Source organism: Dysidea avara, chromosome 5 (genome assembly GCF_963678975.1).
Source record: "Dysidea avara chromosome 5, odDysAvar1.4, whole genome shotgun sequence".
NCBI lineage: Eukaryota > Metazoa > Porifera > Demospongiae > Dictyoceratida > Dysideidae > Dysidea > Dysidea avara.
Genome location: NC_089276.1, coordinates 18981033 through 19052027, shown reverse-complemented (window position 1 = coordinate 19052027; position 70995 = coordinate 18981033). Strand labels below are relative to the sequence as shown.

Genomic DNA, 70995 nt, shown 5'->3' with positions numbered 1-70995 from the left:
GTTGTCGTCAGTGTGCGGAGAAAAATGTACTTTCGCATTAATGGATATATTTGTGATCACAGCCCAAGCGTTTTGTAGGCCTTTTAACGTTTACATTCGTTATTTCTATGGTGTTTGGATCTCTGTGTGCCCTCCAGTGCCTGATGAATTGTATCTATACATATATGGAAGTGTTCAGTGGGGGTATGCCCCTTCAGTGTGCCGGGCTTAGGTGGATAAGATGTGGAACATTTGTGCAGAGTCTTTATCAACTTCCAATTTGTAGCGCATACACGTATAGAGCCTTTAATCTGATTACGATCAAAATTTTTGTTACCTTAATCATAACAAGTTGATGAATTGATTGCTGCGTTTATGCCACTATTAGTGGTCACAGGTTGCTGTATTGGGAAATGAATAAGTTTGCTAACTTTGTAGTAAGATGCTGATACATGCTTTGCAAAATTAATTACAAGTTGGTGTTTATGTTGTCACCACAATACACAACTGCAATTCTCATCCCAAGTTGTGGATCTAAAGTTACAAGTACATGAGATTGCATATAATACCTATAGTGTTGTATTGTCAGCGTCACTGCAGCTGGGCTTTTTTATTGTTCTATAGCAGGTTGCTATAGTGTATGTGTACTTGTGTAGTCTTACTTCTCTTTGCCTACAGGCTATAATATGTTACGTATTCCATGCCAAATTATTGACACCCATATTGGTTTGAATTACAGCCAGTCCCTTGTATAAATACCTTGGGTAGATATCACCAGGAATAAATATGTCTGATAATGCTGTCAGGTTAATGTTCTGTACAGTGCTAATAACAATGCAGTAAAACAATTTTGTTTTTAATGAATCTGTAAGAACATCAAGGAAAGTGCAACACTGAAGGCCTCGGTCTTGTTCAGTAAAATGGCTAGGCCCACAATTGAGGTAATACAATAATATTTGGCCATAATGTTTGTGTGTGTGATAAACACTACACTAACATGTTGTGACATATTATGTATTGCTGTTCACTACATGTAAAGTCTGTTTGTACTTATTGTAGTGTACCTCTGATTTGTGGTAAATAAGGAGTCATTATAAAGATAACTATCTTTGTGGCATTTTTTTTGTTGTGTACTACATGCTCCTAATCATTATTGATGTTTGTGTAGGATGAGGAGTTATATGAAGACTTGCCCGGAGGTGGTGGAGATGACCTGGTACAGGAGGAATTGTATGATTGTATTGAGACATTCCAACAAGAAGGAAGATTTGCTCCACCGCAAATGCAGCCTGCACCACCTCTACCCAGTGTATCCACCATTCCCAGTAGTGGTCCTCCCCTGCCGGCAAGAAATGACCCTCCATCATTGCCACCTCGTAATCTACAAACGATTAATAGTTTGCCACCACCGACTGTGGCTGCGCCACCACCACCACCTCCAGCATCTTCTGCACCTGCACCACTTTCAAAAGAAGCATTAGAAGGAGTTAAACTTAAGCCGGCTAAGAGTGTGAAAACTAATAGAAAAGATGCTCCAGCTTCAGTTAGTAGTAGTGGTGGTGGTATTGATATGAAAATAATACAGCGGGCAGCATTAAACAGGGGCACTATTGATCTGGATGCTTTAGAGAAGAAGAACAGAAAGGATGATGATGATTCTACACCTCCATGGGCTGCACAACTTAAGAAACGTAAGCCAGCTGACTCTACTAGTACTACAAGCTTGGAAGGAAAGGAAGAAGAAAACGTAGCCCCATGGGTGAAGAAAAAGAGTGGTTCTCTTTCTGAGGATTCTCCACCACCCCAGCCATCCTGGGTAAGGAAGCGACAAGATTCAAGTAGTGGGGAAGGTCCTCCACTAGTGGCAAGGAAACCATCAAAAGACAAATCTTCTGACTCAACATTCAATGGTAACATTGATGTACCGCCTGTAATGTTGAGGAAATCTCCTGCTCCAGTTGCACCTAAACCAGTTAAACCAGTTAAACCAGTTAAACCATCTTCGTCTCCAAGTGTGCCCGCTAGATCACCTGGTTTATCTCATGAAGGAGCTCCTAACTTGAGACCAAAACCTCTGGCTGCACCAAATACTTCACCAAGACAGTCTCCAAAACCACCTCCAAGAAGGGATAGCATTGGATCATCTTTTGCTTCACATGATGTACTACAAACATCTCCATCAGTTCCATCAAAGTTTGGTGGTCAACAGAAGAAGTTACCTCCACCAAAACCACAAAGAAGGGACGTACCTCCACCATCTGAGGCATTTGATGATAGGCCACCTGTACCACCACCTAATGGAAACATCATTGATTTAGGTCCCCCAAGATTCACACCTGAGCCTCCAAGCTCTCCACTATCGCAACCTGGTGAAATCGTAGGAGTGCAGCCACCAACTATTCCTCAGCGGATGCCTCCACCAAGTGTCCCCGCACCACCACCACCATCAGAATCACCTAATCATTCACTGTCACATCCATCGATGCCACGACCACCTTTCTCGCCTCCTTCAATACCAGCTCCACCTCCTCCTTCAGGTCCAGCCCCACCCCCTTTTGCACCTGCAGCCCCTCATGTACCAATGGCTAAGCGATACAGACGTCGACCGGTGCCACCTCACGATGCGTACACTCCACCAGCACTACCACATCGTTCCAGCAAGCCGGGCAGAATGGCACCACCCATTCCAGCCCCTGTACCATCACGTCCTCCACAACTAAAGGCTCCTATAGGAGGACCTATACCCAATTTTCCTCCTAAACCTCCTGCACCTGCTCCAGAAGAGTTGGAATGTGAGGAATTCTATGATGATGTGGATACAGTGAAGAGAAACATGCCATCCATGCAGCAGCAACTACAGCAGATAGCCCTTCATGGGGTGACCACTACAGAATCAAAGTGAGTAGTGTAGATTTGTTATCACTGTACAAAGTAAGTAAGTTGTACACCTAGTAACTCAAAAAAGTGTTTGAGGTACTGTACATTGGAAGCCCTCTAAAAGATGTCCCTTAATTGTGGACAATTTGATGGGGTCTTGGTCATGCATGTTACTAGTACTTAACAGACTTCCTCTTTTTGTAAAGGACAAAAATATTCCCTGATGGTCTCTACCTTAGAGGGATTCTACATTTTTGTATCAATTTTGGTGAAAGTTGTGTTATGGATAATTTTGGTCAATTCCTCTGGTCAATATATCATGAAGCCAGTTAGCATTGGCATAACTTTGGCTCTTCAATTTAAGGCTGTTTGCTGGCAATAAATCACAAGTTTTGATTGTAGAGAAAGAAAACTCCCTGGTTTCAGCTCCCTACTAGTCCCTAGTAGCACATACGGACATTTTCTCAGTACAATACTGCCCAAGCGCAATGTCGTACTCGCTCGTACATACAACTTTGCTTGAGACTTTAAAAATCACTAATTAAGGGGCGTGACAACTGTTTTGCTCGCGATTCTCATGAACGAAACAGCTGCCACATTGTCTCACGAGCAAAACAGTTGCCACGCCTCTTAATTAACGATTTTAAAAACCTCGAGCAAAGTTGCGTGTGCGACGTTACTCTTGGGCAGTACCGTATAATGTACTTGAGAAAAGGTCCACCTGCATGATTCCACTGGTTGTTGTAAACTTAAGTAGGAACTTGAGACAGTTTTTGTTACAATTGTCAAATTTAAATTGTCAAGGCTTTTAATTGTGTTTTTCATATGCAGCTTGGAGATGGTAGGATAATTAACATACAAAACGGCAGTTTGAATTGTCCAACATTTTCCAGTAAAATGTGAAGTCCCCACATGTACAGTACCAAACATCATTTCCCCAACTGGAGTTTTATATACGTATTGCATGTCAACCTTAAAATGTGTCCTAGTATCTTATGTGTTAGTGTATCATACAGTGCGGTAGTACTGTATAGTAGGGATCATGGAGTTTTGGGTTTTCCTAGCCAAAAAATTCACCCAGAAACCAGCTTCACAACTGTATCCTGGCACCTTGGCAGTATTGGTTAGGTATAACCAAGTCCTAAAGTGCCTTCAGTATGATCTAAAGGCTTCCAATAAATAGTTACGAAATTTTAAAAAAAATTTATTCAATGGAATTTTCTACTGATTAACTCCTGCCTGGCAAGCGTAACTCGATAACGGCTAAGGCTATGGACTTAATTTTTTCACTGTTCGATGTCGCTTCGTCCTGAGATGTGCCTTTTGGCATACCGCAGTACGTACAATGCACGCATCATGGACTTACCTTTGTCCTCCTTTGTGTCCCATTTCTTTTTGCTGACAGCCTAAGGTGTCGATTCGCGGTAGTGCGATGCATGGCTTCCCTACAATACGTTTGTAAACGGGAATCATCCATATTTTCCGTGGTGAATGGACTGATTGCAGAGATGATTCTAACACTGTTCTTTGTTTGTAACGCTGTGTAACGGGCTGAGCATAGCTGAAAGCGAAGAGTAATGGCTGCTGCACTTTCGAGGCAGTAATTGATAGTTGAGGACGCGTGAATCGTCGTATTTTTGAGGTGACTGGATTGTTGCAGAGACACTTTTCTAATGTTTTTCATCTGTAGCGCTGTGTCACGGGCCGAACATAGCTGAAAGCGAAGCGTAATGGCCACTGCACTTTCGAAGCAGTTTTGATAGCTGGGGCGCGCGCTCAGACGAAAACATTAATTCAGGCGCCATCCTTTCTTTTGATGCAGTATGCATGGGTTTACCAGTTATAATAATGTTTAAAAAAAAGTAAGCAAACAAGTTTAAGGAAAAATTAGAAATTTTAAGTTTGATTAGGGATCGTAGAAACAAAAAAGTAGGGAAACAAGGGATGTCACCTACACCTGCAGATACACTAGTGAACATTTAATCCTTGGTCTTGGGGTATAGACTGGATTAGGGATTAAATGTTCACTAGTGTATCTGCAGGTGTAGGCGACATCCCTTGTTTCCCTACTTTTTTGTTTCTATGATCCCTAATCAAACTTAAAATTTCTAATTTTTCCTTAAACTTGTATAGTTTTAGACCTTTGAAATTAGGACATTAGTTTATCCATGTTGTTACAGTGTTGATGAAGAAGGAGAGTTATATGATGATGTAGCTGGAGCTACAAATGCTGTTATCAATAGGCCACCACTTCAGAAACCACCATTGCGTCCACCTGTAAGTAAATTCATCTACTTACTGCTGTCTGTGGTGTCAGCCATGCCCACTTTGTGTTGCAGATTATGGCTCCTCCCCCACCACCTCCTCCAGAAGCAGAACAAGACGACAATTACGACCTTCATCCTCCAGAAGAGCAACCGACTGCTGATGATAATTATGACCTACATCCGACTGAGGAACAAGATGATATGTATGAAACTCCACCATTAGAGGTGAGGGGCATGAAGAAGCAGAGTAACTCTGTATGTGTGGGCTATTTATTATGTAACGATGAAAAGGGATTTGTGAGATTTCTTAGCTATAGCCTGAGTATTGTAGTTAATAACTGGTTCAATACTGCATAGAGGGAAACTTTGGCGGGGGAAAACTTTTGCGGGGGGAAACTTTGGTGAATTTGGTGATTTACTAAAAATCAAAGTTTAATCTACCAATTACTTGTAGCACCATCTTTATAGCTAAGCATTGAGCTTGAATTCGCCAAAGTTTATTTCGCCAAATGCAATTTAGCTTGCTATTCATCAAAGTTTAGCCCGCCAAAGTTTCCCTCTGTATGCTTTATATATGGCAACAGCAATACTTGCGTTAAATCCCACAACTGTAACCAAAATAGAAATTCACATGAAACCATATAAGGTGAAGTGAGGATTTCCCTTTGTGGTTAATTATCACTAAAATCAAGGGTAGAAGAAGCCATGGAGTGCTATTGTTCATGTGACACAGATTACAAAGTGTGAGATGTTGTTGATGGTGAAACTCAAATATCAGTTATCCACACATTAGTTCAACTGGCCCTTATTTTGTGTGAGAGAAATAAGCTAGTGTTGAAGCATTTAGCACAAGATAGCTAATTAAGTACATAAATAGAAAATTATGACCTGCAGTAGCTTGTGTATAGGATCCTTGATCAGAGATCTTCAGGTGTGTGTGGTGTAGACAAATATTTAATTTTGATACTTGATATTAGCTTTGATCACCACCTGCTATAGTATTCATAGTACAACATGTATTCTGTTAGTAACTGTGTAATCATTTGATCTCTCTGTAGAACATGAATATACTGGCTACCAATAGTTTACCCTCAGGGTAAGTGTGTATGTGTATTTCCCAACTGTATGTGTCTCGCTTAGCGGGGCGTTTGGGTTGCTTTGGGTTCCGCAACCTCTTTCTGTAAAATCTCCTGCGGGTTAGTAGTCCTGCACAAGACTCAATTACTGGTTTACTGGGTGACAATAGCTGTGTTTTGCATCGCTGCCGTAGACTTTGCTTTTTTTTTTGCTGTGTGTGTTAGGGCTGGTAGATAAAAGATATAACCTATCATAAGATAACAAATTTGCTTATTGAGATAATAGTAATAAATCTTTGTAAACAGTCAGATGAAAAACTTGTGGAAAGGTAGTTGGGAAATGATAAAATTTATGACTTAACAAGCACCATGTGACTTAATGTCAACAAATAATATTATGTAAAACTGTGTTTACAAAACTGTCGTATAATATCGATGTCACATCATTATTGAGATATTATCAATTATTAAGATAAAATGGTTGTCACTTATCGAGATATAGGTTTTATCACATAGCCCTAATGTGTGTGATTTCATACATAGCCAGTAACATCCTATTATATGGCCAGGCTTAGGCAATCCCGGGGAGTATGATTGGGAGATTAATAATTTCACTATTGTAATGTACACATACAGTCGTGCAGAAATGAAAAGGTTACATGTGCAGATTAAAGAGTATTGTACGTAGTTACTATTATTACAGTTTGTATATTTACCCTACTCTGACCAACTGAGTGACCCACCTATAGCTTATTTCAGCATATATAGTCACTGTACAAATTAATTAAATATTACGGTTCCTGCTAAACTCCAAAAGTATTCAGCAGTTAACAGATCTGTAAACTTCATTGGTTTTCCCTCTAGACAACTGAGAAAAACATACAAACTCAGTTTTTTTACTCAGTTGGTCACCATATAACTGAGACAGCTAGCATATGACTGATGTATCTTACAGGGTTGGTGTTAGTAATCCTGACGGAGATGTACCGGTGGAAGAGTCATTCTATGAGATGGTACCAACTGAAACTAAACAACAATTAGCAGCAGCTAGCGGCAGCAGTACAATGCCTAATCTCTCGCCTGGTATGAATAAAAAGTGAGTAAAGGTTTTCTGTTGGACTTGAGAATAGTTTGTTGCTTAGTGGGTAGTTGATTTATTGTTAGACATTTAATAGTGACCATGCCCAAACATAGCTAAGTTGTACTATTAATAAGACCACATTTTGTTCACTGTATTTCATTAGGACGTATTGTATTGCTTGTAGGGTGTCTAAATCAGAAATCAGAGAACAAAAGAAAAGAGAAAAAGAGGCAGAAAAGGAGAGAATCCAACAGGAAAAGGAACGAGCAATCAAGGAAAAGGAAAGAAAAAAGCTAGAGGAAATAAAACTGAAGAATCGTAGAAAACATTTATCTACTAAACCCTTCAAGGTTTGTACATACAAATAATTACATTTTAGGAAGTGGTTTTAAAATGTATCTTTGTGTGTTACGGCTACGTCTGTGCAAGTACGTATGTATACAAATCGTACACTTTTCCCAGCAATTTGGATTGAATCCAGATGAGCTGCCCATCATATTTGCCACTGAAGTTGTCAAACCAAATGCTAAAGGGAAGGATCACTTGATACTTCAAGGTGGTGAACAGCTGATGGTGTTGTTGACATCACATGAGAAGCTACCTGAGGGGAAGTACCTCTGTGAGAAACCTGATGGAACAAGTGAGTGTTTACAAGGATAATTTTAGTAAGCAACACTTAGAGTATTACTACCTCATTATAGTGGTCATGTCAAGTACCTGTAAAATATTTTTGGTATGCAACAATTATATGAAAATTTCTTACATGAATTTATTTATATTTTTCATAACGAACTAGCTATAGAAACTTTCTAAGCATTTCCCTATCTTACCTCTGGCTCACTGCCTTTAGCTTGTACTGCAATGTATTAAGACACTGTCTACCAGTGATAAAAAAAATTGAGATACTCTAATAGAGCAGTCACATAAATTTTATCATGAAAAAATATTGTGATTTTTTTGCACAAGAATAATTATGGTAGTCCCAATCATATGGCTAAGGTGTACTTTATGACCTCATTAATAAGACCACCTCACTATAGTGACCTTGTACAAACATCACTAAGTTGTACTGCATGACATTTTTGATAATAAGGTGGTCTTGAGGCTGTATTTTGATCCCAGAGGTGACCTTATCTTGTTGGACTTTGTAAACTTGTTGAACACTCAGTTGACAGTGTTGTGTTTATTTTACAGTTGGCTTCGTCGACTACAAATTATTGAGAGACAACGTTGAAGGAGAATTGTATGTTATCGTATGTGTTCATGTGTCACCATGACACTACTTTGTTGTGTTACAGCATGCAAGATGACACTTACGATGATGTACAGAGAGCAGCATTTCCACCTCCGAGCATGCCAGCACCTCCACCTCCAAGCTAGTCAACTTCTCTACTTTGAATTTTTTAGCGATCATGCAGGAAACACAGACTCACAATTCAGTTATATTTTGAAATTTATTATTTAATTTTTGTTGAATTATTTTGTATTTGTCATTCATGTAACATGTGTGCCCAAACTTGTTGTGTTATATAAACCATGACACCAATACAACATGGTGGACTAACTTTGGATATACACAAGAATGCTGTATTGTAATTTTTGTGAGTGCAATTACAATTGTTGGCTTATAAGCATACATATGGTTGATATATTTCTAATTGTTTCATGCACAGCAATATTAGCCTAAAATAGTAACAGTACAATAAATCAGTGTCCCTTCCTACTTCAGTTCCTTAATCTCAGCTATTAGGATGTTAGCATCAGTTCCAGTAAACTTTCCAACCTATCGATAAAGTAATCACAAAATAAATGTTAATCAGGAAGTTTACCTTGTTGCTATAGCGATAAAATACAAAAGTTGGCAAAGCTGAGATTCCTTGCTCCTCAGACACCTCCTGTATACAAATCACATTTACACATCAGGTTGCTATAGTAACCAAACTCACCATGTTTTCGTCCACATCAACTTTAAAGAATTCACAGTCAGTGTAAGTTTTAGAAAACTCATAAAGGTATAACAATTTAAAAATTAAGTACTAAGTTTACGAATGAACAGAGAGTGTAGAAGATCTAGAGGGCTGATGTATCTGTTGCTGGAGATAATATTTTTATTTGAGCAGGAGTTCCAAATTGTGACTGTCTCTGGGAAAACCGGTCTTATCGCCCATTTAAAAGTATCGAGAAATGTCAGTTTTAAATATTCAGAGTGTTGTAGCTGGCCAATGGTGGTAGCTACGCATACCAAATTTTCACACTTTTTACAACAATTTCTTACCTTCCTGATCATCCAGTGAAGAAGTAGTCAACAGCTAAGTTTCCCGCCATTTTAGATAGTTTTAAAACCGAGGTTGTCTGTATCAGGCGAGCTCCAGAAGGGTGGGAGGTGAGCTCCAGAAGGGTGGGAGGCAAGCTCCAGAAGGGTGGGAGGCGGGGGGCCCTGGAAGGCAGGCAAGATGGTGTTCAACAATTGAAAAGAAACGTGTTGGGGTGAATTAGGCCAAGTTATGGGCCATTCAGGGCTCAGAACTGTCTAAAATGAAAGGAAATTTACAGCACAGGTCATTGTCCAGCACCACGGAGCTGTACAGCTACACACAGCCATCTCCTGGTTGGCCAGGCCTAGGGCTCCATCAAGACCCCAGACCACTCGTACGGCTCGCTACCCGGCATGCTTTAAAAAAGCAGCCAGCAAAAGCAGATCACTTTACTCTGGTTGACTGTTGCAGTGAAACTTGATAGTGCATTCATTAAGCTTTGTGTTTGTGTGAAAAAATCAAACTTCCTGTCTTGGACGATAAGAACGATTTTCGTAGATCCAGTCACAATTATTGTGTAGCTAACCGGCTGCTTCAAAACGTTGACATAGATAACATAACACAGGTATAACAGATGGCTGGCATAACACCAATTGACCTAAACACTTGCACTAGACTCTAAACCTGGTTTACCTGTTATGGGTTCGAAGCAAGCTTAGGATGGTAGCCCTTCATCACCTTATTGAACCCACCAAAAACTTACCTTCATACAACTAGTGTATTTGATGTTCTAGCTAGAAAACTACAGCACTTTCTCACGCACTGAAAACTTAGTTTTGTAAAGTCCAAATGTGTTAACTATGAGGCCACAACAAAACTCCCTTACATATACCCACCTAATCTAAACCCTTTATTATAATAATTAGTAAATGAATAATAATGAAGTCACAAAGCATAATTCACAGGCTCAAGCACACTTCTCACATGGCTGGGGTTTGGAAGAATTCCAACTGTACATGACAACTTTTACCATAGATTAAAAGGTACTGTATAATAGGGATCGACAGCCAAAAATTTTATCCTAAAACCAGCCTCAATTTCCCTTAATGACAGCTTGGCAGTATTTGGTTAAGCACAGCCAAGCTCAAAAATGCAACCCAAAAAGTTTCTATAGAATGCAAAATTTTTCTACTTAACAGAATGCTGACTAACTAACTGATGCCTCCAGCTAAGCATAACTCAACAATGGATAAGGCTATGGGCTTGATTTCTATATCACTTCATCCTAAGATGTGCCTTTTCGCCAACTACAATATACCCATCATGGACCTATGTTTGTCCTCCTTTGTGTTCCAGTACTTTTTGCTAACAACGCAAGGTACTGATTCGTGATAGTGTGATGTGGCTTCCCAGTTTAGCCATAATGCTCATCACCTGTATTTTCCATATTCTTTTAATGAAGTATGTGCTGGTTCATTTGCCATAATTATGTTATAAAAAAGAAAACAAACAAGTAGAAGGAAAAATAGAAATTTTAAGTTGAATTAGGGAAAAGCAGTGAAGCAAGGGAATAGGCAAAAAAAGGTGGTGAAATAAGGAAGGTTGCCTATACCTGCAGATATACTAGTGGACATTTAATCCCACTAATAGTATAACTGCAGGTATAGGCAACCTTCCTTGTTTCACCACTTTTTGGCTATTCCCTTGTTCCACTACTTATGTTTTTCAACTTTGATACAACATAAATATCCTATATTATTTCCTCTATCATAATTCATAGTGGCTACCTCAAATATTGGAGCAAGGAATTGGCATGGATCACACCAACTAGCGGTGTAATCCACAACCACTAACCTGTCACCAGCTCCAGCCAAAGCAGCAGTAAACTCTTCCTGTAAAGGTAAAGTATGGTAATGAGGGACACAACACATATCGCATCACCAAATCTTTGTTTTCAGAAAGTGAGGAAGGATTGACTTTGTACTGTAAGATAAATGTGAATGCCCTGAAGTGAGAAGCTGGTTCCTATTATGTAAGACTTAACAGTATTTTGTGTTGTGCATTATACACAAGTACACGAGACAGTTGCTGTAAAAGTCTTCTCCCATTCTGATAACAACTTGACATACATATATAGGCTATAATAAATTCTCCATCCATCTGTTTACCATACAAGCTCTAGTCTAAAATATTTCACTTTTCTTTATTCTTACATTATTTCTTAAATAAGGCCACCAACATATACATAATACACATGGAGATGAAAGTCCTAATTGTACAATATATATCTAGGAACTTAATAGTTTATCTGAAATTTTAGACACTACGTCAGTACATTGATGGCAAAGGTTAGAAAATTTCTCAAACTGTGAAATTATTGCAAATGTGGTATGCAAAACCAATAATGCACTTGACTAGACAGCCGCATTCAGTACCTGTGCCAGCCTTACGAAAAACTGGTGCATCCAATCAGATCGCTTAGTGACCAATTAACAACATTCTATGACGTTATTCCGATTTGGCCACTGATTATGGCGAGCTTCTTATGTCTTTTCTACAACCAGCACAGATGTAAGGGTTTGTAGAGGAAATAGACGTCATTCAAGTGCAAGTACAGTAGCTGTCGCGCTCTGTTACCGGAAATTGTCCAAGTGTTTCGCACGTATTTTCAAATTTAATTGCATTCCATCTGCACAGGTACTGAATGCGGCTGTCACCAGACCCTCGTGCTACGCGCGGGTCGGCTACGCCAGACTAGCACTTGACAAGGTCAAGATACCATAATAGAGGTCAGTCAAATACTCTAATAGAACAGTCACCACATGTTACACCATTAAGAGCCATCCAGAGTATGAAAACTTGTATCTTCAGCACCAACCCATGGGGATAAACTTTTTGCATATGAAATATATCATTCTATGACAATTTACTCTAGCCTCATAGCTAAACTACTCATGACCGTCACTGAGCTCTTTTCAATGCAGACCATGTAGAAAGCATGATTTATTATATAACACACGATGTGCATAAAACCACTCCACATCAAATCCTGAAATATATATAAAATACCTTTAGCTTCTTGGGAGACTACATTCCCCAACCCCCCCCCCCCCCCCCCCCCCCACAGGTTATATACCTATCACCCTGGTGGTATGCTCCCCTCTGCCAAATCCTGCCCCTTGAATTTGCCACTGAACAACTAATAAAAGTGCAATAAATATCTTCGTCCCTTCCTACTGTACTTTGTATTCAACTCCTTGATCTTAGTTTCCTATTTGTTAACATCAGCACCAATGCAGCTATCCACCTACAATGTAAACCACAAAGATTGCTGCCAATAGTAACAGAAATAAATTTCCACAGAAAACAAGACGCACAAACCAGGCAGCACGTGTGTGGAATCTACCCTGTATAAAATCTGCACCATTATAACATTAATATGGGGAAACTTTTACCTATTATATTAATTTTTATTTCTGTTTACTACAGCGTGTCCCTTATTGTGATATCCAGGCTTGCATGGTACACACACTGACAGATATACCTGTACACACAGTAAAAATTTGGATGGGCATTTTAAGGTGGAAATTCACCTTTTTGCTGTTGCGATAAAATATATAAAAGTAGGCATAGCTGAAATTCCTTGCTCCTCAGACACCTCCTGTATGCAAAACATTATATATACACACACATCAGGTTGCTATAGTAACCAAACTCACTGTGTTTTCATCCACATCAACTTTATAGAATTCATAGTCAGTGTAAATTTTAGAAAACTCCTACAGGAAGACAATTCAGAATAAATCAGATAAACTTTCCTCAATAGCACCTTTAATTTTAAATATATGGGCACCTCTGAAATATTGTGAGTCTTAGTCATGCACCAGCCTGAACAAAATGTTTCAAGCTAAAAGATTTTTAAAAATGATACTCTTTCTACAAATGAAACCTATTACAGAGTCTAACCATCGTTTTAGTGGAGCATGCCATGAGCCGAAGTTGGGCTGATATTCACTTGTATAACAATGTTTCCTATGGACTAATTAGGAACTTGACCAAGTTGTTTTCTTACACACACACACACACACACACACACACACAGATATTGTTATGAAACAATAAAATAAATCTAACGCACAATTCTATATTTATTACCACTTCTAATACTATTCTAAGGTGAAGCAATTTACACCAAGTCCAGTTTTCCATCATCACTCCCAATGCCCATGGATATTACAACACCATGCTGTATCCTGGGATAACTATCCCCATCTACTTATTTCATTCCTTTACAGACATGATTAACAACTCAAACATCAAACTAACAAATCTTCTTACAAGATGAATTACATAACGAATCTGCAAAGAATCCATTTATCTTAGTAATGGGACCCTGTGGGCATGAGGGCCTCAGGTTAAGTGTTATTAAACTCACAAAGAAGTTGTAGTGAAGTCAAAATTGTACTATTAAAGAGAACAATTCTTTACCCTGCCATATATGGTAACTGTGACAGTTGGAGGGTTAAACACCTGTGAAGTTTTGCGCACAAAGGGGAAATGTTTGAAATCTAGACTGAATCACAGGAAATTTCAACCAAATGATGGACTAGTGAGCTTAAAGTATACAGGGGGTGTAGTATTATCAAGAGTCAGAGGAGGTTGGACGCGCTATAAGTGCTACTTAAATATATTGCTTTTAATTGTATTCTTTTCTTTGGTATTTCACGTGATCCTCAATAGTCGCAATACTAAACTAAAAAGCGATGGAGTTCACTGGGGTTCATTAGATATTCAGATCGTCCTTCACATAGGCTTCAAGGCTGTGTACCTTGTTTTCTCAAAGCACTTGAGATCCGTGGTGAAATTATTTAATTGTGATTTGATGCATACAACTTCACCAGGCTTGTCACGTACGTTTTCTATAATGAAACAACGGCCCTTCACTGCGTTACACTGAGATCGCTGTATTACCCTCCTCAATAAAACAGATTTAGCGCAATTTATTTTATTGGTGCTTTAAACTCTGGCTTGGTCACCAGCTAAATCAGCAGGGTTCACCACGCCATTAGATTTAGAAATACATAAACTTTCAATTACACTATAGTTTTAATAAAATTGTCTTGAAACGAAGATTTTCCAATGAAAATGTACAGCTCACATGAATGCGTCCAACCTCCTCTGATCAAGAGGTAACTCTTGGTATTATTGTATATTACAGATCATCGAGCTGAGGTTAGCACTTTCTATTAACCAGAATCCAGCCTCACAATAGTACATGTATGACTTGGCAGTATTGATTCAGGCCCAAAAGTGCCTTTAGAGTGGTTGCTTTTGATGAGTTGCCACAAAATTAAAAAAAAAATCATTTTCTACTGACTGACCAACTGCCTGACCAACTGCCTGATGCCTTCAGACAAGCATAACTCAATAATGGCTAAGGTTATGGGCTTGATTTTTTTCACTGTTAGACATTGCTTCAGTCCAACAGATGCTTTTGGGCATACGGCAGTGCATACAATATACACACCATGGACTTACCTTTGTGTCTCACTGATAGTACAAGGTGTCGATTTGCAGTAACTAATGCATGATGGCTTCCCTACTTTTGTAACAAAAATTGTCCACATTTTCCATAGTAACTGTATGGATGCAGAGGTGCTTCTTGTAATGTGTGTAATGGGCTGAACATACAGTAGCTGAAATGAAATGTAATGACCACTTCACTTCTCAGTAATAGTTGGGGCATGTGTCCAAATGAAAACATTAAGTGCCATTCTACCACACGTACAGATGTACTAGTGGACATTTAATCCTATTTCGATTACTAGCTCAGATTAAATGTCCACTACTATATCTTCAGGTATAGTAGTGGACATTCCATTTCATTCATTAGGTGACTTTCCCTATTTCACTACTTTTATAGCTATGATCCATAATCAATTTCAAAATTTTCCTTCTACTTGTACAAACCTTCAGCACTTGTGCTAATAAATTTTAAAAAAAATATTACTTTCTTTACTATAAAATACTTGGAAGGAGGATATGCAGTACACACACACACACACGCACGTACGTACACACAACACAACACACAAGCACGCACACATGTACGCCTGAACCATAGCCTTATCCATGGAATCACAAACATGACTAGACAGTAGGAAAGGGGTACTGATACTGAGTACAGATGTGTCTCTGGAGATAACGTTTTATTAAACCAGGAAGGAATACTGAATCATCTCTATGGGTGCTTGAAAATTGTAAACAAGCCTCACCAGTATTAAACCATGTGATTGAGGCTCTTTGATGTCAGTATAAAATCTATAGCTCCTTTACAATGATTATAATGTTAGTGAGACTGACATCTAACAAAGTAACAGGTCTCTCTTTTTAATACCCAGTGCAAGTTACATGAGATACATACACATATTGATGGCTAAAGCAATACTGCATTAAAGCACTTTCTCACACATTGAATAGTTTTCAATTGTGTTAATTTAAACTATGAGGGCACACCAAAACTCCCTTACATATCCACAAAACCTCAGCAACATATAATACTGTATTGGAGGACAAAGCATATTAACGGGCTCAAGTACACTAGCTTGAATAGCAAATACAATGGAACAACGAATCGTGGACCACACCAACTAGCGGTGTAATCCACAACCACTAACTTGTCACCAGCTCCAGCCAAAGCAGCAGTAAACTCTTCCTGTAACAGTAAAGTACAGCAAAGTGGTAATGATCGAGGGACACAACATATACACACTTGTAGCAACACCAAACCTTTGTTTTCAGAAAGTGAGGAATGGTCAACTTTGTACTGTAGGATGAAAGTGAAATAAGAGATGCCCTGAGGTGAGAAAACTAGGTCTTATTATGCAATACTTATTGTGAACATTATCCCACTAGGGACCTGTGAATACAGGGAGTCAGAAACATGTAATACTTCACAGTACAATTTGTGTTGTACATTACGTCCTCCCTCATTCTGATATAACAGCTAGTAGAGGTATAGCTCACCAAATTAAAGTTTTCCATCCATCTGTTTACCATAAAATGTTTTCATTTTTCTGTCTTCTTCCATTAATTATAATAAGTACAGCCACCAATTACAAAGTAATTATATTACTACAAGGATGGCCATTATTACTGTAACACCTATTGCTGTTACCGGCCATTTCATGTGCGTATTTATAGCACACACAGACACACACCTGTTGTGTAACAATGCATTTTGCAAATCTAATAGTTTTTACAAACTTTTAATGAACAAACTATCATATGTACCACAAGTACAATGGAGACAAGGTTGGAAAGTTTTCTCAAAACTTGAAAAGTATTGCAAATGCGGTACACAAACTAGTGAATGCATTTCAGATTTCTAATTGTTTCACACACATAACTAATAACAGTACAATAAATATCTCAAGTGTTCCTTCCTACTTCAGTGCCTTGATCTTAGCTTCTAGCTTGTTAGCATCAGCTCCGGTGAAGCTGTCCACCTACAATGTAAACCACAAAACGTTACATCAAAATAAATTTCTACAGAAAACAACATGTATCCCAGCATGTGTGTGGAATCTACCCTGTATAAAATCTGCAAGCTGTCATATAGGCCATTGTAACATTAATATGAGAGGATATAAACTTTGTTGCTACTTAAAACTTATTTTGACGTCTTTAAAATCAGGGGAGTTTAAGAAATACCTGTGAACTAGAAAAGTGTTGTGGAAGATGGCTTGTATGGTACATACACACAAATGGACAGACAAAGCATGGGTACTTAAATCTTAGCATGGTACTTATAATCTGGAAATTCACACCTTTTTACTGTTGCGGTAAAACATAAAAGTAGGCATAGCTGAGATTCCTTGCTCCTCAGACACCTCCTATATACAAAGCATCCATTAAACATAGGGTTGCCATAGTAACCAAACTCACCGGGTTGTCATCCACATCAACTTTATAGAATTCACAGTCAGTGTGAGTTTTAGAAAACTCCTACAGGAAGATGTAACCATAAATTTAATATTTACTATAAACTAAGGACCTGTTTATGTCTATACAAACTTATCTGGGATAAATAACAAGTATGCCAGACCTCAGTGGTTATCCTAGAAATGTGGACTTCTATGGGTACGCCTGCTTCAGTATTAGCACTTCTTGCCATGGAACACACAAAACAAGGCAAAATTTTATTCTATGGATGAATTATGATGCTATGCTGCCTTATATGGATGTTAATGGGATAATACACCTTGCATATCAGGTGCTAATCTCCTCAATAGCACGTTTAAAAATCAAGAGCACACCTAGAAAATTGGTTTGGGAAAATAGTATGTGCTTGAAAGAAAAGTTCTAAGCTAAAATAACTCATTCTATGAACAAAAAGCTACAGATTTTAAAACATGTCTACAAAGAGGAAAATGCTTTAAAATGCACATCCATGGCTAGGGGCATTGTTACCATAAAAGTGACTAGATATTTGGAGAGAGTTAAATTCTACGAGTGCAGATGTGTTGCTGGAGGTAACATTTTAATTGACAAGGAAGCAGTACTAAACCATCTTCATCATGTTACATGAATACCAAAGTTTTTGACAGGTTTCATCATGGACTTTGATGCTAACTTCTTCAAAGGGTTAGCCAGGCTTCACATTAAGATAATTCATAGGCAACAAAGTAACAAGTCAGTCTTACTCTGTATGTAACTACACAGAGAATGGTAAGTTACACAGAGATAGGGCAGATAAAGCAAATATAGCACCAAAGCACTTCTATGCTTTCCATAACTTTTATCAAATAAGGAAAAGTCGATTGTGCCAATTCAAACTATGAGAGGGCACACCAACACTCTCTTACCTACCCACATAATCTAATTAACCTTTATGAGTCAGCAACAAATTAGCAAACGAATAATGAACTAGAGGACAAAGCATAACTCACTGGCTCAAGTACACTTCCTAAACTCATAAATAGCAGTTGCTACGTATTACGTTTTTTGTTTTTTTTTCGGAAGGATTCCAACTGCACATCGCGTCAACTCACACAATATGCAATATTCTTCTTACCTCAAACTTTGGAGCGATGAATTGGCATGGACCACACCAACTAGCGGTGTAATCCACAACCACTAACTTGTCACCAGCTCCAGCCAAAGCGGCATTAAACTCGTCCTGTAAACGTAAAGCGGTAATGACGAACATAAAACATCACCAAACCTTAGTATTCAGAAAGCTGGGCATGATTAGTTTTGTACTGTAACTGGAAGACGTTAGAACTAAACGCGAAAAGTGAGATGCCCTTTGAAAAGTGCAGTAATTACGTAGCAAATACGTCATTTTGGTGCTCAACATTTAGAACAAATTGATAAATAAAAGTACATTCACCATGCATACGTTCATTACAGCTGGTTACAAAACAAAAGAGAACATATATTATATTACTATATACAGTGGGAGTTACATATAATATACAGAGGGCTTTGGATGATTTAGAAATCTGCATCAAGTGTGAAGACGTGCTCAGTTTTGTCTGCCATTACACCAGTCTTTTGATATTCGCCAACTTTCTTTTCAAAAAAGTTAGTTTTTCCTTCCAGTGAAATATTCTCCATAAAATCAAATGGATTCTCAACATTATAAACCTGCAGTAAACCACATGATTATAGTTACGCATCTTTATACAAATTTCAATGTTACCTTTGGTAAATTGAGTGCAACTAATAATCGGTCAGCAACAAACTCAATGTATTTTCTCATCAATACATTGTTCATACCAATAAGAGCAACTGGCAGAGCATCAGTAAGAAACTATGGGATGGAAAGTAAATATTAACATGTACACATGTTCAAATCAGTGCCAACCTCTTGTTCAATCTTGACAGCATCCATGATGATATGTTTAACACGTTGTGATGAAGGTTTGTGTTTGAGATGTGAGTACATTAGACAGGCAAAGTCACAATGCAGCCCCTCGTCTCTGCTGATCAACTCATTTGAGAAAGTTAGTCCAGGCATTAGGCCTCTGTAAAAATTCACAATAAGATTAAAATGTGAATGGCTGTTATCTCACCTCTTCTTTAGCCAAAAGATTGAAGCAAATGAGCCAGAAAAGAAGATCCCTTCAACTGCAGCAAAAGCAACAACTCTTTCACCAAATCCAGCCTAAAAATAGAATAGTATTTATCCATTATGTTATTTATAATGCAACATACAGACCTTATCAGAGTTGATCCACTGCAGTGCCCAATCAGCCTTCTTCTTAACACAGGGGGTTGTCTCAATGGCATTGAATAGCTTGCTACGTTCAGCAGGATCCTTGATGTATGTATCAATCAGCAAACTGTACATCTCAGAGTGTATGTTCTATTAGAGTATTTCACACATTACCAACAACCCAATCAACAGCAATGGTGTTTACCTCAATAGCTATTTGGAAACCATAGAAACATCTTGCTTCTGTTATTTGTACTTCTGCACTGAATCTTTCAACCTGTGTTGAAACATCAATTTTAAACCACAGCAAATAAAATTACCAAGTTTTCATTGACGATGCCATCACTTGCTGCAAAGAATGCCAGAACGTGTTTGATGAAGTGTTGTTCCTCAGACTGTAAAGAAGGAACTTGAGGATATCATTCATGGTATTGCATTAAGAATACCTTTAATGTTGCCCAGTCGCCCAAATCCTTTGATAGATCAACTTCCTCCACAGTCCAAAACGAGGCTACAAAATTGGCGCAAAAATTAAATTCGAAAAATTTTAATTGTAATATTCTTACCGACAGCTTTCTTGTAGAAGGCCCAGATGTCATGATATTGTATTGGTAGTATTACGAATCGTCCTGGATTGTCTTGTAACAATGGCTCGTCTTTCTCCAATTCTTTGATTTGGGTTTCGTCCAGTTCGTCCTCGCTTTCCGATTCACTCGTGGTCGTCTGTGACGAAAGACACAATGCTATGTTAAACGTTGGGCACTGCTCGTTCTCACCTCCATAGTCAAACCAGAGTCGTCCAGGGTTGGCGACGAATCCTTTTTCTGTTGTAACTTTAGTTGTTGAATCTTATCGACGTTGGCGTCATTCTCACCCATCAGGTTTTGGAGTGAAGCAATCCCGAGCATGTTGACAGAAGATCTAACTTGCTACCTTATTTGAAATATCGCGCTTAAAATGTGAGATGTTTGGAAGAACACACCCTTTTGTACTTGGCGGTCTTGTATCTCCCGCGTTCCTCTTGCTTGCTTCTGATTGGATAAATAATGTGCGCATGCGTAAAAGTGTCAGCTGCTTTCTAATGCACATCGTGTGCTCTAATTAGACAGATTTGCCAGGTGTGCAAACTGCTAGAGGTGATATTTAAGGATTAACAGTGAGTTTATCTTACTGCGTAACTCTACAACTTTGTTTCAGTCGATGTGTACGCACGACATTCATTAAAACTCGTTTAACTTAAGATCCTTAGTTTCTGGTCGAATGATGTCTCGTGACGTTTATAATGTACTCTTGGTAGAACTACAAGGGTTTTGAAACATAGACTATCCTATTTAATTTATGTAGCAATACAAGCAGGATACTTGTATCTTGGTGTTTGTGATGTGTACATGAAGTTGCAGACTTGTGTAATTTGAATAACTGATACATTCAAATTGAACCTCACAGTCAGACATGTGTTTAGACCATGGATCCTATCATCCAGACCAGATGGTTGTATTTGAAATATGTAATAATTCCTACTGCTAGTTTGAATAATTACCACCAAGCGAAATATGCATGCATGAATTATCAGTGTTAAATTTGCAGAGGGAAAGGAGCCAAAGTAGTGGAGTGCTTATTGAAAACTTTGCAGTGGTATACCACATTGATTAAGCCAGGCACTGAAAGGTATAAAATTTTGTAATGGTACTTGTGAATTTAGAAATCTGATTTAAATTTGCATGCACGTAGGTGTCCAGAAACTAAGAAATGGCTTTTTAAAAGTTGTGTCTGTAATTTGCTTTTATTGCTGTTCTATTCACTAGGATGTACAGGGTATATGGCAAGTAGACCTAATGGCAAGGTCAGACATTGAGCTATATGCAGACCCTATCAAAACAAGATTTGAAGTCTGCGATGACTTTTATTTCTCTGCAATCGCTTTCACAATCTGGGACAACATCTATGGTCCCAGGTTAATGAAGGTTTGGAAGAACGAAAAACAAGATGAAATCACAGGCAAAAAACTGGTCCCTGACGATACTCTTAAAGCTGTTGCAAATTATACATTAACTGGAGAGGCGTGTAGAAATGGAAAACTCGATGGCGTTGAAACAAAATTTTATTGTTTATCAGACAAAAACATTATCGCCACGGCGTTCTTGTTTACTGTGTCCTATGGTAACAGGTCAGACCTGTTTTCCCTATTATTTGTGTTACCGTACAGTGAACTATCAGAATGGTTGAGTAGACACGTATTATTGTGTGATAAAATGAAGGCTATCTTGAACAACAATTTGATACCCCACGTTGCACCATTATATTCAATGGTATGTGGAGTATATAGACTATTGATGTATATGATACTCTTGCTGTTGTAGCCAAGTTTCAAGGCTTCTCCTAGTCAATTTGAAAAATCGTTGCAAGAGTATGTGTATATATCTGATGATCAGTTGAATGCTAGTGCATCTACAAAGGCAGCAATGTATCGGTTACTTATGGCATCTGTGCAGCCGAGAGATTTGACTGGATTTGTTGAGTTAGCATATAGCATCCGTCACTATTGTCTTCCTGACCTGGAGTTGATTCCTGTGAGTAGTTTGTGTGTGTGTAGTATGCAGTGTGTGTGGGTGGGTGGGTGGGTGGTGTACATACATGTATGTGGTATGCGTGTGTCGCGCGCACATGTGTGCATACACACCTCTGTGTGTGTGTGTGGGTGCGTGTAGTGTGTTTGCTTAATTTATATAGCTCAACGAGACCTATTTCAATAAAGATTTCAGTAACAACAACTTTCTGGATTTCTTGCAGAAGTAAGTATGCGTTACTGTGCGTATACATTAATGTAGGGGACTAGGGGGTGTCTGTAATACTATGTTGAACATATTATCATATACTGTGTATATGTTGCGTGGGCTGCTGATAGTGTGAAATTAGCTATTGGCGGTATTTTTGTTTGTCAATCCCGCCAATCAAAGTACAGGAAAGAGTATTCATAACACTTACTGTTTGTTCAGGCTTCTGGTCACCACACTATAACCATCGTTTAGTTCCTGTACATTCTAGTGGCTTTGGTGCCCACACTTCCAGCTGAATAACCTAACCACAACCTTATGCAATATGCTGCAAATGTTGTGTAACTTCAGTGCAGTGTTATGCATGTGTCAGTGGATAGAACCACTTGCAGAAAGTCCAGTGGTTATGCCATTTTCCATCCAATTAGATAAAATTGCTGTACACCTTCAATGGGGGGTTTGAATCATCGATTAAAATAAAGGAAAAACAGTTGCTTACATGATATGTTTGAAACTCTAAAGCCCTTCACTATTCTTTGTCACTTCACAATCACACAGTAGTAACAAGGACACATATTTCATTACTTGTTTTAGGGCTGTTACATCTCACTTGGAGACCAGTTGTTATACAATCATCATAGGAGATGATGTTGTGAAGATCAATACTGTTAGTTTGTGTTCACTGTAACGTGTTCATACACAATTTATACCACATCTCCCCTTACTCAACAGATGATGAAGACATTGGCATTTTTCATGACTTCTGGTGAAAGAAAACTATCACGCATGTTAACAGCAGACACTAGACAACTTGAATATTTACGAGATCTCTATGTTCAAGGGTTTATACATACTGGCAAGGTGAGAGACAGAGTGATGAGGTGTTTATTACTTGTTGTGAACAGTTGGAGAAATTACCTGTTAAGACAATTCACTTAAGATTGTCGGCGTTTGCTCCAACTTTAATTGATATGAATAGTTTAGAGGTAAGTGAATGATAAGTGTTTGTATCCTTAGAAATGTGAAAAAAGTCCTTAATGGAGAGAAGTCATGCATGCATGCACGCACGCACACACGCACACACACACAAGCTTACAAGTTTCTTGTCCAGCAGTCCCCCAAATGCTCATGAAAGTTACTCATCTAGCCATCGGGTGCTGAGTAACCCAACATACCTGAACCCAGACAAACCTCTATGCATTTAGAGTTATATACCTCCTTCTAAAGAATGCACAAATGTGTATTTGCTGTAATGCCCTGTTGTTGGCTCACAAGGCCAACACAAGAGAACCTTCTGACCTGTGCCTGGTCTCCACCACACAGTCAGACACAAGGGTTCATTATTAGCTATTCTACCAGGTGGTGTACATGTTGCCATTCCAAAGATATAGCAGCACAGGCCTAACTCACTCATATGGACACCACACACACACACACACACACACACACACACACACACACACACACACACACACACACACACACACACACACACACACACACACACACACACACACACACACACACACACACACACACACACACACACACACACACACACACACACACATATGACCAAAACAGTCATATACACTACCCTATATACAGGTTCGTCAAGTGAAGGTACCAGGATTGCACATGTTCTTACAAAACCAGCTTACCCATCACCTTCAAGTACAGAACTCGATGGATAAGACTGACTATGGAATGTATGACCAAATGATGACTCAAGTCTCAGTGATGGAGAGCAAGTAAAGAAGCCCTGTCTATTTCTGGTCACTATTGGGCTAAAAGATCCTCACCTATATTAAGTCTTAGCATACCTTTAGTACAACCATTCTGCGTAGTACCCATAATGTTGTTTGGTGGTAACAGGTTTATAACTAGAGTGGTATGTGTTGTATGCTTTTTGGTCTGATCTCCATTCGTAGTGTTGTTTTGTATGGTGTGCTTTATTTAGGGAAAATGATTATTCTGAAAAACACCACTGTGCGCACATGGTCAAGGAATTTTTCCAAGATGTAAGGTTGTGTAGTGTAAGGTTGTGTAGTGTAAGGTTGTGTAGTGTGTGTGTGTGTGTGTGTGTGTTCCATTACACCTTCACGGCACCTTAAAAATGTTGCTTGGGTGAAATCTAGCCCAAGCACACCTTCAAAGTGACCCAAGACCCTTTCGATGAGTTAAGTGTTTTTTTTCCCCTAGCTTACCGGTACTGTTAAACTTTACCTTCAGACAATACTGTTATTGCAAACTTTATTTTTATATTTATACGTTGATCAACATGTCCTTTTTGCGTACTGCAGGAAGTACAACATGGACCTTGTTTTGTCCAGGCTTCTTTGTGTCCCATTTAATTTGCTTGTAGTGAAAAGGTGTCAATTTGCAGATAGCTTGTCAATAGCCACTCAAGTGCAGAGCTAACTTAACTAAATTTGTTTGCCAGTAGTTAGTGTTGGGTGTGTGCATTTTGTTGTACATTTATAGCCTAAATTTGTGGTCATGATCTCCCTTGTTACGGCACTTTTCTTTAAACGAATGATCCTTACTAATTCCTTAACACAATTCATCTGATCCTCCAATATCAAATCGAAGTACATGTTTGTTGTTTAACAGTAGTTGATATTAGTCGACTCATTAAACATTTCTGATTCTGAAACTGATATAATGTGTTCTTGCACAAATTCTGTGATTTGGTGTTGAGTTAATTCCAGTCTAGAACAATAATATGGAGCTGAAAGTTTTTATGAAGGATTGAGATACTCTAATAGAACAGTCAACTCACATGTAAACAAACAGTGATAATACAAATATGTGACCATCTCAGCAATAACCTACATAGTTTGCACTTTTTAAAACTTTCTTTTCATTGCCTCAGTGTCATCTACAGTGTTGAAGGAATGTCCTATTATGGTGAGCATTGTTGGAATATATTATAGCGCTAGACAGGAATCACAAAGAAATTGATTGTACAGGAAAACAAACTACAGGTGCATGAATTTGCACCCATAACTTTTATTTGCATTGGTCTACCAAGTTGGGATTTGGCTTATAATGTTCACTAGTGAATAGACAATATGCATACCGAAAACATTCTAATAAGCACGTGATCTTTTGACGGTGAATTAAGTGCGAATTGATTCATAGCGTGGCAGTATCAGCGATTCTTACAGAGCGGTGACTTCTTCTACCCAGGAGATAGTATAACTGGCGAGCGAAAGGTTTCCCGTAGCATTAGTGGTGAGTTATAGTCCTAGCGAAGTTATCAGCGTTTCTTACGGAGAGGTGATTTCTTCTATCTAGGAGGTAACACACCTGGTGAGAGAAAGCCTGCCTGTAGCATTAGTGGTGAGTTATAGTCTGAGCCGCATTAGCTACCCATACTTATGTATGGGATTTTCACAAAATTTCGGTAGTCGTTCACCGTCAACTTTTTTTGGAAAGCGTCGCCGCACTACTGTAATTGATCATTTTTCTTTCGAATAATATAGCATGCATATTGTCTATTGGCAAATCATAGTGTAGCCTTGTATTGATTTGTGTGTACAAGTGTGAAGGACTGAAGGTGCTTTAAATAAAGAATGACGATGATCTTGTTTACGTCTACCACATACTGTACGTGATTCACATACCCTTGGGGCTACACAAAACAACAAAATATATGAACTCTCCATGAGCAGGCGAATATAATGGTGTTTAGATTTAATTGATTTGAGACTTACTTTCCTGCTTGGTTAAAATTTGCATATTGTTTCTTTGTAGCATGCGTAATTTGTGAAAACTATGCAGATTTTTGCTGAGACTGTCACATATAGCTGAAATAGAGATGTAAATAATCTTGAGGTGTGTACCTGTGTTGGTAGTGTGTAATGGTGTGTACCTTAGTTTCCCATTGCTGTTTCTATGGTTTTCGGGTACGTAACCCGTTTTACATGTAGATGAATTAAGACTTTGTGCTTCCTAGGTCTCTGCCATGGAACAGTGCACATTAACATGTTGATGTTCTATCTCAGTAAGCATTGAGAGATTAAAATACTCTAATAAAGCAGTCAGGCAATAGTGGATAGTGGAACTCTTTTGCAATTGGGTTCTGTAGGTTTGACCAACCAATGGGAACATTTTTAAAAGCTCTACCTGAATTTTGGTGTATGTAGGGTGACATTGGCTCTGCCAGTGCTTACACAGTGAGACCTACCCAATTGAAACAAATGTTTGGCTAGCTAGTTGATGTACATGTGACAAGTGTATTGTATTGTTCTACAGTTAATCAAACTGCCCAAGGAGGATGGCTCCAGGGAGGGATACATTGCACATTTCATGAGGTCACTACACAGAAAAGCATTTTCACTCCATATGTACATTGAGGCTGAACAGTAAGCGACTTATTGTCTCATTATTGGGGATGTGACTTACATTATATGCTTACATGGGTTTAAAAAAAATGTTTTTTTTTCTTTCAGGGATACAAGCGCAGGTTATGAATCATTTCCCAACTTGGGTAAATTGATGACAGACTTATCAATCATGGAGGACTCTGATCTCAGAGTGATCCTTGGCATAGCCAGCAAAATAGACTCCACCATCATCCGAAAGGTGTATGGCGACCGGAACTTTCCTGCAGCTGAGTTTGCTGCAGAATTGATTACGGTTTAGCACACATCACAATTTTATATATTTTGCATATACAGTGCTCCGATAAATTTCTTGTTCGTTGAATTTTTAATTGAGTATATTTTTAATTATCTGTGAAATAATTGTAATTACATATGAAATATTGTGGGACATGAGTCCGGGGAAATGGCTCAGACCGCTGATGAAGTTATCCTGGACTGTGACTCTTATATTTCTGCTGTCATTTTGGCAGTTTGGGATAATGTTGAGGGAACACGAAAGTTGAGGACATGGCGCAGCTCTCATCCTGCTAATAAACATAACTACACTGTACCCAAAGAATCCCTCGATTTCGTCAGCAACCACTCTTTGGTAGCGGAAGCGTCCAGAGCGCTGGTAGACCTGGAATCAATGTTTTACTGTCTCAGTAACAAGAATATCATTGCAATAGCTTTCCTGTTTTCCGTGCCGTCTAGTCATAATAACTATCCGGATTTGTTCTCGCTCAGTATCGTGCTGCCATTGAGTGAACTAACTGAATGGCTAAGCAGACACACACTACTCGTGAATAAGATGAAGGCTATCTTGAAGTTCAATTTGATACCCAATTTGACAAGATTAGCTAAACAGGTATATATAGACTAAGTAGCTATAATAGTATCATAGCTGTTTACACATTGCTGTATTTCCCAAGCATTACATACCAATGAATGGCACGTTATTTATTTATTGTTAGATAGTTTTGAAGATAACCTGGTTGTTCACACCTGACAACTCTATTAGAATTGATGTTAGCTTTTGTTAGAACATAATCTGGCTATAACATCATTTCCACTGCAATTATGTGTCAATTATTGTCCTGCCCTCTCCTATGAGTCCAGCTATACACCTCTGGAATTGACAACAGCAGTTTGTTGAGGCCAAACTATATAGAGGTGGAGGGATTTGTTACTTGTTGATGATACAAGGAAATTCTCAAGCCCTAAGGGTGGGAATGACATGTAATTACAATCCAATTCTATTGCAAAATAAATTAGATCGGCTGCCATACATGTACAAGGGAAATTTTGTATGTGAGTAAGAAGCAAGGAAGATCACATCTATACCTGCAGCTGTACTAATTTACCATATTAGGTATAAAGGGAAAAGTATACCACAACCATAAACACAATCCATAGAATCACTGGGATGACCACAACTACCCCCACTAACAAAGCTATCACCAACATTACCATAGCAAGTAACAAAGGCCACACTCATGAGTAATGATTAGAAACAGTAGCTGTACAAACTCTCCATTACTCATGGACACCATAGCTAGCCTTCCTCAGCTGTTCTCCTCGCACTACTAAGTAAATTCTGGTTCTGATGGATCACAAATTGTGTGATAACTTGATACAAATTAACCTTCTACTAGTCACAAGAAGGTACTAGAGCTAGTTTTCTCACTGCCATCATGGCCATCATGGCGTTCCAGGTAACTGTAGTAAACGGTTACCTCCTTTTTGATTACAACTCTGGATTCATACATTAAACCAATTAAAGCACCACATATACTCATGCACTACGGAAAATATAGCACTTTGGTATGGTCTCGAGCCAAATATAGCATGTTTATGTGCATAGTATTTGCATTTATTTTAACACTTGGTCATTCAGTGCCGAGTTCAGTCAGTTCAGTGCCGAGTTCAGTCAGTTCAGTGCCTCCCAAAATAATCAATTAAACCAAGGCAGTGACAGAAAACAAGGAATCATAGTACTGCTCAAATGCAACGTCATCTTGTGAGAGTGTGAGTGATTAAAAAAAACTCACTAATTAAAGGGTGTGGCACCTATTTTGCTAGCGAATACTCATCCCAAACAAAATGGGATGAATACTCGCAAGTGAAACAAGTGCCACACTCTTTAATTAGCAAGTTTTTAAATCACTTGCACTCTTGCGAGATGACATTGCATTTGAACGGTGCCATAGTACATACTGTATAGTAGTACTGTATAGTAGGGATAATGGAGGCTTGGACTTCCCTGCCCAAAAGTATCACCAAAAAACCAGCCTCACTTCTTGGAAAAATCAGTTAGGTATAATCAAGCCAGGAAACTAAGGTCACTTTCCTGTTTCCCATCCACCACCTTCATGGCTTTTTTGTCAAGTTAAAAAAATTCTGTTGGTCTGTAAACTGATATATTCTAAGTATCACATGATTGTTTTAGTCCCTATTCTTATCACACATCCCTACTTCAGTCATGGCTATATTCTGTATATGGCTGAAGTAGGAATTAAATACTACTGTAGTGAGTACAATATGGAAAATATAGCTGGAGGTGTGATCAAGAGACAAATATGGCATGAGGTGAAGCAGAAAAGCCAAGTAATGAAATTATAGGTTACACCATCCACTCTTCTTTCACACCCTTGTACCTTTCAAGATAGAGACACTCTAATAAATCGATCACATGCATGGTCAAGTGTATACTCAAGTGTATACTCAATCACCTTCTACCTGAACCTGTTTATGCTACACCCAGGGATACTGAACAAGCAATATAGTAATGATGGCCTTGTAGTGAGCATCTATAGTGATTGTCTAATAGTATTTTTTACTGTTACAATAATTGGACAGAACCTAGTACCTATGAGAAGGATAAGTCTGTTTATCATGACAGGGTAATCAGAAGGAATAGCTTGCTAGTCTGAACTAAACACAGATCAAGACGTTCTGTGTTCATGGTGTTATACAGGTTTGGTTTTTTAGGTTGCCACTTTTACAATAATCGTGCATCAATCTTATAAATTAAATAGACAGGGTAAGATCTTGCTCTAACAAATTAAAGCATATAAGTAACTGTAGTTGGCAAGTAGATTGTGTCCATCCATACTTAGGCACAATAGAATCTTGTTAATATATCTCGTAGGTATATGCTTTTTTTACACACTGTGAATGTAACAATTATAGTGTTGTGGTTTACTGACAGCCAAAGTACAAGACGACCATCTCATTTCTTGATCCAGTGATCAAAAATTTCATCATTCAAGAAGATGTGGTCGATGTACCTGAACTGTCACTGATGCAGAAACTTCAGTTCTTGCTCCACAAACCAAAAGACTTTATTGGATTTGTAAAACTAGCCACTGGCATCAGATATAGCAGTGTTCCTGACCCAGATTTGTTTACAGTTAGTTGTATATTTGTTTTGTTGTTTATATAATAATTGCACACAATATAGAATTGCATTTCTCAGTTACTCTAATAGAGCATACTGAATGATAAAATACTCTAATTGAACAGTCACCTATTATCGAGCTACTAAAATTCTGGATAATGCTAACAAATGTTTTGCTATGGTGACATATCATACAGTATGGGTCATGAAGGTTTGTGCCTTCCTACGAAAATATACTGACCAGAAACCAGCCTCACAATATCTTTAATGCATGTTGGCCCAAAAGTGCCTTCAGTGCAACCCAATAAGATGTTCCAATATTTTGTATTTAGTGGAATTTCTACTAACTAACTGATGCCTTCAGACAAGCATAGCTCAATAATGGCCTATGGCTACTGGATTTTAGTATCACTGTCCATTGCATCAGCCAACAAGTGACTTTTGGCATACTGTAACAGGCTAGGGCCTAAAATTTATGTTTTGGAAATGATCTGACAAATCTAGTTATCTGGTCAGACATACTGTACTTAATAGCTTTGTACAATAACTTTCTTAAAATGTTCAGACACCCAAAAATGGTCCGAAAATGGCAGATGTCTGACCATAATTTCAGTCTCTGCGCTGTACATACAATGCATGCTTCATGGACTTACCTTTGTCCTCCTTTGTGTTCCATTTTCTTGCTTTCAGTGCAAGGTGTCAATTCGCGGTAACACTTTAATGGTTTCATGCCATCTATCACTTGAGAATAAAACAGAAATCATCTGAAATTTGTGCGCCACTCCTACCAGCACTTGCAGCTGTAAGCTAGCTTTATGTATTGTTCTCCATGTGTAGCACTGTGTAACGGGCAGAACATACGTATTCAACAACTGAGCGATACAGTTACATTGCTTATTAGTGATCAACATAGGACACATTTTGTACAATAATAGCCTCACATGTTTGACACCTTTCTTTCCTTTGATGTGGTGTAACTGAAGGTTAGTTACAGACAAGTATAAGGAAAGTTAGGAATTTTACAAACTAGTAGGATCATTACAATGAAAAGTGCTTAAAACAATGAGGATCATCACATGGAGTGCAAATTTAATTCCTAAGCATAATGATTCATTGTTGATTGTATTGGATAAAGTAGGAATTAAATTTGCACTTCAGGTGATTCCCTTTGTTTAAGCACTTTTCACTGTGGTGATCCTTACTAGCTTGTCTAAATTTTCCTTACAATTTTAATACATCTCTATGGTTACACTGTAGCTGTGTCCTTAGACTGCAACTTATCATGTGTAGATAAAGAAATCAAAGGTACTACACGTATAATTATGGAAAACATTGTGGTGCTGGTATTACTGTAAACCACTAATGATAGTGATAGCAACACTTCAATTTTACATTTCAATAGAGTATTGTGTTTCTAATAGCTAGTGTAACTACAGTAGATACAATGGATTTGTAGAATACTACCATTAGCGAGTGATTTTCGAGGAAGAAAATTTCACGATCGGTGTTCCATTCATGAAAGTTTACTCATGAATTGTTACTAGTTATTTAATTCTTCAATAAATTATTACAGGTTGTTGTCACCAGTGATTTTGGATTTTTACCCTCAATTTTTGTGTGATCAGTACAAAATTTACATATGGTAGTAATGTAGTAACTCTTGGTAATTGTTGTGTTACAGGTAAATGAGACTTACCTTGGGTCTAAATTAAATAATAAATCTTATGGAATGATTCATTTTCTTGAAAGGTAAGGACAACCATGCACAACAGTTTATATTTGATAGTCTTCATACAACACACACAACACATACAACACATACAACACACGTGTGAATTTGATATGTTATTTGTTTTAGAGTCATCACAGCATTTTTATATCAAAGTGGTTATGCCATTGTAATAGGGAGGAAGTTGGAAAAAATTCAGAAGGTAATCTGGGTGGTGTGTTTCATAGCATTGAGAAACAATTATAGTATATATATAAGTTGAGCTGAATCTTAAAAAACGTAAAAAGTTGACTTTTTTCTCAAGAAAATCAACATCTCAGCCAATCAGATGACTAGTGGTGACGACAAAAGTGTCAACAAAGTGTCAACAACAGACATGTGTGGTTTGGCTTAAATACAAGCTTGGGAAAAGGGCTGTAATGGATAGTTTATGGCTTCCCCATAGGAAATGTATGGTGAAAATTTTGATTGGCCATAAATATTGTGTCAGGCATTTGAACGAAATGATTTTGAAATAATTTTAGTAGGTCAAGCAATGCGACAAATGAGCCGAATTTTAAGATCATGTGAAATTCCACCCATGAATTATTAAATGTTTTTGAGGATCCAGCTCAACATGTACATACTAACAGTTCTCTATATATCGATAAATGAGCAACATTTGAGAAATATGGGCAGAGACATTTACTGTACATGTAGTTTGCTCTTTTTCTGTTATAGAATATAATTTTGTATGCACGAAACTTTTTTACTTAAAAACATTTTATACAATCATGTCAAGCATTGACCGTGTAGCTTACTGCTTGTAATATTGTATTTATCATTTTTTTTGTAGTTATTTTTTCAAAGGTGAATCTATCTTTTTCTACTATTGTGGTGTTGAGGCATAGGTGTAAAATCCAACCTATATTGATATGATGACTAATTAAGTTACATCTAACTGAAAATACAAGGTCATGGCATAAAATTACACTTGTCTGAAGATGTAGAGTAGTCAATGAGTCAGTCATTGGAAAATTTTGTTAAATTTAAAACTTTACAGATACTTATTAGAGTTAATTGTTTTCAAGACATATTAGGGATTGTATCCAATGAATACCGCCTAATTGTCGTGAAGGTACAGCAGACCCTCAGTTATCCAAACTAATGTGGCTTAGGTAGTGGTGACAGTTTTCATAAGTACAGATAACTGAAGCTCATACATTAATTTTAGAAATACTCTAATAGAACATACATTAATTTTCAGAAATACTCTAATAGAACATACATTTGTACTCAAAATACTCTATTAGAACAGTCATTTCCAATTTTGGGTAAGTGAGGGTGAGATAATAGAGGGTCTTTTATAATGGCAAAACCCTTTGTGATCCCTACTATTTAGCACTACCACACTAAATTATATCAGTATATTCCTTGTACAGATGATAAGAACTTTATCATGTTTTATGTCTACCAACGAGCGAAGGTTGTCACTAATGATAACACCAGATCAAGACTTGACCACACTTGGTTACCAAGCAGGCCTGTATGTGCAGGGATTCTTATATGTAAACAACCTTTAGTGTTTAGATTGTGAATAACTTTGTTCTATAAAGGAAGAAGAGCAAGGAAACTATTTACCAACCAACCTAGTGGAACTAACTAGTGAGGCATACAGGCCCATCATCATTGATGTCACCAGATTAGAAGTAAGGTCTATGTCAGACATGTTTTGGTAATACTTCACTTGTGTGTATTAGGTAAGGGAAATAGTTAATCCTGTAGTTACTCCACTACAACAAAGTTTGGCTGTGTCTCTGGGATTACTAAAGAGAGCTGAGATGGATCAAGTAGACCTAACTTGTAAAAGGTTGTTCTTTTTCTGATTTATCCTGTGTATCATGGAGTAGATGTATCATGAAGTAGATGTATCATGGAGTAGATGTCTACTTGTCTAGTATTCTGATCTGAACACCATTTTGAAGAGCTTACCACATAATATTAGTATAAATCACATACATCCTTCAAGTTGCACTTACCCTAAATTGTTGTTAAATTTATGTATATCAAATTGTACTGTGTGTTTATTCACACTTTCTTTTCTTACAGAAAATGTTTACCTATTATGCTCGAGTCTGCTCCACTTATACATTATCTACTGTCTATGGTGAGTACTGTTTGTAGTGATGAGGTGTGATGTTATACTATATGCTAAATCCTGATAGTGAATGACTGCTCATTTCTCAAATACAAATGTCACATCTCAAATATAATAGTTGCCACATTTAATTGCGGTTCCTTAAATGTACTGCCCCTTGAATTAACATTATTATAAAAGTGTTATTCTAAGGAGTTAACTACTTATCTTTATGGTGAGAATGAATAGGACTATCTTGTAGTATTATTAATAGTGAACAAGGGAGCTTTGATAGTATTTGGTAATATTAATAGTGAACAAATTGAATAGTAACCACAATAGCTTTTATTTGAGACTAGGTAAATATTAGCCATTCAACCCAGTAAATATAATATATGCCATGACTTGGCTCTCAGGCTTTATAATATTTCAAATTTGCACTGACCAGGCTATGCCTGAGGAAACACTACACAATCTGTTCACTACCCAACACTTAAAGTTCATATATTCCACCACAGGTCTCATCATTATCACACCATAACTGTACCAGAGAACATTACATATCACACTACATGACGGTACTCCATAACAAAGCCTGCACACTGAGCCAGTATGTGAATGATACGTGGTAAGATCTACTGAATTACAATGAAACACATTTAGTATGATGGTTTCTATAGGACACCATCTATTGGCAGAATTGATCTAGTGCAACTAATGGAAGACTTGTATATAAATAATGGTAGTGATTTGAGGTTGCTACTTGGTTTGGCTGGTAAAGATGATCCATCAATAATTTCCAAAGTTTTACCAATAGATTACAGTATTCCAGTGGTAGAGTATCTCAGTGCTCTTCAATGCAGCTGATTTTGTATATATTAGAGAATATTATTTTTTACGTACTACTATGGTGGTGAAAAGATACAAAATTAAAAGAACAAGCAACTCTAATTATAGAACATTACCCTCATTCAATGCTCTTTTATCTCACAAGTTTGCTGACTTTTCTTCACTGAAAATTTGCTATCACTTTATATTACCCAGAATTTTAATTATGTGTATAGTTGTTGGGGAGTCTGAAATCTGGTAAACTTACCATTTGAATATTCTATTATGTGAATGGACCTGACATGTTGGCAAATACTAAATTTGCGTACTTTTTATTAAAGACTTTATTGCTCATATAGCTGTGTTATTACCAATTTACCATGCCATATTTAGTCCTTTTATAGTGTTCATTGCTGTTTTCTATAACGTTGCTGCATACATGTAAGTGTCAGATTACCTACAGTATATGTTCCATTCTGCAGACACTATTGAAATCAGAGTTGGCTGCCAAAATAGCTATAATGATGCTAAGTTTTAATAGGAGCTTATAAACACCGAAGGCGCATTGCGGCTCCTGGTTTTAATAATGACTTGCTGTCATTATCAACACTGATCACATCATTGCATCCATTCTCTGGCCACTATCTTTGACTTTACAATGCTTACACTGGATTCTTTGTAGGCCTCACTCACTAACTGCTATTTAGAAGTGGCACAACATCTATACTTGTTTGCCATTGTTTTGTTTTAATACCACACTCTTACCAGCTTTGCTGTTTTGCAATTGGCAGAATTATTAGATTACATGTACATCATTAGGGAATTCTTCCAATTCCAGGCTGTATTGCATGGCTTCTAGTTTTGCTTAGGTTACAATATCAAAGTTATGGTCTGGTTTTTTCATTTTCATTACACAAAATTTGTTGTCAATTTTGTTCCCTGGTATACAGTATGAGCTTCAAACCAAACTACTTGCGTGTCCCAGTAATTGTATCACTCTTTCTTCATTTCATAGCATTCCATGTACAATTGTACATCACTTAAGTACTGTATATTGCCATGGCTGATTTCACTGGCTGTTTGCAGATGCAGCTTGACTGTAAAAGGTGAAAAGTATAAATATCTGGTAATAAAGGAGCTCATGCTTGTAATATTTAAAACTATAGTCTAGTTAATACCACAGACCTACATGTCTCTACATCTTTGTTGCACATAATGTTGTCTATACCATGAGAATGGGTGGGAATGTGAGTGGTTGTGCATGCATGAGGGTAAGGTGAATGCATGTGCATGAGAGTAGGTGGTAGGTACATGCATGTGTGACTGCATGAGGTAGGTACGTATGCGTGCATGGGGTGGTGAGAACGTGCATGCTGTTGGTGAATGCATGTGCACGTACAAACCTACAAATGTGGTTGAGAACATGCATGTAAATGATTGGGTGTATGTACATGCTTGTGGTTGAGTACATGATGGTTGTGTGGGCAGGTGTATGAGGGTGAAGGACTATTATGCATGAGAGTGATAACTTGGTTTTCAGACAGAGAAGAGAGATGCTAGTGCTGCAAACTACTGGATAGAGATACTCTAATGGAGCAGCCACACTACTCTTGATTCTAATAATGCCATCATGTATGTGTTATGATTGCCTATGGATATATATATATATGCCCTTGATGTGAAGTGGTGTACGTGCCTGAGGGTCAGCATGTTTGCCTGAGGGTATTAATACAGGGGCAAATCCAGGATTTCACAAGGGGGAGTGCTAGCAAGAGCAAAAGTTTGTAGTGAGGGGCTAAGAAAAGAGGTAACTGGTTCATATAACTATAGTATGGTAGGGAAGTCTGTCTCGTACTGTGGTATTTCTTTAATGTTAATTTAGTACTTTATAATTGTTGAAAAGCCCTACATGAAATAACTTCACAAACAAGCAATGAAATTTAATAACACATGTATAAAATTTAAGTATGTGGAGCTCAAATTGATCAAGTACAGAATTTCTGGTGACAAGGGTTTTCATGGGGGCAGCCCTCCAGATCCTCTATAACCTTAATTGTTCACTCAAAATCTTACAAAGCGATTTCACTGCAGGAAGTTAGGAACCCAAGTATCAAGTTAAAATGAAAAAGGTGTTCTAAGGGTAGGTCCTAGGGTAGTGTAACCCTAAGGTGTTCTATTAGAGTATTTTGATTTTTAGCAGCCTCAATAATGTGATCATTACTCCTAAATATAACTTTAACTATCTCTCATTGATACTTAAGAAAAAAATTAATTAATCCTTCCCTTACTCTTTTCATTGTCTATGCATAACATGCAGTTACAACCTGTAGCTTCTAGCTAGCAAATAGAAAATTTTTTTGAAGGGGTGTGCTTCATTCAGCACCTCAAAACATCCCCCGCCCCCCCAAAAAAAAAAAAAAAAAAATTCTTGACGGGAGATGTAGAGAACATTGAACTTGTGAAAAGGAACTTTGGTATTCACATGATTCAGTACAATGATTAAAATTCTGCTCAATAAAATACAGTACAGTTGCTACCTATCAAGTTATCGCTTATATGCATCTTTTATTTCATCGTCGTCCATATATTCTTCATCAATTTGTATCTCTTTCACGTCACATGCTAGTGATGCCATTAACCGAGCTCCACGCAATGTGATAGCATTTTTTTGCAAGTAGAGCACCATCATACTTTTATTGCAACTGGTCTTTAAATTGTTAACTAGTGACTCTGCCCCATGATAGCTAAAACCGCAGTGATTGAGATGTAGTATTAAAAGCATGCTTTTGCTGAGTACACTGGCTAAGGCAACAGTTCCTTCATCACCAATATTGTTCCCATCCATTTTGAGAGTCCTTAAAGTCTTGTTAGTCTCTAGCATTGTAGCTATATGCTTTGCTCCTTTTGATGAAATTTCACACTGCCACACCGATAGTTCTTCTACAACAGCATCACAACAGTGGAGAGCATTGATTAGTAGCTCAATGCCTTCGTCTTTGAATGGATTACGTCCCAGATCTATTTTTGCTAATGATCTGATGTCTGTATGTTTAAAAATCATCAAAGAGGTAAGTACAAGTCACATTGCTACCATTGATACATATCACATACTATGAAGATCAAGACATAATCATGATAATTTTATGTTATGTGGCCAAGAAAGCACATCATGTGTATATTGACAGAAAGACGATTTTCAAGCATTCATATATAGCTCCATGGTCCCTTCTCCAAACCATTTTTGTATCATAGCTTTGCATGCTGGCCACATACCAAAATATGATTAAATTCACTATAACTCAAGGACATGTAAAAATTTTAAATTTCATTTACTCAGTTTGGTGAGTTTACCACGTATTCAATGGACGTGTATTCATGTAAAAATGATCAAACTTTTGTCACTGCTACAGGGTAAACTTATTATCAGAATAACTTGAAATTTGGTGAGTACATAGACTAATCATCATAGCATCGTCTTTTGAAACAAAAGAGTAATGACTAATTATACAGTTATGTTAAATCAAAAAACCAAACAAGTGGTTTGAAACCTGGTGACCTTTTTTTTGACATTTTTCATACACTTTTACCCTGTAGTGACTGTTTTATTGGAGTATCTCGGCTCCACAATTTTACAGGGACCTTCACACCTAACACTGCTGTCACAGCTGTTCACCTCTACTTTATAAGTGGAAGTTCTCTATTCAGGAACCATTTATTAGGATTGCTACCAGCAACCATCCTATTTAATGTAATTACACAGGAGAGGTTTGGCAAGGGGTACACCATGATCATATTAGATATATGGAGCAAGCAGCAATAAGCAATTTAATGTTGAAATTCTTAGTACAGAGTAGTTTTCTGCACAAACAGTATAACCATGAGTTATAGGGATGTGTAACAGTGGTGAGTATAGCTAGTTCAGCTATGACTGAAGTAAACTTGTGTCATATGGTTATGGCATGCAAAGACATGGCTTATATACTGTAATCAGAAATTTTGAGGATTTTAAAAATGTTACATGTGGTGACTGTTCCATTAGAAGATTTGACTGTTGTATTAGAATATCTTGGCTCTTTATTTTGCATGAAATTTTGTTTGGATTTTAAGCGTGAGGGACGTGAAGCAGTAACAAGCTACCCGAATATTCCCAACTACCAATCTCTTCCTACAAGGTGTGCCAGTATTTATTATTTTTTAACAAGAGAGCTGCATACGTTAATCATACGTTTTGAATCCTTTGGACAAGGGAGCATGTAACTCCATAAACAATGAAATTCAAACATATACATATGGCTACTCTGTGCGATAAAAATTAATTATTTATAAGTCCATGCTAGGAGATTATACGGTTTTGAAATGGCAATTGACCTATTTCAAAACTGCGCTCTCCTTTCCTGTAATCAATTTCATTAGCTACAACAGCCCCCCATGAAAGCTTTGCATGCATGGATAGCTAGCTAGCTATGTGTAGCTAGCTAACCCCAGTGAGTGGACAAATGCAAGTGTTTGAATAAGCTATGTGGAGCTGTACATCGACTGTGAAACTGCAATTTAATTATTGCCAGATACAACAACCTCTTGTTACAAGGTTTATAAAACCGTAATAACTAGACAATAAAATGGGGGGACATGCCCTTTCCTCCTCCAATTTTATTGATTAATGCTTGTATCACCTTGTAGCAAACAATCAAGACATAATTGACTGCTTTATTAGAGTAACTCTAATAAAGCAGTCAATTACTCTAATAGAACAGTCACGTTTTATGTCTTAACAACTGCGAGTAGTTACTTAATTTACTGGTAAATAGACATAATGAAAACATTTTCAATCTAAAAGCTTCGCTGTCATCATGGTGTGACTGCATCATCTGTCCTATTTTATTTTTTGGAATCTCACAGCTACTATAACAAGCATTGAGAAAATTTAGCTATAACAGTAAGCATTGAAAAGACTCTGCATATGCTTCCTGTTTTAAAACTGGTGAACTGGTTTCAAAACAGACTGACCTGTTGCTTTATGCATTTATTAAACTTACTGAAATTCACAATCTTTATAATATGTTCAATCCCATCACTAGTAAAGTTGTTCCAATGTAGATCCAACACCTTTATATTACCAATAGAATCAATGTGCTTGACTAACTGCTCTGCTCCATCATCTCCAATACTGCACACCCATAACTTTAACTGCAATACTGGAAAATGACACAGTAAGTATGAAATACACCAACAGTCATAAGCGAATAAAACTTGGAAGCTCATGTTTATTTTCAATGATGATATATTTTCTTTAGTGTTGAAATTTGAAGACTCACAGATACACTTTATGGCACAGTTGAATACGGCAATGTTTTTATTAGTGTTGGCATATTCTAGATCTGTTAATTTTGAACAAACAAACTGTAACATACTGGATGGCAATGGTTTACAAAGACCGTAAAGGTAACAAAACATGTAAGGGAAAACCTCAAAATGGGTTTCAATTATCGTGTGCTGCACATCAGGTGGCAATAAACATATATACAATGCACAGAAAAATTCTTGGACAGTCAGATTGATGAAGTTATAGGTAGTAGTGCTCCTTGGTAGTTTATGCACTTGGAAAGTTTGGAAAAATCCATTTCCATCAATAGTTGTAAAACCACACTGATTCAATTCCTTTTCAGAAAATATGATTTTTGGACTTTTCAGTGACCCATCATTGTTTCTCACACCCTGCCACTTAAAGAAAGCATGATATGCTACTTTACTGAGAAGGAATACCATGTCAACAGCTTCTTTGGGAACGTCAGGTAACAGTGCAGAAACTATCTGATGTTTATCATGGTCGCAATGTTTTTCAGCTTTGGGATATTTCTCGTACTGCCTTACAATCATGCAGGTTACAAAAGTTTTTAATAGCTCAGTAAGATTGGGATTGGCTGGCAAAGCCCTGTCATGCTGATAGATTTCAATAATCATTGCCAGACACATTGGGATATGCAATAAGCCAGAAATGTAGGGATTCATCTCCAGTTTCTTGAGGAACTCCTTTGCAGATAGACTGGTATCCTCAGAAATATAATTTTTGACAAACTCTTGTATCTGCTCCTTATCAAAACCGAGTACCTCTATTCTCCTCTCAAAGCCCTTCAAATGTACACATGCATGTGGTCTGCATGCTATGACAAGTGTTGCATTAGGAAGCTCATGGCTATTCAGTAGATTAGTTAAGAATGGATCAGCTTGCCAAGAAGCACTCATTTCATCATACCCATCTAATATCAACATCACATTTGATCCTAGTGACTCATACAACTCTGAACATACTTCACTGCCAAGTAATGATTGTATGGCATCTTTTAGAGACATATTCCAGAAACTTCTTAACATCAATAGCAATACCACCTGAAATTCTTTCAAGAGTTCTCCTCTGGACCATTCCTGGCAAATTTTATATACCAGTGTGCTTTTGCCAACCCCCGGACCGCCTTCTATTAGTATCCGAGATGGACATGGTTTATTATTGTGATAAAATATTTCTTCAATGCTGTGCAGCTTTTCTTTTATGTTATGAATAACATCTCGTTCTCTTAAGAGTGCATGCTTAGTAAAATCATCCAAGTGATGTTGCTCATTCTTAACATGTTTTTTATGAACTAAAGCTAATTGAACGTACTGTAAGACTGGCAGCTCAGGAAAATCATTAGCACATGGGGGAGGTTGGTTACAGTATCGAGCTTTTAATGATATTACAGCTTTACTTGTGGCACTACTCAATTTCTGTCTGTTGCAGCCATCCACTGATGAATGAACGTCTACACAATGGTACATTACTTATGTAAATACTTGCAATAAAACCACAATGAATACATAGTCTACCAGGACTAATTTGACATATACATATACAGTAGGACCTCGATTATCTGAACCCTCGATTATCCGAACAGTATTGGTGACTGTTCTATTAGGGTATTTTGTCAACAGGTGTATGCTCTATTAAAGTAGTTCAACAGAGCTCTGTATATAAATCAATGTGCTTCATTTATCCGAACAATTCACTTATCTGAACACTTTTGTGATTCAGCTGGTTCACAGGTGTTCGGATAATGGAGGTCCTACTGTACCTCTGCTAGTGAGAGACTAAGAGTAGACTATTTATGTAATGGACAATAATAAATGTTCTCGTGATGTAATTACTTGGCAACAGATCTGTATAATATACCAGTTTCACATAATGAATGCAAATGGAATGACTAGTAATACTGTGCCAGAGAACTACAATATAATGAACACTATGAAGCTGCTACACTAATGGACAAGTGTGTGCATGCATTTTCCTTTTAATATTAATAAACTAATGCAGTGCATGGCTGTTCTGTAAACACATAAATAATGCTTGTAGAAATATCATTATTATCATGCTGGCATTCCATCACCTTTTGTCTCAAAAATATTACATGAATGAGATATGCTGCCACTTACCAATGTTGGGCATAATACGAAAGGGTTTTGATACTGCAGGAGAATCAATGGCAGCAAGTAGTTGTCCCCAACTGGCATGTTTATCACACTCAAGCCACTCCACAAACATTTTATTGCAGCACACTTTAAGCATGGTAGGATGTCCATGCTCAATGACCAGTATTTCCTGAATATGGACACCAATGAGTATTCCTATTTCTCTCCAGTAAATGGCATACTTTGGAGTAACATGTTCTACTAAATCTCGAAGTTCTGGTCTGAGTGAAGCTGTGGATCACAGTGAATAATAAAACAAATTATTGGTATACACACATCTCTTATTATACATACACAACTATAAAGAATTAAGGGGCTCCAATTTTGAAGCCATTATCTCCTTTGTAAGGATAATCAAAGGAAAAGCCTGGGGATATAGGCCCAATCGTGGGATCATGATTTGTTCATATCTTTAATTAATAGCTAAGTCAATTCAAAGCATCCTCAGAATTTTAGGCTATATGATTAAGCTGTTAGTTTGCTTGTGAATTAGCAGTAGGAAATCATGCATAAGTTTATCTGTTTTGTGACACACGCATAGAGATCCAAAGAAGTATTATAATGATTTACAATATTTTGTTTTTGATACGTATTTGCATGGTCATGCACTGAGTGCTGGTATAACATTGTTTGTAACTCGCATATGACAAACTTGTGATTTGACGACATACCAGCTGAAAGGGATTACAAACTATATCACACATTGCATGTAGTTCTCATAGTTCATGAGATAGTTTTATGACCCGACCCATGTAGCTATAATGCTTTGAATATAGAAGCCACATGATATACAACACAACTTTGACGAAAATTTTATTAGACCCACTTACATTGTCCAAATTTGTAGAATATTGGATTGCTTTGTTTATGGTTCAACAACTATTTTGAATGGTTTCCACAATATTTAAGACTGCACCCTCAGATCCATACAACATTGATGAGTTATGTATCTATACTTAATACATAGAGGAGGTGGAAACAGAGGCCAGGGGCTATGACCCCCCATTTTATCAGTTGATGTTTATATTAGGGAGCCAGTACTGCCCTGTAATTTTGTCTTCAGTCTTCAATTATTGTCCCTCCACCACCATGCATCCTCAATCACCACCTTCCACTTCAGTGTGAGCCACTATATACACTTCCTCAAATCTTATCTTACTTGGTGAAAAATCTTAGGCATAGCTATATGCTTGCTTACTACTCTTGGCACTTTTGAAATGTTTTAATATCATTAATATCAAAACTACATTAAAGTGAAGTGAAACTTAAGTGAATCAGTTTTAGCAGTTTTTGCATTATCAGGACCACCGAAAGACTGTAGGGGGCCCTAGGAAATCGGGGCCTACAGTATTGTGAAATACACTGTTTCAACATTGTCTGGGGCCCCAACAGGTCGGGTCCCAGGGAAATCGCTCCAGTTGCCCCCCTCTCTTGGTGGTCTTCCTAGTTGTGCATGTGCTTATATTAGTACATAAATTTTGAAGAATCTACTGTAGCTAGTATACGTATATGTAATAATGCTGTATATTTCAGGTGAGGGCTACAAAATCATCTAAGATTTTATCTTGGTTAAACCAAGATAAAATCTTAGATGATTTTGTAGCCCTCACCTAGTGCCCGTTTCCGCACCACATACGTTTATAAATGTGTGTACATGTAAATTACAAGTGTACATATATTCTAGGTGATATTGGGGTCTAGATTCATATAGCCTAACCACTTCCCCAGAGCTATTCTGCATTGTATTATACTATAGCAAATAAGTACATGTCGGATCCACTAGTACGTTATCTCCAGGTGACTGATCTCCAGGTGACTTTTCTCTACTCTTTCTTTCACTTCTATGACTGATACTTTTTCTTGTACTTGTTTTATGTAACAAACTATGACTGGTGAACCCGCATTAAAAGAAAGAATGACACCGGACATATTACAAAATTAATTTTGCATCTGAGTGTGCACCCCATCTTCTAACTACTGAAAAATGAAGTGCATGGCCATTATGTATTGTTTCCATGATTGGCATTGTACATACTGCAGTATACACCAAAAGGCACCTGTCAGGCTGAAGCAACGTCTAACAATGAAAAAATCAAGTTTTAGCCATTACGTTATGTTTGTCTGAAGGCCGCATTAGAAAGTAAGTTAGTCAGTCAGCAGAGAATTCCACTAAAAGACTAGTATATATGTATATAATTTAAAATTTTGTAGTGGAAATGTTTTGGATTGCATGGACTGAAGGCACTATTGGGCTTGTTATATATACCTCACCAATAAGTATGCAGAGGTGCAGTGAAGGTATGTTTCTGTTGGTCAATATTTTTTGTGAAAACGCGTGTGAGAACCTTTATGATCCCCACTATACCGTACTGTATGTTGTAGTTACTTTAAGCCTAGCTGACCAATTATAAAGTGGATTGGCTGAATAACCTGACCAATTAACAATCCAGACAGATAAAATTAAACATAAAAACATTTCACGGGTGATCTTAGACTTCTCAACACATTTTGAATGTTCTGCATTAATCGCTACAGGTTGTCTGACTCCCGGCCATATAGCAATGGGGAGGTGGTTAATGTTGGCACAATTTACTGTCATAAAACCCACCTTGCTATTCAGGTGGTGACATAGATCAAAGTAAACAAAGCCACACAAACACTTGGTCAGTTAGCCATGATACTTGGTATGACATACATTACTTAAGTTATCAGCTGTTTTCATCTGTGTTGTACAAACATCTACTGAAACATATTTGGAAACTATTTGCTACAAAAAGGACCCACTGCATGGTTCATGATCTACTGTAATGACAAACTAATGCTGAACATAAATCCAGCTATAGTTCTGTTTTCCAATAATACAGAAAATATAGACAGGTTGGCCAAAACATTATTAGAGAGCAACAATTCAGTAACAAAAAATCCCTCACTATACATTATATATATGGTATCCCATTACACTGAATCCTACTAAATGTGATAAACAGCTTATGTAAAGCCATATATGTATATGTGACTGATAAGCAGATAAACATATGCAATTGCATCATCTGGCTGGTGTCACTGTTGGAATGTTTTCTTTGTTTACATATATGTGCAGGTGGGTGGAAAGTATTTTATCCTTACAATTACCTACCACAAATGCAGCACCAGCAGAAACAAGTTAATTGGTTGATACTGATAATCAATTATTTATATGCCCAGCTACACTGGACACTTGCTGATGAATCTTACACTGAAAAATTAGTATATGTTGCAATTACATACCATAATTATTTGGTTTATCAATGATTTAGAGGGGATCTTATTCAAAATTTCAAACAATTATTTTAGCTCTAGCCTTGATACCTGCTTCACTTATGTCAACACCATCACAAGGGGAAATCAATTTAAACCATAGACAGTGCATGCTTTTGACCTATAGTGTCATTTTAAAATGGCAAATGTAACTACTAGTCTATATTATGAAGAAGTTTGCAGTCACTATAAAATTATAAAAATTGCCAGCTGTTAACTTGTTCATAGCAAAATTGCCAGCTGTTATAGCTAATTAACTCAAAGTAGTTAACAGCTGGCCATTCAGTTTGCCAAGAATAAACTAATTTTCCGTAAACTTCTATGTAGCTCTGAATGACGCCGGAAATTTCAGATTCAGCTGGGAGTCATGCAATCACTCAGAAAATCGTTGAGAATAGCTATTTGAATATGGTCGTCAAATTCCATAATATTTCAATGGTGAAACTTCAGGAAATTTCTGCTTTACATATCCGTGTTTACTAAAGAAGCCACCAACAATCTCGTAGATGACTATTATACTAAGTTATGCGGAATTTAGTGACGGACCCCTTGCAAATCAGCATGCACATGGGCATGGCGGATATTGTATGGGGCAATTTGCCTTGAATTACTGCCTTGAAATTTAGAAATAGCTATAAAGTAGCTAGCTAATGGCAAAAGGTTTGTTCGCCAAATTTTAGCCACGCCAAATTTTCGTCGTTTACGTTTGTTGGCTAGCTAGTAAACTGAATAAAATATAATTTGTGTCTCTATCATTATAGCTATATGCACTGAAAGCACATGTATAGCTGAAAGCACATGCAAGCTGCATGCACGTTGTTACCGTATACCGTGCGTAAAAAGTTTTGAGGTAGACCAAGATTCGGAAGAAAATTTTCGTAGCTAGGTAGTTACAATAGCAAATTATATGCATAATTGGTGGATTCAGAGGAAAATTTTCGTAGGTGAAAGGTGATCAGTCTACGAAATCTACGAAAATTTTCCACCTGGAAAATTTTTACGCATACGGTAACGTCACTAATTCAATCCTTACGTTTCAGTCGAAAGGAGTTCAGATGATCAGCAATCTCTTCGGATGGAGATGCCATTGTCGATCTTAAAATACTCCCTACTCTGCGCATGTAGAGTCTTTTAATAAAGCTAAAGCTTACATCATAGATTCATAAGGAAAAACCCACCTCGTGATGTTTACAAACCTAGCTTTTTTGTTGCATCACAATATACTATAGTCTACGTACGTGGGTGAGGTCTAGCTACCACGGGATCTAACGGAAAGGAACGAAATTATAGGCTAAACCACTGAACGAAACACTTTCTTAAGTGCAAATTTTCAACTGAAACTGTTCTTACAATTTGACTTTACAAGTGTCAGTCAGTGAATTTTAACACTGTAGAATGGAAACCATATATGCATATACACGTATGCTCCAAAAGAGCCAGACAGTTTGTGCCTCTTCACGGCAACCCTGCAACCATAAAATCTCCAAAGTGGACTCCGGTCTATAGAACGTTCAGTAAAAGGATATACAGATGATGTTTTCAAAGCAGGTGGCTTAGATTTGTCATTTAAACCCGTAAAGTGTGTGCATGCCTTAATTGTTCGATGGCATCAGGCATTTATGAAAAGGCATAGCTACCTTTATCAAAGGGCACTACTAGATCAATTACAGAAGGCACAAAATTGTTGGGCAAACTCATTGATGTTTTATTAACTAGGAAAGCAGCAAATAAACGAATCATAGCATGTCTCACGGAATTGTTAGCAGCAACTGATGCCTTGGTTCGTCTGCAGAGAATTATATTCTTTCCCAACTGCTTTTCCACCTAAGTGTTGATGCAGCCACTACACAATACACTATATACCCACTAGAAGAAGTGGCTATACATGCACCTAACGAGGAGTGCCCACCTGAGTAATTCTTGGAGTTTGCTGTCCCAGTGTGCCATATAGTAGAGAAGCCAAGCTCAATCTACTTTCTTGTGTCAGTGCTTCCTCTGACCCCCAACTCGCTCCATGAGTTAGACTTATATCTGCAGTTAGGGAAAAATTTTCTGTAAGTGCAAGACCATGATTACACCATCTTAATGGCTGCCAAGAAGCAACTTTCTACTTTACCATTAGTTTGATTGTTATACATCAATTATTAAGTGACACCAAATCTCACTGTGAGGATCACCTCCAAACACTCTCACAAATTTGATGATTCAGCTAAGCTGGAAGCTACTTGCAGATTTTATACGGTTGTCAGGATTCCATCCAGGGCAATTATCCTTTCTTTTCAGTACAGGCTTCATCTGACACATTACCAACTGCTGTTAATATATGATGGAATATTCAGTGCAGTGGCACAATGCATCTTATGTGATTCCCCATGTCCTGTTATACTGCCTATGTTTTGCTTATCCGAGTTTTTGCTGACCTTCCAACCCTACAAGCCAGTGAGTCACCTCCGGTCACAATTCCACCAGCTGTGATGGTGACTCCTTATCGACCAGGTCTTGTTATTTATAATACTGCCACCAATTCAATCACCTTACCTGTCCATTGGATTCAGAACACCATCTTCAGTCATAAACAGAACAAGGTAGAGTATCAGCAACTGTTAGCAGAATTGGATTGCTTGAAGATTTGCAAATATTATGAAACTCTCGAAGTTGATGTTTTGGGCCACTATCACTGTTTCTGTATTAAAGTATAGTAGTGGTATCACGAATGCTCACACTGGAGTGGAGGCGGTAACTGAGGATGGTGGCATGCATGCATGGATGGAGACAAAATTGCAGGGTAGTGCTGGCTCCATAATGCAAGCATTAACCAGAGGGCCATAGCCCCTGGCCTCTGTTTCCACCTCCTATGTATGAAGTATAGATACATAGCTCATCTTTGAACCAATGCTGTAGCTATGGATCTGAGGGCAGTCTTACAGTACGAGTTATGTAGTGAAAATCATTTAAAATAGATGCTGAACCATAAACAAAGCAAGTGGCCCAATAACATTTTCTTCTACATGTATCGAAAGTGTTCAGTGTGTTGTAATGTATATCTAGCTAATACTTGTAAATCTTATTTTTCCTGGGCAAATCAGCAGAGCTGCCTGCCCAGTAATAATAAATAACTTGAATATCATTTGGCTTCTAGCTATATTCCAATGTTTGCAAGCAGCGTTGGAAGTGGGTCGGATGACCCGGGAAATCCGGGTCATTCGGGTCACTTTTTGGCCGGGTCGAGCGGGTCTCATCCGCGAAATAAATTATCCGGATGTGACCCGGATAATTAATTAGATCACGTGAACTTGAAATATGGCTTCTGGTCGAGCATAGGATTTGCGCGAAGGAGCGGCACTGTTGAACATTGCGTCTGAGCCGCCATCTGCTGGTATTCATTCTGAACCGTGTGATACCATATCGCCTCAAACTGTTACAAAACGTGTGGCGTCGGGAGAGTTGGTTCTTAAGATTATTAAACAAGAAGTCGAAGGGCAGTCGTGCTCGAGTCGTGCTTGGGACCAGTTTCGTCTTGTTTGGGATCCCGGCAGTGAAGAATAAGCAAGTACGTGGTGTTGCTTGTTGTAGTGTGTGAAAGTCCAGTCTTCTTTATAAAAGAATGGCAAATGGGGAAGAAAAATCACTCACTGTAGCATAGAGATATTATAAGCTGCAGTAAACAGCAGTATTGCACCCACATAGCTGGTTGTTGTGCTTTTAAACATTTTTTTTGTTAAAACAAATGTATATGCATGAGCCCCATCATAAAGATGGTAGGCTTCACAGCTGCATGGGGTATGGGTGGCTGGCTTTCTCACGACCAGGTCTGCTTCCAGGTTGAGAGGTCTGTCTTTGTGCCTTAGCCTACTAGCTATATGACAAGAACCTACTATCTTTGCTCCATCGTTGAATCACGTGATATCAGTCTTTCAATTTCAACTCAGTTGATGTACTGGTTCACCAGTGATTCATCGTTGAAATCACCTCTCATTTCTTGAGTAATCAGTATCCAGCAGTGGATTTAGTCAGATTTTTTGCACAAGTACACCTCACAACCAGTGGCGTAGCCAAGGGTGGGCATGGGCGGGCATTTGCCCAACCATCACAGTTTCTTGCCCAACCATCACAGGTAGCTTAAGATTCATGCCAGGATTCACAGCAGCACACAAAACAACCCAACTTTAATACTGTAAAGCGTAAACGTATACCTCATTTGTTGAATCATGACTTCAAAGAAGAGATCGAGATAGATGGTTTATCACGTGATCCATTACTCGGAAAATCCCTGAGGAAGTCCCTATAATTACAGTTCATGTAGCCGCACGTACCACGCTCCTTGGCGGTTTAAATTCGAAATTTATCGAACTGTATATCTAATTCACAGTGAGTGATAATCGTCAGTAGGATTCAGTGTGGATGGTGCTGGCAGCAAAAGATTTCGTTTCAGTGGACTTGTCACTAAGCGTATTTTTTTGATAAGGAAAGTACCGTATAGCCTAACTTACTGCTGATGAAAGAAAATGGGAAAACGTACTCTTCTAGATAACAATAATGGCATATGCAAATGGAGCTGGAAATGGAGGAAAGGTCACGTCATTATAAAGTGTCACGTGCACAATTTGTACTGATTAACCGAGTTGTGGTTTACACCAGATCCTTTACAATAAGTCTGGGACGAAGCTTTCTTGGCATGCCGATATTTGTGATAAGATTCAATATAGTTCATAAATTAGCGCCCCCGGTCTTCATTTGGGGCCATGTGGCGTTTACTTGAAAAAGCATTACATATCACTGGTGGTTGGTCTGTAAGCTATACTGCCAGTTGATTGTAGTAAATATGTGATAAACTGTTTACATTGTTGGTTCTTGTAGATCTAGGTTCAGCAGTTTGAAGTCACGTGATGCTCGACTAAGACGATTGGTGGATTCCTGCCCTACAAGTTTAATAGAATAGCATATAGTTAGTAAATGTTTGCATGCATGCAAGCAGCATTTGTTTACACTATAGCATAGGTAGGTGTAGGCCATGCGTGCATACACTTTTCGTTTTTCTTTGATAATGCCGTCTCACATAAAAGTGAGCGTGTTTCTCGTGTGTGTAGTTAACTAAGTTGATGTCATGCCCAACCATCAAATATTGGCTGGCTACGCCCCTGCTCACAACAACCGAAATTAAGCAATAAACATTTGTACTAATACCACAACTGGTAGGATTTCACCTTATTCTTCACCTTCCATGTGTGCTGAATCTCTTCTCACCTTCAAATAATGCTCAGTTCATTGAGTTTGACAGCATAGTGACTTGTGACACAGTAAAAATACTGGAAACCACCAACCAGTTCAAAATAAGAGGCGCCCCACTTTTCTAATTAACTGATCACGTGATACCTGCTACAAAGACGTTTTGGGGCTTAAATCAAGGAGATTTAGTGTGCCTTAGGAAATTTTATTGAAAATCGTGAGATCAGCAAGCGGTCATGATATGAAGGCTGAAATCGTGTGTCTCACATGCCACTGATAAAGGTGCAAACATGGTAGCTGCAACAAACTCCAAGTGTCACATTAATTGTGCATGCCACCGTTTGTCCACCTCTATCAATACAGGATGGGAAAGGTCTTGTGGGGAGAGCACTGAATTGTACTCATTGACCTTGAAGACATGACAACCACAGCAGAATGCCCTGATAATGAAACATCTACCAAGAAGGCAAAATATGACCCATTTGCTGAATATAGAAATGTGGCTTCCGGTACTTCTAAAAGTAGTGACCATGTATCAGATTTTGAAGCTGATGTTGATGCAGAGTTCCGACATTACAACTCTATAACTGTTGTAGATTTACAGCAGCCTGATGCTGTGAGGTCAGTGTTTGATCCGGGGACAGCAGAGCTTTAACTTTCCGATTTTGAGTTGTTTGGCACGGCAAGTGTTAGTCATACCAGCATCTAGTGCTGAGTCTGAGAGGCATTTTAGTGGGGCAGGATGTATTGCATGGAAAGATAGGAACCGCCTAAAGGATGATGCTGTGGAATCCACTGTTGTCTTTTATGAAGCTGTTAGAAAAGGGATAATCTAACTGTACATGGACAAGACCTTATCAATTTTAATGATTTTTGTACAATCAATTAGTAAATTACAGATTTTCAATTGTATCTTAATTTATGTCTCATTTTACAATACAATTAAAAATATAAAAACTATCATTTGGGTCAGAAGTGGGTCACATCCACATTGGTTTGTGGGTCGAGTGGGTCAACAGGTGTGACCCACTTCCAACGCTGTTTGCAAGCATAGCTACATACATAGATTGGGTTGTAAACCATCTGATGAACTATTGATAACTGCATGCTGGCAATACATATAGCTTAAGGTAGTGGAGAGTCAGTTATCCGAACCCTGATTATCTGAACACCAAAGTGAATGCTAAATTAGAGTATTGTTTTTCAAGCACACTTTATGTAACAACTTTAAACAGGCTGTAGGATCAGCTGTCTTACAGACCTTCAGCACTTGTGCTGTAAAGCCTTAATAAATAAACAAATAAAAAGCCAGTATGATTTGTTAGAGTAATTGCACTCTTGATTATAAGCGCCGTGACTTCATAATGCGCTTTAATTGGAACAATGAGAAAAATGTACCGAATTATCAGAGTTGGATGCTTTACCGCCACGATTCTTATTTTGCTAGTTCTTTTGCACTATTACTTTTTGCCAGGTAACGAAGGTAAGTTAATATATATATATTCTCTGAAGCGCCAGTCACGTACTCGAGCAGTCACTGTATCCACTGCGAATCCCACTGCTTGGAATCCTGGGAGCAAAATCAAATCAAGCAATCGATTTGCTTTCTTAAAGTGGATCAAACAATCAATGTGCTTTCTTGAAGTGAGTCAATCGATCAAGATATCCGTCGATCGTTTTTCCGAAACTTATGCTACGCGAAATTTTACGAAGTGACTATCAAAGTGATCAAGGCTGTAGACTATAGTAGGTGGATCAAGTGATCAAGGTTACGATCAAAAGCTTTGATCCTGGATTCAGCTAGCAGTGTGAAAGTGACTGCCTCTTGTGATTTGATTCAGCTCTGCATTGTGCTTTACTTTGTACATGTAGGTACCTCAGGATGGCAGATCTCCTTTGACAAGTCACCAGAAACTAATACCTTTCTGATATGGCCACTACCCAGACACACCTCAGCATTAACCAGTGAAGAAGTGTCCATGTATATTGGTAGTAACGTGAAGTTTAAAGTTAACATAACTTCTAAGGTCCTTCAGACTGCAGTTGAGAAATATAAATTATTACTTAGTATTGGCGACCACAGCCAGTGTACCCACAAGGCTGTTGAACTGAACACTATCAATGTTCTTGTATCAGATGATAGTGAAGATCTCAATAGTGATAGAAAATACGAGGTCATAGTCAGTAGTGAGATTAAAGAAGTCACCATTATTGCCAATTCACCATTTGGTGCCATGTAAGTTAATGTGTTTGTGTGGCATGTACACGTGCACTGTGATTGTATGCTAGTGTGTACATGTGTCTGCAGGTGTCATAGTTTGCATGCAGTACATGCATAGTTAAGGTCAGGGTTCTCTCCTTGAAAACCAACAACTATAGGATCCAATTAAAGATCACGCTTTAGTACAGGATGGAAAGCCTTTGCCTCCACGGACCACATTCCTGCTATTGTCTGTTGCCTAGTGCCTACTACTCTCCTTACCTGGCCAAATAAATAGGTTTGTAGATGGGTTACTCTTTGCTAGGTGAGCTCTGTGGAGGGTTGGGAACAAGGATCCTCTAAGAAGTTTAGGTACGTGCATGCAGGGGCGTAGCCAGGCTTTTGGTGATGCCAGGGCCTAGCTGTAACCTCAAGACCAAAAAGTTACTACCTACTGACAGAATTTCTATGAGGGTATCCAGGATTTTCTTGGAGGTGTCAGATGTCAAGTAGAATGTTTGGGTTGAAGACCTAGGTGCTTCCCCCTAGACCACGTCTGAACGAAAATGATCCTTAGGCAGCAACATTAAAGGTGCCGTTTGTGCATGTAGCTAGCTAAAACCTACACACTGCTGTTTATGCAGCTTATAGAAACTATAAACCTATTGTAGCTAGCTTATACTAACTTAATCTTCACTTCCAGACAGCCAACTTCAATTTTTCTAACACGGGAACCTCCACACTCGAGTCCCTTAGTTGGCAATACTTCTTCCAGGTATACATGATTCTCGGTCGGTCCTCCTGTTGATGGTCAGTAGACTTGGCTTGTACTCCAATATATTCAAGACATCACGTGCCCGAAACATGTGACAAACAAACCATTCATCAGATAAATATACATTAACTGTTCACAGTTTGTGCTCACCTGACACATGTATAACACGACCACTCGAGTTTGTCGTAGCTGCTGCCTTGTAGTATGTCTGCCTCAATCAGTCAACAGTCCTTTGCCATTTCCACCATGAATCACGTGCACTACTGATCACGTGATGCAGTAGATCTCGATGATTTGCAATAGTTCAGCATTAATGCAATGCGACCCTCAAGAGTAGTACAGAGAAGTGCTAGTGTGCAAAGTAACAACCAGGGAGCTCCTGGGTTGTAAGATTTGATGTGATTTTTAGTTTTAAAGAATTCTGCCGGGGGGGGGGGGGGGGGGGGGGGTCGTCCGAACCATATTCCGAACACCCCCGGCTACGCCCCTAATCTCCCCTCCACTAACTACACCTCCTTATTTATAACTACATCTACACTGCTCTGAATACTGTGACTGATTTATTAGAGTATCTCGATCTGACTGCTCTATTAGAGTATCTCAAATTATTGATGCCTGAGCCTGGGCCCGGGTGGCCCGGGTTCTGGCTATGCCCCTGTGTGCATGTGCACACACTACTGCACAAATTTGCATATCTACTGTACATGAATTATTAGTGCATTGCATAGATGAATTCAAATAACCCAGTTCATGTGCTGCTACTGCTGGAGTGTGTTTGTGTGTTGTGTGTGTGTTTAGGTGTGTTGTACACATAAATTACAAATGTGTGTTTATAGGGTGGGGTCATTGCTGCATAGAGAAATAGCACCTATGAGCATTGCAGAAAGATCAGTTATTGTATTTATTGTTACTGTCGAAAGGAGATGATGTATATTTAGCATAGTTGAATATTTTACAAGGGTCATTTAGTCAACTTTTTGCTCTTAACTAAAACTGCAACTCTAATAGAACACACATTGTGCACTCTTAATTTGTGTTGCTTGCATTTTAGTTATGGATTGGAGACCATTTCACAATTATTCTTCAACCACTCTTGTATTTCATACTCACAAGTTCACATCAAGGATTACCCCATGTATAGACATCGTGGCTTGTTGCTAGATGCTGGGTGAGTAGTATTTTTATCAATTAATCTATTTATTAATTGAAAAGAGATGGGGTTTTAAGTTTCTAAAATTAATTTTTGAAACGGGGTGATTTTTGCAAACCAGATTACCTTTGTGATCGTAATTTTGGGGTAGTGTATATTGAAACTGCCAAAATACTCTCTATTAGAATTACGTATGTATTATTAGTATCTGTATAATGTGGATACAAACTCATTTGATGCTCTTAACTATCATTATATGGATGCTCTTATATTTTCTTTCAGACGAAGATTTGCTCCTAAAGAATTAGTGTTTGCTCTGTTAGACTCACTGAGTTACCTTAAGATGAATGTGTTTCATTTTCACCTCAGTGACTATTGCAGATACAGTGTAGAGAGTGAAGTGTAAGTGTTGTAATAAACTAGCATTTTATAAAAAATAATTTAAAAATGAAGTAGGGATCTATGCAAAATATAAAGTAGTAGAAAAAGAGATGAATGATGATATTACAACATAGCTCAGTGGGAAAGTCCCTACTTTGGCATTGTGCAAAATACTTGTTATAGCTAATGTGCATGCCAAAGTAGGGACTTTCCCACTGAGCTATGCTGTAATATCATCATTCATCTCTTGTTTCACTACTTTTTATTGCATAGATCCCTACTTCATTTTTAAATTAAGAATTTAAAAAAAATACTAGTTTGTTTAGTTTTTGTTGTAACACAGCTAGCTACAATGTAACTTGTGACTGCTGTATTAGAGTGACTGTTGTATAGAGTATATATCTTGAGTCAGCCAAGGGGTGTGCAGCTAGCTAGACCAATAAGTTGTGAGGTCATCATGTTTACTGTTAAGTAAACAGTTGGATTGTTAAGCAGGTGTGGTCTCCATCCTCTATCGCTATTAGTCCATCTAGATCTTTAATTGAAAGCTGTGGTCGCATACCTATCGTGAACGGGATACCAATCGCGAACTTGCAGATATCTAGCTAGTATGTTTCTTATAGTAGCACCGGGACTGAAGTGCTTCTGAAATCCAGCTCTGAAATAAATAAATTCTGTGATGTCTATATATGCTGCTGAAAGAAAGTGTTGATACAGAAAATTAATGCCTCAGTATGGTTTCATGGATGAAGAAGAAGACAAACAGCCTGATTGAAGATAAAAGAAAAGACAAGGCGCAGAGGGCCTACACTCGTCAGAACCCCAAAAGGCACATCCCAGTGGTGAGTTTGTTATTGTGGTGTAAAATGGTGGCCGTGCACTGCTTCGTTTGGCCTCTAGGCTTGCGAATGTGGTCAGTGAGGCAGTGAGGCAGTGAAGCAGACTAAATTTTGAGTTTTGACAATTTAAAAAATCTTTATCCGCTCACTGGTAAGTGTTTTCTTGTTTTCAATGCTGTGTTACATGTTAGATTGACTAATATTATTCTACAAAGGTGATTCTTGTCTCTTAATATTTCTCTAGGATGATATTTAAAGGAGGAAATATTGGCGGCGCACGTCACTTTTGGGCAATCCCTACTTAAACAGTACTACTGTACTGTTTAATAGTAATGAAACCTGCCTATGTGAGCACCTTAAGGGATACACTGTACATTCATTTCAGGTTTCCCCAGCTCACTGGTCACCTAAAACCTGGTCAGTTTTATACAAAGAAAGATATCAGAGATATTATAGAGTATGCAAGACACAGAGGAATAAGAGTTATCCCAGAAATTGAACTACCGTAAGTCTGTAAGTTTATACTAGTTGTTTAGTGAATTATTTTTGAGGGGAAAATTATTCATGAATCACTGTTACCAACAGCCTATTATAGTATATTGAATGCATGCCGCAATTCATAATTAAAAATTGTGAAAAAATTAAAAATAATCTGTAACTAACTGTAGATTTAAGGTTCTAGTGCATTTGCCCATGTTTACTGCATACAGTATAGTCCTAGCTATTCTTAATTTTACATGAGGAATGTACTTTGGTATTAAAATGCCTGTTGTGGTACCTGCTTTATGTATGTGTGTGTTTTATGCAGTGGACATGCCAAGGGACTTAGCCCACTTGCTGGTGAGCATATTGAGTTCTGCAACTATGACAATAGACAGATCTACAATGACCCTGAGGTGGGTAGAGCCATAGATAAGTATAACGTTCACCTTTAGCTCACTGAACTGACAGCTTATAGTGTGTAAGATGTACATTTGAGTTACCTATATTGAAGCAATGCAGAATACTCTTTCACTTGTCCCAGGCGTGTATTCTTGTAAACGTTTTTGTCTGTTATTTGAAGGGAAAGAGTTTGAAGACTTTGAAAAAACTGATTGATGAGTTAGTCAGTTTATTTCCAGACCAATACTTTCACATGGGAAGTGATGAGACTGAAGTTATTGATAGATGTACTCTAGAAGGTCTGTTGCTATAGTGATACATACACATCGCTTTGTAGCTATGTATTAATTGGTTAATAGATTGCTCAAATACAGGTACACTGTAGTTGCATTGTCTTTAGTAATTGTTTAGCTGAAAGATGTATTCTAGACACAGTTCTGGAGGAGTTTTCTTTGTTTTTCAGAACTAGCTATAGTAAATCCTCACTTATCTGAACCTCAGTTATCCAGACACCAAAAAAGACTGTTCTATTAGAGTATTTTGTCATTACCCTTCTATTACAGTAAATGACTGTACTATCAGAGTAATTGAAAGAAGCTAGTGCTGTGCGTATAAATCAGTGGGCTTCAGTTATCTGAACAATTTCACTTATCCAGTGTAGTTCCTTTAAACATGAAGACAATTACTGACATTTTCTCTAATAGAACAGTTGTGAAAACTGTTTCACCGATGTTTTCATAACCCAAATGCTTAAAGATTGTAACATACTCATAGAAGAGGGGAGTGGGAGTTGCTGGAAGACCCACTTCAATGTCAGTGGAATGGTCTTTATTTACTCACTACTTTAGATTGAGATAGTGAGATACTCTAATAGAGCATTCAACTCACTCCAATAAAACAGTCAGGTACTTATAATTAATGAATAATGAGTTACCTTCCTGCATTGGCATTGCAGATTTGAAACATGTATTTAACAATAAGTGGCCTTAGCTCCCATCAAGGATAATTTTTATAATTTTTTTTATGTAGCTAGTATATACTGTTTTGTCACAGGTACCGCTGCAATGGAGAAGGAGATTGCTGAGTACATATTATCCCTTGGCAAGATTCCTATTGGTTGGGAGGAGGCATTATTTAAGAGCAATGTTGTGAGTATTTTACCTGCCTATTGGTAGTAATAAGCTATACAAGGTTTGTTTAATAGGAGGTCCCAGGAATGGCATACCAAGCATGGTATAGTTATAGTGCTGCAGACATTGTAAGAAAAGGCTATGAAAGGTACAAACATGCTAGTTAATTTGTGACATGGTTACCTATCTATTATTTTTAAAATGCAGCACATGTTTCAAGGGTTGTGTATTTTGTGAGTATTCTTAAAAATTTTCATCCTTATAATCAGCAATACTGATATGTGTGATTCTCTGTAGAATCTTGACAATCCTGCTAAATACTGTAGTTTATGTTCCTCAAAATTTGGGTGGTGTATCCTCAGTTATCCGTACACTTTTGTTTCCAAAAGTGTTCAGAAAAGTGAATTTGATTAATAAAGCCCATTGATATACCATATAGTAGTATGTCTGGCATGTTCCTTTTAGGGTTCTGATGAGTAACTACTCTTTATGCCTTGCCTTTCCTTTATTTAGGGGGGCAGTTGCCATGCTTAAGTCCAACTAGATCATGTTCAGCTACAAGTATCTACTACATAAGTCTTACAGTAGTGTAAGCACTTCAAATAATTTGTGGCATCTAATGTAAATTAATGCTTTGATAATTGCATGTGGTTTCAATGTACAAAGAAGATGATGTCCAGCATGACAAATTACATTGCACACTCTATTAATGATCTAGCATGGGAAAACAAGCCATGGTGGCCACGCCCCTTGAAATATCACATCTCAACTTTAACATTAAACACAAATGGCATGCCAATGTAGGAATTTTTTCCCCAGAGCTAAATTGTATTATGATCATTCATATCACTTGTTGCACTACTTTTTATTTTTTCTCCACTGAGGTCTTTGAATAGAGTATACATTTGCATGTACTCCAATAGAACACACACACTAGCAGTGAAATAGTCTAAATGAACAAATGTTCAGATAATGAGGTGTTTGGATACCTGAGGGTTTGGATATGTAACTAAGGATGCACTGTGTATGTTATGTTGTGGTAGCTCTTTTTTCTGCTATTTCAGTATAGAGTCACAATATTACTACTTTTACATGGATGTCGTACGTGATGAAAACCTGATACCTTGGCGCAGTATAGCTTTTGAGGTACATATCTCTTATGTATGTATGTGTTTCATGCATTGGAACATTATTTGTATTATGAAGTAGGGATTTGTTCATGTATACAATCTGTCTCTTGTTTCACTACTTTTTGGTAGGCCTGCGTAAAATATGCCAGCGTAATAAAAAGCATAATAGGGTGGAGTGCTATGCCAGTATAATGCTGGCATATTAAGTGGATGTTTCAAACTATGGAGCTTAGTAGGCCAGTTTCATGTAAGGCCTTAGGACTGCAATTATTGTTAATTGTCTATTACATAACCACTGGATGCTGTGGATGCCCATAAAAATGTATTGAAGCCTTTGGGAAAACGATGATAAACTGACAGTAAAATTTTGGTTACTTAAAAAGTATACAGTATATCCTACTTGGAAAGAAACTACATTGATTTCTCTTTTGTTTTGTGGTTGTCCGCTGTGAATAGGATGAAGGACGCTTAAGTTATAGGGCGGTGAAGTTAGAAACGTTACCAGACAAGGCTTTCCACAGTTAATATTTGTAAGTTCAGAGTCAGAAAATCACGCAGGAACTCCAACAAAAGCCTTTATTGTGAATCACTTCACAGGAAAATGCTGAATCAACACAATGGGCCAACTAAGTTTATAGCATGTTCAGGGAGCCCAGATACATTATCCAGGTGATTGTAAGATTTGTTCTTGTACTGTATGTCTGGTAAACAAGGATAACAAGCAGCTGCTTGTGTGTTTCGTCTCAAGAAAACATTTTCATCACGTATTCTAACCTTTATTGGCTCATAACCCACTAGTGGCTTAGCGTATTTACAGCAGACAAACACCACAGGGCGTCTTAGAAATCAATGTAGTTTATAGTGCTGCTTTAAAAGCTTGGATATTTCCATAAGATTCTATGTGACAATAGATTTTGTGTCCATGGTTGTCCGTTTCCCAATGGTTTCTGTACATTTTTACGACTAACCACAGCATTCAGTGGTTGCATAACCACAATTAAAAGATCAATTAAAATGCTTTCCCTTACATGAAGCTGGCCTATTCCATGAAAATAGATTGATACTCCCTAATAAAGCACTTAGTGGAAACTGCAATAAAGCATTGTACATAGCTCCATAAATTACTCTCTAATAGAACAGTCACTTTGTAGTGAAATACTCTAACAAGTACACAAAAAAATTGGAATTTTCAACTAGAGTAGAGACCATAACACATTGATAAAAGTACTGAAACAAGCTGGAGTAGTGCACGATATTAAATCACAGTATAACAATAAGAAGTGTTACAACCCTACTATGCATTTCATTATGGTATCTTGAGCATAGTAGGGATGTAACACTTCTTATTGTTTTAATTTTGTGCACTACTCCAGCTTGTTTTAGTACTTTTTATTGATGTGTTATGGTCCCTATTCTAGTTGAAAATTCCAACTTTCTTTGTGTACTTGTTTGTTAACATTTTTTGTAAAATAAAACTGGTGAACCCACGCATACCGCATCAAATGGCACCATGTACCCCAGCTACAAATTATCATCTGAAAAGTGAAGTATCCATTTCGCTTCGTTGTCAGCTATATTCAACCTGTTACACACACAGCATTATGAATCAAGAACTGTTTGAAAAGCACCTCTGCAATCAAAGTAGCCACTATGAAAAACACGAATGATTTCCGTTACGAAGGGAAGCCATCACATGCTACCACCAAATTGACACTTTTCGCTGTCAGAAAAGATGAATGGGACACAAAGGAGGACACTGGTAAGTCCATGAAGAATGTACATACTGTGGTATGCCAAAAAGCACCTCTTGGGCTGAAGTGACGTCAAAACCCTTAGCCTTAGCTGTTATTGAGTTAAGGAATCAGTCAGGCAGTCAGTCAGCCGCTAGAAAATTCCATTTAATAATTAAAAAAAAAATTTTATAGCAACTTGTTGAAAGCGTTGCGGGTTGATCTGAAGGCTTGATTGGGCTTAGTTTTACCTAACCAATACTGCTTCATCGTTGTTAGGGAAAAGTGAGGCTGGTTTTTGGGTGATGTTTTTCATGGACCATGCCCGGACCATGCCCGCACCTTTGTGGTCCCTACTATACAGTACTATTGTACTGTATGATAGAGCATTCATTGATTAAAATGTTCCAAGACAGTGACAGACCAACATACCCCCCACCCCCACAAAATATCTAGTAATCCAACATCAAGATACTCTAATAGAGCAGTCAGTAAAACACTCTAATAGAACAGTCACCACACCAAACACTATTGAATATTGAGAATCCTTCATAGTTGAAAATTAGCATCTGCAGCACAATTCCATGCATGGGCACACTTAGCCTGCTAAGAACATTTGCTACAGATGGTCTTGTGTTTGCCATTCTTTAGGCTCATATATAGCTAGCTGAACTACTCACTTATCCCTATTCAACTCTTGATCAATGTAGTTCACTTAGAAAGCGGTATGATGTAGACATTTGTGTATAAAACCACTCTACATCAAAATTTTCACTCTTTAGACACATTATGAAATACCTTTAGCTTCTGGGGTGTGTGTACCCCAGACTCCCTGCTTCATATACCTACTACCCTCTTTCCAAATCCTGGATCCACCCCTGCAAGATAATTGTAAGAAATGTCGATAACCCAGGAGCATATTGCAAGCATAATGGGAACACTGAAGAGCATAATAGGTGAAAAATTTGGGAAATTCCTGAAAGCATTTTGGGCAAAACTTTGAGCATATTTGACTCAGGCCTACTTTTTGGGAAACGGATTCCAACGGTACTTCATTTTTCATTTAACATTTAAATACACTAGCTATGCTTTGTTGTGATATCAGGGGTGTAGGCACGTAGGTACGAGGTTTCCAAGGGTCTCACGAAATCCCCTAGGTTTCTAAGTTTACAGCAGGAACCTAGCACATCATATGGCAGTACAAAAGTGAGTGAGTAACAACATGCAGCACAGCACACAACAACTTATATAGATTCATCTTTCAGGGATCTGCAGAGGGGATATGAACCCTCTTGAAAGTGTTTATAAAACAAGATCAAAATATTCTAATAGAGCATTCATCAAACAGTATGGTAGTACCATTGAAGTAGGGTTCCCCCTAAAAAATTTAAAAATGAAGTAGGCATCTATGCAATAAAAAGTTGTGAAACAAGAGATGAATAATGGTATTACAGCATAGCTCGGTGGGAAAGTCCCTATGTTCAATGCCAAAGTAGGAACTTCCCACTGAGCTATGCTGTAATACCATCATTCATCTCTGGTTTCACTACTTTTTATTGCATATATCCCTAATAATTATTTATTTTTAAATTACCAATTTTTAAAAATACTAGTATAATGTTGACTGTTGAATTGAATTTTTCATTTCCATTGGGAAAAGACCAGACATGTAACATTGATTGACTCTATCCGTTCCCTTTCATCGTAGCATAATTGCTTCAAATAATTTTGTGGTGTTTAAATATGTGCCTGTGAGGAAATACTAATATTCCATGTCAGTACTTTCCTCACAGGCACATATTTATACTAGTCCACACAAAATGTGAAAAAGTGGAAAGCCTGGGTGAAAAAGTTGTGAAATCAAAGGTAGCGCCAAGAAATGGCTGCAATGATGTTAATGCTAATAAACTCTGTGCATTGTTAAAGTTTATTAGCATTATCATCATTGCAGCCATTTCTCAGCCGCCACCTTTGATTTCACACCTTTTCCACCCATACGTTTTAAGGCCGCACCACTTTTTCACAGCTTGGCTGTTTTTGTGTGGATTTCACTTCTTTTTGTACTTTATAAGGCCCCAAAACCAGCCTGTGGCTGACTTTGGGGTTGTTTTCTATACAGACACAATGATGATTATTGAAGACAGACTTATAAATGTATTGTATTGCATGCGTCACTACAATATTTGGTAATATTATTGTACTACTCTAATAGAGTGTACGTTTTTTGAGAAAAACATACATAGAATGTTCTAGAACAATCCAACACTTCTATTGATTGAAATTACAAATGTTTATTTATAAGCAGACTTAAACTAGAATTTTCATATATAAAGTAGAAATTAAGTGAGGTGATCAGCCAAGATAGGAGCGGTTCAGTGGTTAAGGATGCAGGCGTTAGGTATGGAAGTCCCTTGTTTGATCTCTGGTAAGTTTTTTCCCCGACATTTTTGTGCACCTTACCGTGACTGCTTTATTAGAGTATCTTGATCCTGTGATTTTACACTTGTTTGGTTTTTGCTTTATAACTTTGTAACTGGAACTCTATTGCTTTTCAAGCTATCAAAAGGTGCTGTTACAATGATCAGCCTATCTACACACCAGTTTTCAAGTTATTCCATACTCGGTTTACCCTGTAACTATGACAGAAGTTTGGTCTTTTTATACGTGAATAAATCCTCATAACTCCTCGGGTATTCATCAGATTCACAGCAAATGTGGTACGTACATTCACCCTTATACGCTCTTCATTTGTGCCAAAGATCAAGGTAAGCGAGTTATGTGTTTGCATTTTATAATAATTTTTGCAAAGTGTGTGAAAATAAATTGAAGCCCCTATAGCCTCCCTACAGGTTAAGAAGAAAAACGAAGAAATTAAATTGAAACTTTGAATGCTCATATCTTGCAAACAGCTGGTGTGAATTTATTCAGCATTTGCTGTGTGGCCTACCCTACCTGGTGGACAGCTATAATGCAAAAATGGTGTGCTTTGGAGAAGGGGCCATGGAGCTATGCATGTGTAAAAAGGCTGTTTTCTTTTTTCCTGTCAATATACTCATGGTGAATGCCTACTACAGGCAGTGTTATAGGTCACTTGTGTCCATGCAAAGTATAAATTTGTCTGGACAAGTTTGGATTTCTCAGGACATTTTGTCCTGGCGCTCAAGAATTCTTATCAGGAGTACTGAGAGGGCAAGCGTTTGTTAGAACCCAAAAAGGTACATGTGACATGCACACGAGTTTGTTTTTGTGGTGTGAAATGGTGTTGTATTCTTCGGCCTCTACCTAACCTTGTGACTATGGCCAGGCAGGTGCTTCTGTAAGGATTTACTAAGGTATAATACTAGATTTGATGTTTTACTTAAGACTCTTCCATTTTCTATTGCATGATTTTTTAATGGGGTGGGGAAGGGGGTTAGTTTTGGAAGATCCCTGCTATACAGTACTACCATACCGTGCAACTACAAGGAGAAACTAGAATTCAAGTAGGAGTCATAGAAATATAGCATAATAAAACAAGACCTACACCTGCTGCTATGTACTGGACATCTTATCCCTACTTCATTCTTATAGCTAGTCAATAGTATAGCCATGACTGAAGTAGGATTATACGTCCACTAGTATACAGAGGCATATCCAGGATTTTTCCTAGGTATTTTTTCTAGATTTGGTGTTGAGTTATTAATGCAGGGGTCTGGGGATGTAGCCCCCAGCCACTGACAAATTGAAATATTCAAAATTTATTAGCTTACGTTCTATGAAAAATACATATAATTATGTTATTTTCAATATAGTTATGCTTAGTTTCCTAGTTCCCTTAAAGTCCTAGCAATTATGGTATATGGCTGGTCAGGAGTATTTAAGTAATCCAAATTCTCCAATTAAAAACTCAATATTTTTGATTTACTTTCAAGCTAGTTTTGCATTTACATTATTTATATACCCACAGTTCATTATGAATATCTATTAAGGTACAGCTGTAGTTTTGTCTGTTCTATTAGAATACATCTGACTACTCTTAGAGTATGTTGATCTTCATTTCATTAATGTTTTCCCTTGTAGTTAAATTCATACTCTTGTTGTTAAATTTCCTAATAATAGTGCTCTGCTCTATTCCCATTTTTCTGTATATTTGTGCAGCCAGTTTAGTGTTCCTGCTGTAAGCCTACAAGTTTAAATTTCAAAGTGGGTTTCCTGACCCAGGAACCCCCCTAAATATGCCTCTGAGTATAGCTGCAGGGCCACAACCTGGGGGGCTGGAGCCCCCCTTGCAATTTTCTGATTGTAAATTGCAAAAAGATCGAGATACTCTAATAGAGCAGTCAATTACTCGAATAAAGCAGTCACAGTATTCATAGAGGCAGTGTAGCAAACTATATGTATTTTATCAGTGATACAATCTGTATTTGGTGGAGGGCAGTCATTCTTAGTAGGTGTCAACCTTTTTTTTTTTTTTTTTGCTCTTTAACAACAGTGTACCCTACTAAACCGAGAGGCTAGAGCCCCCCAATCTAAAATATCTTGCTACGCCTATGAGGGGTAGATGTTTCATTGCTTTTCATGAGCTCTACTCATATTTAAAATTCCTAACTACTTGTTTGATTACTTTTTGTTGCATAATTTTGACTGGTGAACTTGCGCATACCGCATCAAAGGATAGAATGGCAGCCGACATATCATAGAACAAATTTTGTGTGTGAACCTGTGCCCCAATTATTAAGCAAAGTGGCCATTCTGCTTTGTTTTCAGCTATGTTCCACCCATTACACAGGGTAGCAAACAAAGGACAACAATTATGGGAATGCCTCTATAGTCACAATGGAAATTACTGATGGTCTGTGTTATAAGTGTGGCAAGAATTTAAGCCGTTACACACTACCCATGAATCATCGCCTATGTGATAGTAGAGAAAGAAATGCGACACAAAAGAGGACAAAGGTAATTCCATGCTGCATCCATTGTAGCTGCTGCAGAAGGCAAAAAGACACTTAATGTAAAATTTCATAGAAATTGTTGGGGCTGCTCCAAAGGAATTTTTGGGGTTGATTATTCCTAACCAATACTGCCAAGCTGGCGTGTAGTAAGATTTGGGTGATATTTTAGCCCAAACCTTCATCACCTCTACTATACTATGATTTTTGTTGTGTTGGTCTCTGTTGATAGTTAAGGTATATCTATAGGCAATAAAATGATCAGGGATTGAAATTGTCATTTGTGATGTGTTTGTGTTAAAGTATCCCCACGACGAGAAGTATTTGGGTGGTGAGCTGGCTATGTGGACGGATCAGTATTGTGAAAATTACCAGTGCTGGAATGACAAGTCTCCAAAGTGGACTCCAAGAGCTGATTGGATGTTCCAACAGGAATATGACAAAGAGTATGTCAGGTCTATCCTTGGAATGGTATGTTGTGTGATATGTGATGTGAATTGTCAGTAATGATTATTGCTGCATTATTGTGAAGGTTTGGCCTAGAGGCATTCCAGCTGCTGGCTCATTCTGGAATTACAAAATCGCACTTCAGCCAGGTGGTCTATTGTACGAGTCCCTGATAAAACACATCCATCAGGTATGAGTGTTGTCCTGTGAGAAACAAATTGTTGGTAACTAGAAATTTTTCATTCAAAGCATGTATATAATACAATGCATGTTTAATAATCATTGATCACTAATTAATTGATGTATTTCCACCATTAGGTAATGTTATCAAGAGGAGTTCAAGCTTGTCCTTTAGGATGTTCATGTAGTGAAGTTATGAGATGTGGTGTAAAGTATAACAACTAAGATAACAGATTGTTAACTCTGTACCATGTATATAGCAATGAAGTTGTAGTCACTGTGTTTTTAAGTATTATATAGTTTTGTACACTGGTACTGTTTATAAGCAACACAATTAATAAAGCTATATTACAGTGGAACCTGCTGGTCACTTTGGGCCACAATTTCTTGGCCTTTCATATGCTGGTGGTTGCTTTATACAGTCGGGCTAGTGTATATAGGAATGATTGTAAGTAAGTTACAATAGTTGCATAGTATAACTAGCAATCATGCTTTTAAAAGCAAGGGTACTCTTCTATTTTTGCTTCAGACATACTACAGCCACCTTAAGCAGATACATTCTGTGTACTGTTGTTCTGTGTTAATCAGCTTGAGTAACTGACAGAACAATAGTTGAAACTGAGCTGAAATGGTTGCAGAATTATTATTAGGAAGTATACATATATACAGTTCTCTTTCCTTAATTGCTAAGGAAAATCTGCATGACTATTATAAATAATTACAAAAAGTGTTACCAAAAGTTACCAAGCAAGCATAAGAACTGGTAACTAACATACTAGTTATACCTTTAAAAAGTAACTGGATGGTATAAAAGTAACAAGTGACTAATAGTTACTTTTCTGAGTTAACTATTCAACTCTGAACTCTGCTTGTTTGTAGCTAAACACTTTACTAGATGACTTTTGAATGTTCTCTGCACTATTAGAGTATCACTATCCTAAAAGATTTGCCCTTAGCTTGAACAAAATTTCATTGCTGGCATTTGAATTTGAAAATTCTATGAAAAAATGAGAATTCATTGGTAAAGTTTCAATGGGTTTTGTTCATAGGTATATAGCTAGCAGCTAAACTATTATGAAAATTCCAATTTCATCTGATGATACATGTACACAATAAAAAATTAATTTCTCACAAGGTTTCAAAATTTTTCAATGTTAACAAGTGTTGTATTCTTCAGTTATCCAAACACCACCATTTCTCTATCACATGTCAAACAAACCACTCAAGGTCAGTTGAACAACATTCTTACCTTGAATATAATAGATCACCACCTTTCTTGGGGCCTACAAGTTAACCATGTATGCAATATGACAATCAGACTAGTTGGATTCTTACAGCATAACTACTTTAGCTATCTATGTCATTTTTCAGTGATACATGCATGTATTTCTTAACACAACACACTGTTAAAAATGAAGTGCTTTGATAGCACCTCTAGGTGCTACCATAGCACTTCATTTTTAACAGTGCAGTTCAGTAGCCTCCAGGATTTTTAAGGCCACACCTTTTTTCACAGCTTGGCTGTTTTTGTGTGGATAATATTATGCTCATAACAAATGGTAACCATTCAGTGTATATGCATATAATAATAAAATAATTTTACGTAACTGCTCCGAGGGTTTTGGACAATAGTACTTCATTTGTACAGTGGCCTAGCTATATTAATTTTGACAAAAGTTTTGATATGAAGCCACACAACATATCGTAGTGTAGTTCCCACACCACTTTGTCTTCTTATGTGTGGGGAATGGGAAAAAAGATTCTGGGGATCTCTGTACGAGTCCCTGTATTGTAGCTATGTGGTTTTGTGCAACTGAACTTCCAGTGTTAGCTAAAGTGCAGGTGTTGAAATGGCAGAGCTAGCTAACCAAAGGTTGAAGATTTGTACTATGGAACTCCCAAAATGCTAAAACCTATAGCTGCTCTTTTATTATTAATGGATTTACTGCACTCCTGAGTTTGATTGCACAAAACCTCATTCAAGACCCTTTTCCCCTTCCAGACTTTTAAAAGGTGCATATAGTGTCTTGATGCAGGCAACAGTTTAAAATCAGTTTAATTTCAAATCTTCTCAATTTCTAATTTCAGATCTGCATGGAAAATATATAGTAATGTAGTGCTACTTAGCTACCAGCAGAGTTGGGGTATAGTTACTTCAGAAAAGTAACTAGTTACTAGTTGCTCGCTACTTTTATATCCCATGTAACTTAGTTACAGTTACTGTTAAGGTGACTAAGTATCTAGTTACTAGTTACTTTCATAAATACATTATGCTTATTTGAAACAGGATTATTTTTCCCGGATATGCTTCAGCAAGGGAAGAAGAGAACTATATATATGTGCATTTTCTGGAAATAACAATTCTGTGGCTAATTCAGCTCTGTTACATCTGTTACTCAAGCTGAATCCCGAAGAACAGTGCACAGAATGTGTCTACTTGATGTGGCTGTAGCACAAAAATTGAAATGCTCTTGCTTTTAAAGCATAATTACCTATAGTCACAATGTAACTAGTTACTATTGTAGCTTAGTTGACCTAATTACAAGTTGCTACTTATATTACTAGTTACTTTACTAGTTACTTTACAAGTAACTAGTTACATAACTTGGTTACAAAGTATAGTTACTAGTTACCACCAATTCTGGCTACTAGTACAAAATTATTAACCATACAGGTGGATCTAGAAATTTTCAGAGGGGTTTCAGGTTTAGGCAACAGGAGCAGACCTAGGATATTCTCATGTGAGCATTAGTGGAAGTCACTCAATAAGTGTATGACACTCAGCATGTTGCATGCTCCAACTAGGGGGGTCAGGGGCATGCCACAGGAAAATTAGCCTTTTCTGGAATTGAATATGGTAGCACTATTTGAGTGAACAGACACTATATGAATTATTGTGCGGTGTTATTTATTATCCATCTCTAGCAGTGGCAATTCTAAAAGATGACATGCAGAGGGCAAAGCAAACCACCTAATTATAAGTGATCACATGTTGAAAGAGTGGCGATCATGAATCTGCAGGATATGTAACAACATAAAACAATAATTGATGTAGTAGTATGATTTCATGTACCTTCACTCTGGAATGACTGAGTTTATAGGCATAGGTTCTTTGATAAAAATAAGTATTCGAGAATATAGTTACCATGCAGGGGCAGATCCAGATTTTTAAGAAAGGGGTTCCACTCTGAAACGTGGCAATTGTGGCTAGCCTCAGTCTAGCTACCTAGTAGTAATATTTCATAACAAATAATCACTCTGCAGCAATGTTTCATTGTTAGATCTTACCATTAAGCTTTTAAGTGAAGCTTTTGAAGTAGTAATAATCGGCCATAATATTGTATATATAGCCTAAATATTTTGAGGGGGGAAATTTTGGCTGATTTTGCAGTTTTGGGGGCTATCAGTGAAAATTTTACCCTTGAAATGTTTAGACCTCCACATACCGTACATAGCCTGAATATTTTGAGGGGAAAATTTTTTGCTGATTTCACAATTTTAAGGGTTACCAGCAAAAATTTTATCCTTGAAATACTTAGATCTCCATATCATACAGTACGATAGTACTGTATAGTAGTGGTTGGTAAGAAATCATATGGTTTCGTGGATTTTCGCACCTCAAAAAACGACCTTGCAATAAGTTTTACCCGAAAAAAACCACCTGGAATGCATTAGTAATGTTATAATGATGCTGTACCTTGGGTAAACGAAGCGAAAAGTTGAATGTTTCGATGTACAGTGAGTTTTAAAAATTTCAAAATTCACCTACATTTTGTCTGCCAGCCTGCCTGCTGTAAGACCCGGTAGCACTAGGTGTACGGCTCCAGAAATTTCAGACAGTCAAGGTAATGACATCGGATTCACGAATCTGTTGTTCCGATTACGTTCTGTCCACTGCACCATGCTGTTTGCTTTCATCATTCATCCACTTCTTTGTTCTTCTCGAAGGATAATTAATAATTGCGGTGCTTAATAGTTGTGGCGCGCACCACAACTCAAACACGTGATTTTAACGAAGTGTGAATATGTGTGCATAAGATGAGGGTGAACGGGTGTAGTACCCAAGGAGTTGTCTCTAGCATTTGTTAACGCTGGGTAGTCGTCTTTTTGTGGGGTAGCTAGCTAGTAATGTCTTTGAGGGGCGGATCTACTTCGGGATCCAGACTTCTAAAAGCGAGGGTTAATAATGGTGGACTCTCTAGTGATGTTTTACTGTAAAATCATCA

At 37.7% G+C, this 70995-nt stretch overlaps 7 protein-coding genes across 8 annotated transcripts in view; 4 read left to right on the top strand and 3 right to left on the bottom strand.

The window, feature by feature from the left end:
* LOC136256994 (uncharacterized) overlaps positions 1 to 8835 on the top strand; it is a 9204-nt gene extending 369 nt beyond the window's left edge. Inside the window, exons 2-10 of the mRNA XM_066050086.1 lie at positions 1148 to 2877; positions 5037 to 5133; positions 5196 to 5348; positions 6182 to 6219; positions 7155 to 7295; positions 7465 to 7630; positions 7743 to 7920; positions 8475 to 8523; positions 8579 to 8835. Coding sequence (XP_065906158.1) covers positions 1148 to 2877; positions 5037 to 5133; positions 5196 to 5348; positions 6182 to 6219; positions 7155 to 7295; positions 7465 to 7630; positions 7743 to 7920; positions 8475 to 8523; positions 8579 to 8660 — 2634 coding nt within the window. The 3' untranslated portion in view covers positions 8661 to 8835. The remainder of the gene's footprint in view (positions 1 to 1147; positions 2878 to 5036; positions 5134 to 5195; positions 5349 to 6181; positions 6220 to 7154; positions 7296 to 7464; positions 7631 to 7742; positions 7921 to 8474; positions 8524 to 8578) is intronic.
* Positions 8836 to 16787: 7952 nt separating this feature from the next.
* LOC136255339 (thioredoxin-like) lies at positions 16788 to 19027 on the bottom strand. Its single transcript, XM_066048077.1, has 5 exons — positions 18762 to 19027; positions 18612 to 18716; positions 17483 to 17542; positions 17365 to 17430; positions 16788 to 17043 (listed from the first exon to the last, which is right to left on the bottom strand). Exons 1-5 carry the CDS (start codon positions 18894 to 18896, stop codon positions 16981 to 16983), a joined length of 429 nt encoding a protein of 142 aa, XP_065904149.1. The 5' UTR covers positions 18897 to 19027; the 3' UTR covers positions 16788 to 16980.
* On the bottom strand, positions 18881 to 20748 carry LOC136255338 (ribonucleoside-diphosphate reductase subunit M2 B-like). Its single transcript, XM_066048075.1, has 10 exons — positions 20534 to 20748; positions 20324 to 20480; positions 20204 to 20268; positions 20078 to 20152; positions 19963 to 20034; positions 19761 to 19907; positions 19615 to 19706; positions 19407 to 19566; positions 19242 to 19352; positions 18881 to 19186 (listed from the first exon to the last, which is right to left on the bottom strand). Exons 1-10 carry the CDS (start codon positions 20663 to 20665, stop codon positions 19034 to 19036), a joined length of 1164 nt encoding a protein of 387 aa, XP_065904147.1. The 5' UTR covers positions 20666 to 20748; the 3' UTR covers positions 18881 to 19033.
* A 50-nt stretch (positions 20749 to 20798) lies between these two features.
* On the top strand, positions 20799 to 27291 carry LOC136255335 (guanine nucleotide exchange factor C9orf72 homolog). Of its 2 annotated transcripts, XM_066048073.1 has the most exons (12): positions 20830 to 20913; positions 21345 to 21425; positions 21563 to 22066; positions 22118 to 22327; positions 22488 to 22549; positions 23126 to 23198; positions 23264 to 23392; positions 23437 to 23517; positions 24140 to 24282; positions 24492 to 24552; positions 26792 to 26901; positions 26989 to 27291. In XM_066048073.1, the coding sequence occupies exons 3-12, from the start codon at positions 21593 to 21595 to the stop codon at positions 27179 to 27181; spliced, it is 1536 nt and encodes a 511-aa protein (XP_065904145.1). In that variant the 5' UTR covers positions 20830 to 20913; positions 21345 to 21425; positions 21563 to 21592; the 3' UTR covers positions 27182 to 27291. The 2 variants fall into 2 exon arrangements, with proteins under 2 accessions (XP_065904144.1, XP_065904145.1); XM_066048072.1 differs by lacking the exon at positions 21345 to 21425 and having other exon boundaries at positions 20799 to 20913.
* Positions 27282 to 35307, top strand: LOC136255337 (guanine nucleotide exchange factor C9orf72 homolog). Its single transcript, XM_066048074.1, has 10 exons — positions 27282 to 27769; positions 30113 to 30313; positions 31983 to 32050; positions 32160 to 32232; positions 33452 to 33577; positions 33626 to 33723; positions 33775 to 33879; positions 34119 to 34176; positions 34665 to 34774; positions 34827 to 35307. The coding sequence occupies exons 1-10, from the start codon at positions 27326 to 27328 to the stop codon at positions 35011 to 35013; spliced, it is 1470 nt and encodes a 489-aa protein (XP_065904146.1). The 5' UTR covers positions 27282 to 27325; the 3' UTR covers positions 35014 to 35307.
* A 2106-nt stretch (positions 35308 to 37413) lies between these two features.
* LOC136256241 (nucleotide-binding oligomerization domain-containing protein 1-like) lies at positions 37414 to 46951 on the bottom strand. The gene is made up of 4 exons (XM_066049172.1): positions 46805 to 46951; positions 42439 to 42705; positions 40011 to 41771; positions 37414 to 38016 (listed from the first exon to the last, which is right to left on the bottom strand). The coding sequence occupies exons 1-4, from the start codon at positions 46890 to 46892 to the stop codon at positions 37520 to 37522; spliced, it is 2613 nt and encodes an 870-aa protein (XP_065905244.1). The 5' UTR covers positions 46893 to 46951; the 3' UTR covers positions 37414 to 37519.
* A 2112-nt stretch (positions 46952 to 49063) lies between these two features.
* LOC136255812 (beta-hexosaminidase subunit B2-like) lies at positions 49064 to 67122 on the top strand. Its single transcript, XM_066048707.1, has 13 exons — positions 49064 to 52480; positions 52870 to 53233; positions 55024 to 55140; positions 55405 to 55524; positions 56728 to 56847; positions 57151 to 57238; positions 57406 to 57523; positions 58278 to 58372; positions 58429 to 58502; positions 59419 to 59500; positions 66446 to 66613; positions 66675 to 66779; positions 66908 to 67122. The coding sequence occupies exons 1-13, from the start codon at positions 52381 to 52383 to the stop codon at positions 66992 to 66994; spliced, it is 1638 nt and encodes a 545-aa protein (XP_065904779.1). The 5' UTR covers positions 49064 to 52380; the 3' UTR covers positions 66995 to 67122.
* The last annotated feature ends 3873 nt before the right edge of the window (positions 67123 to 70995 follow it).

Excerpts from the sequence above, each read along its gene's own strand:
- LOC136255339 (XM_066048077.1), bottom strand. The coding sequence starts at position 18,896 with ATGTTGAGCACCAAAATGACGTATTTGCTACGTAATTACTGCACTTTT. Across the intron at positions 17,543-18,611 it reads TCATCGCTCCAAAGTTTGAG|GAGTTTTCTAAAACTCACAC; the intron begins GTAAGAAGAATA and ends ATCTTCCTGTAG. Across the intron at positions 17,431-17,482 it reads TTGATGTGGATGACAACCCG|GAGGTGTCTGAGGAGCAAGG; the intron begins GTGAGTTTGGTT and ends CTTTGTATATAG.
- LOC136255338 (XM_066048075.1), bottom strand. The coding sequence starts at position 20,665 with ATGCTCGGGATTGCTTCACTCCAAAACCTGATGGGTGAGAATGACGCC. Across the intron at positions 20,153-20,203 it reads GCGACTGGGCAACATTAAAG|TCTGAGGAACAACACTTCAT; the intron begins GTATTCTTAATG and ends CCTTCTTTACAG. Across the intron at positions 19,908-19,962 it reads GTTTCCAAATAGCTATTGAG|AACATACACTCTGAGATGTA; the intron begins GTAAACACCATT and ends ATACTCTAATAG.
- LOC136255335 (XM_066048072.1), top strand. The coding sequence starts at position 21,593 with ATGGCAAGGTCAGACATTGAGCTATATGCAGACCCTATCAAAACAAGA. Across the intron at positions 22,067-22,117 it reads TTGCACCATTATATTCAATG|CCAAGTTTCAAGGCTTCTCC; the intron begins GTATGTGGAGTA and ends TTGCTGTTGTAG. Across the intron at positions 24,283-24,491 it reads GTCTCAGTGATGGAGAGCAA|GGAAAATGATTATTCTGAAA; the intron begins GTAAAGAAGCCC and ends TGCTTTATTTAG.
- LOC136255337 (XM_066048074.1), top strand. The coding sequence starts at position 27,326 with ATGGCTCAGACCGCTGATGAAGTTATCCTGGACTGTGACTCTTATATT. Across the intron at positions 27,770-30,112 it reads TGACAAGATTAGCTAAACAG|CCAAAGTACAAGACGACCAT; the intron begins GTATATATAGAC and ends GTTTACTGACAG. Across the intron at positions 32,051-32,159 it reads ATGATTCATTTTCTTGAAAG|AGTCATCACAGCATTTTTAT; the intron begins GTAAGGACAACC and ends TATTTGTTTTAG.
- LOC136256241 (XM_066049172.1), bottom strand. The coding sequence starts at position 46,892 with ATGCGCAGAGTAGGGAGTATTTTAAGATCGACAATGGCATCTCCATCC. Across the intron at positions 42,706-46,804 it reads GAACTCCTTTCGACTGAAAC|CTTCACTCAGACCAGAACTT; the intron begins GTAAGGATTGAA and ends TGTGATCCACAG. Across the intron at positions 41,772-42,438 it reads TCGTATTATGCCCAACATTG|ACGTTCATTCATCAGTGGAT; the intron begins GTAAGTGGCAGC and ends ACCATTGTGTAG.
- LOC136255812 (XM_066048707.1), top strand. The coding sequence starts at position 52,381 with ATGAGAAAAATGTACCGAATTATCAGAGTTGGATGCTTTACCGCCACG. Across the intron at positions 52,481-52,869 it reads CTTTTTGCCAGGTAACGAAG|GTACCTCAGGATGGCAGATC; the intron begins GTAAGTTAATAT and ends TTGTACATGTAG. Across the intron at positions 59,501-66,445 it reads GGCGCAGTATAGCTTTTGAG|TATCCCCACGACGAGAAGTA; the intron begins GTACATATCTCT and ends TTTGTGTTAAAG.